The following is a 71,875-nucleotide window of genomic DNA, read 5'->3' as shown; positions in this document are numbered from 1 at the left end:
ATCCCTGCAGTGACTTGAATGCAGGCTCGTCTTGCATCTCCCAAGATGAAAGGATGTCTGAATCCCCTGTGGAGACCACAGAGAAAGACCTAGTTCCCCACCTCATCGCGACCGGAGGCCTCACATCCTTTGAAAACTCCAGAGGTACGCGGAGATCAGTGCCTCCAAAGGAGACGATGCCTGACTCCTCGTGAAACTTGATAGGAGACCCAGGATTCCTGTGGCACGTGGAAAGGGACCCTTGGTCTCCCGTCTCAGCTGGAGAGGCGTCCCAATTGCCCTGCCAAGCCTCGAGGAGAATCCCGAGTTGTCCCTCGCAACTAGGCAGGAGTCCTAACATGGCTGAACACACACGTGTGTGGAAGGGCCATCCCCGTCGGAACTCGAGAATATACCCCAGGTTCCCGCCGCAACTCGCGAAAAACCATGAGAATTCCCCCTCACCGCGAGATGAGGCCCGATTCCCGTGCACTGCGTGCAGAGCAATTCCGTGTTGCACATCACACATGAAAGGAGCCTTGATTTCCTTGATGGCACTCCAGAGAAACCCCAAGAACACTGTTTCAAGGCTAGAGGGATCCTGAGGTCACTGTAGCAACACGAAAGAGCTCCGTGGACCAAGAATCAACACGAGATGAGATGTTAGTCCCTGGCTTCGACTCCTGAGGAATACCACCTTACCACAAGCACCTCAAGAGGAGGCTTCTCTCAGCTCTAGGTATGTGAGAGGGATCCTGATTTTGCGGCCTCAAGTGGAATGGACACCGTGATGCCCTGACTCGAAATAAGGCCGGATATCCCTGCAGTGACCTGAATGCAGGCTCGTGTTGCATCTCCCAAGAAGAAAGGATGTCTGAATCCCCTGTGGAGACCACAGAGAAACACCTAGTTCCCCAACTCATCGCGACCGCAGGCCTCACATCCTTTGAAAACTCCAGAGGTACGCGGAGATCAGTGCCTCCAAAGGAGACGATGCCTGACTCCTCGTGAAACTAGATAGGAATCCCAGGATTCCTGTGGCACTTGGAAAGGGACACTTGGTCTCCCGCCTCAGCTGGAGAGGCGTCCCAATTGCCCTGCCAAGCCTCGAGGAGAATCCAGAGTTGTCCCTCGCAACTAGGCAGGAGTCCTGACGTCGCTGAAGAAACACGTGGGTGGAAGGGCCATCCCCGTCGTAACTCGAGAATATACCCCAGGTTCCCGCCGCAACTCGAGAAAAACCATGAGACTTCCCCCTCGCCGCGAGATGAGGCCCGATTCCCCTGCACTGCGTGCAGAGCAATTCCGTGTTGCACATCACACATGAAAGGAGCCTTGATTTCCTTGATGGCACTCCAGAGAAACCCCAAGAACACTGTTTCAAGGCTAGAGGGATCCTGAGGTCACTGTAGGAACACGAAAGAGCTCCGTGGGAAAAAAATCAACTCGAGATGAGAGGTTAGTCCCTGGCTTCGACTCCTGAGGAATACCACCTTACCACAAGCACCTCAAGAGGAGGCTTCTCTCAGCTCTAGGTATGTGAGAGGGACCCTGAGTTTGCTGCCTCAAGTGGAATGGACACCGCGATGCCCTGACTCGAAATAAGGCCGGATATCCCTGCAGTGACTTGAATGCAGGCTCGTCTTGCATCTCCCAAGAAGAAAGGATGTCTGAATCCCCTGTGGAGACCACAGAGAAACATCTAGTTCCCCACCTCATCGCGACCGGAGGCCTCACATCCTTTGAAAACTCCAGAGGTACGCGGAGATCAGTGCCTCCAAAGGAGACGATGCCTGACTCCTCGTGAAACTTGATAGGAGTCCCAGGATTCTTGTGGCACGTGGAAAGGGACCCTTGGTCTCCCGCCTCAGCTGGAGAGGCGTTCCAATTGCCCTGCCAAGCCTCGAGGAGAATCCCGAGTTGTCCCTCGCAACTAGGCAGGAGTCCTGACGTGGCTGAACAAACACTTGTGTGGAAGGGCCATCCCCGTCGTAACTCGAGAATATACCCCAGGTTCCCGCCGCAACTCGAGAAAAACCATGAGACTTACCCCTCGATGCGAGATGAGGCCCGATTCCCCTGTACTGCGTGCAGAGCAATTTCGTCTTGCACATCACACATGAAAGGAGCCTTGATTTCCTTGATGGCACTCCAGAGAAACCCCAAGAACACTGTTTCAAGGATAGAGGGATCCTGAGGTCACTGTAGCAACACGAAAGAACTCCGTGGACCAAAAATCAACTCGAAAAGAGAGGTTAGTCCCTGGATTCGTCTCCAGAGGAATACAACCTTACCACAAGCACCTCAAGAGGAGGCTTCTCTCAGCTCTAGGTATGTGAGAGGGACCCTGAGTTTGCGGCCTCAAGTGGAATGGACACCGCGATGCCCTGACTCGAAATAAGGCCGGATATCCCTGCAGTGACTTCAATGCAGGCTCGTCTTGCATCTCCCAGGACGAAAGGATGTCTGAATCCCCTGTGGAAAGCACAGAGAAAGACTTAGTTCCCCACCTCATCGCGACCGATAGCCTCACATCCTTTGAAAACTCCAGAGGTACGCGGAGATCAGTGCCTCCAAAGGAGACGATGCCTGACTCCTCGTGAAACTTGATAGGAGTCCCAGGATTCCTGTGGCACTTGGAAAGGGCCACTTGGTCTCCCCCCTCAGCTGGAGAGGCGTCCCAATTGCCCTGCCAAGCCTCGAGGAGAATCCAGAGTTGTCCCTCACAACTAGGCAGGAGTCCTGACGTCGCTGAAGAAACACGTGGGTGGAAGGGCCATCCCCGTCGTAACTCAAGAATATACCCCAGGTTCCCGCCGCAACTCGAGAAAAACCATGAGACTTCCCCCTCGCCGCGAGATGAGGCCCGATTCCCCTGTACTGCGTGCAGAGCAATTCCGTCTTGCACATCACACATGAAAGGAGCCTTGATTTCCTTGATGGCACTCCAGAGAAACCCCAAGAACACTGTTTCAAGGCTAGAGGGATCCTGAGGTCACTGTAGCAACACGAAAGAGCTCCGTGGGCCAAAAATCAACTCGAGATGAGAGGTTAGTCCCTGGCTTCGACTCCAGAGGAATACCACCTTACCACAAGCACCTCAAGAGGAGGCTTCTCTCAGCTCTAGGTATGTGAGAGGGACCCTGAGTTTGCGGCCTCAAGTGGAATGGACACCGCGATGCCCTGACGCGAAATAAGGCTGGATATCCCTGCAGTGACTTGAATGCAGGCTCGTCTTGCATCTCCCAAGATGAAAGGATGTCTGAATCCCCTGTGGAGACCACAGAGAAAGACCTAGTTCCCCACCTCATCGCGACCGGAGGCCTCACATCCTTTGAAAACTCCAGAGGTACGCGGAGATCAGTGCCTCCAAAGGAGACGATGCCTGACTCCTCGTGAAACTTGATAGGAGTCCCAGGATTCCTGTGGCACGTGGAAAGGGACCCTTGGTCTCCCGCCTCAGCTGGAGAGGCGTCCCAATTGCCTTGCCAAGCCTCGAGGAGAATCCCGAGTTGTGTCTCGCAACTAGGCAAGAGTCCTGACGTGGCTGAACAAACACGTGTGTGGAAGGGCCATCCCCGTCATAACTCGAGAATATACCCCATGTTCCCGCCGCTACTCGAGAAAAACCATGAGACTTCCCCCTCGCCGCGAGATGAGGCCCGATTCCCCTGCACTGCGTGCAGAGCAATTCTGTGTTGCACATCACACATGAAAGGAGCCTTGATTTCCTTCATGGCACTCCAGAGAAACCCCAAGAACACTGTTTCAAGGCTAGAGGGATCCTGAGGTCACTGTAGCAACACAAAAGAGCTCCGTGGACCAAGAATCAACACGAGATGAGAGGTTAGTCCCTGGCTTCGATTCCAGAGGAATACCACTTTACCACAAGCACCTCAAGAGGAGGCTTCTCTCAGCTCTAGGTATGTGAGAGGGATCCTGAGTTTGCGGCCTCAAGTGGAATGGACACCGCGATGCCCTGACTCGAAATAAGGTCGGATATCCCTGCAGTGACTTGAATGCAGGCTCGTCTTGCATCTCCCAAGAAGAAAGGATGTCTGAATCCCCTGTGGAGACCACAGAGAAACACCTAGTTTCCCACCTCATCGCGACCGGAGGCCTCACATCCTTTGAAAACTCCAGAGGTACGCGGAGATCAGTGCCTCCAAAGGAGACGATGCCTGACTCCTCGTGAAAATTGATAGGAGTCCCAGGATTCTTGTGGCACGTGGAAAGGGACCCTTGGTCTCCCGCCTCAGCTGGAGAGGCGTTCCAATTGCCCTGCCAAGCCTCGAGGAGAATCCCGAGTTGTCCCTCGCAACTAGGTAGGAGTCCTGACGTGGCTGAACAAACACGTGGGTGGAAGGGCCATCCCCGTCGTAACTCGAGAATATACCCCAGGTTCCCGCCGCAACTCGAGAAAAACCATGAGACTTCCCCCTCGATGCGAGATGAGGCCCGATTCCCCTGTACTGCGTGCAGAGCAATTCCGTCTTGCACATCACACATGAAAGGAGCCTTGATTTCCTTGATGGCACTCCAGAGAAACCCCAAGAACACTGTTTCAAGGATAGAGGGATCCTGAGGTCACTGTAGCAACATGAAAGAACTCTGTGGACTGAAAATCAACTCGAAAAGAGAGGTTAGTCCCTGGATTCGTCTCCAGAGGAATACCACCTTACCACAAGCACCTCAAGAGGAGGCTTCTCTCAGCTCTAGGTATGTGAGAGGGACCCTGAGTTTGCGGCCTCAAGTGGAATGGACACCGCGATGCCCTGACTCGAAATAAGGCCGGATATCCCTGCAGTGACTTCAATGCAGGCTCGTCTTGCATCTCGCAGGACGAAAGGATGTCTGAATCCCCTGTGGAAAGCACAGAGAAAGACTTAGTTCCCCACCTCATCGCGACTGGAGGCCTCACATCCTTTGAAAACTCCAGAGGTACGTGGAGATCAGTGCCTCCAAAGGAGACGATGCCTGACACCTCGTGAAACTTGATAGGAGTCCCAGGATACCTGTGGCACTTGGAAAGGGACACTTGGTCTCCCGCCTCAGCTGGAGAGGCGTCCCAATTGCCCTGCCAAGCCTCGAGGAGAATCCTGAGTTGTGTCTCGCAACTAGGCAGGAGTCCTGACGTCGCTGAAGAAACACGTGGGTGGAAGGGCCATCCCCGTCGTAACTCGAGAATATACCCCAGGTTCCCGCTGCAACTCGAGAAAAACCATGAGACTTCCCCCTCGCCGCGAGATGAGGCCCGATTCCCCTGCACTGCGTGCAGAGCAATTCCGTGTTGCACATCACACATGAAAGGAGCCTTGATTTCCTTGATGGCACTCCAGAGAAACCCCAAGAACACTGTTTCAAGGATAGAGGGATCCTGAGGTCACTGTAGCAACACGAAAGAGCTCCGTGGGCCAAAAATCAACTCGAAATGAGAGGGTAGTCCCTGGCTTCGACTCCAGAGGAATACCACCTTACCACAAGCACCTCAAGAGGAGGCTTCTCTCAGCTCTAGGTATGTGAGAGGGACCCTGAGTTTGCGGCCTCAAGTGGAATGGACACCGCGATGCCCTGACGCGAAATAAGGCTGGATATCCCTGCAGTGACTTGAATGCAGGCTCGTCTTGCATCTCCCAAGATGAAAGGATGTCTGAATCCCCTGTGGAGACCACAGAGAAAGACCTAGTTCCCCACCTCATCGCGACCGGAGGCCACACATCCTTTGAAAACTCCAGAGGTACGCGGAGATCAGTGCCTCCAAAGGAGACGATGCCTGACTCCTCGTGAAACTTGATAGGAGTCCCAGGATTCCTGTGGCACGTGGAAAGGGACCCTTGGTCTCCCGCCTCAGCTGGAGAGGCGTCCCAATTGCCTTGCCAAGCCTCGAGGAGAATCCCGAGTTGTGTCTCGCAACTAGGCAAGAGTCCTGACGTGGCTGAACAAACAAGTGTGTGGAAGGGCCATCCCCGTCATAACTCGAGAATATACCCCATGTTCCCGCCGCAACTCGAGAAAAACCATGAGACTTCCCCATCGCCGATGGATGAGGCCCGATTCCCCTGCACTGCGTGCAGAGCAATTCTGTGTTGCACATCACACATGAAAGGAGCCTTGATTTCCTTCATGGCACTCCAGAGAAACCCCAAGAACACTGTTTCAAGGCTAGAGGGATCCTGAGGTCACTGTAGCAACACGAAAGAGCTCTGTGGACCAAGAATCAACACGAGATGAGAGGTTAATCCCTGGCTTCGACTCCAGAGGAATACCACTTTACCACAAGCACCTCAAGAGGAGGCTTCTCTCAGCTCTAGGTATGTGAGAGGGATCCTGAGTTTGCGGCCTCAAGTGGAATGGACACCGCGATGCCCTGACTCGAAATAAGGCCGGATATCCCTGCAGTGACTTGAATGCAGGCTCGTCTTGCATCTCCCAAGAAGAAAGGATGTCTGAATCCCCTGTGGAGACCACAGAGAAACACCTAGTTCCCCACCTCATCGCGACCGGAGGCCTCACATCCTTTGAAAACTCCAGAGGTACGCGGAGATCAGTGCCTCCAAAGGAGACGATGCCTGACTCCTCGTGAAAATTGATAGGAGTCCCAGGATTCTTGTGGCACGTGGAAAGGGACCCTTGGTCTCCCGCCTCAGCTGGAGAGGCGTCCCAATTGCCCTGCCAAGCCTCGAGGAGAATCCCGAGTTGTCCCTCGCAACTAGGCAGGAGTCCTGACGTGGCTGAACAAACACGTGGGTGGAAGGGCCATCCCCGTCGTAACTCGAGAATATACCCCAGGTTCCCGCCGCAACTCGAGAAAAACCATGAGACTTCCCCCTCGATGCGAGATGAGGCCCGATTCCCCTGTACTGCGTGCAGAGCAATTCCGTCTTGCACATCACACATGAAAGGAGCCTTGATTTCCTTGATGGCACTCCAGAGAAACCCCAAGAACACTGTTTCAAGGCTAGAGGGATCCTGAGATCACTGTAGCAACACGAAAGAACTCTGTGGACCAAAAATCAACTCGAAAAGAGAGGTTAGTCCCTGGATTCGTCTCCAGAGGAATACCACCTTACCACAAGCACCTCAAGAGGAGGCTTCTCTCAGCTCTAGGTATGTGAGAGGGACCCTGAGTTTGGGGCCTCAAGTGGAATGGACACCGCGATGCCCTGACTCGAAATAAGGCCGGATATCCCTGCAGTGACTTCAATGCAGGCTCGTCTTGCATCTCCCAGGACGAAAGGATGTCTGAATCCCCTGTGGAAAGCACAGAGAAAGACTTAGTTCCCCACCTCATCACGACCGATAGCCTCACATCCTTTGAAAACTCCAGAGGTACGTGGAGATCAGTGCCTCCAAAGGAGACGATGCCTGACACCTCGTGAAACTTGATAGGAGTCCCAGGATACCTGTGGCACTTGGAAAGGGACACTTGGTCTCCCGCCTCAGCTGGAGAGGCGTCCCAATTGCCCTGCCAAGCCTCGAGGAGATTCCAGAATTGTCCCTCGCAACTAGGCAGGAGTCCTGACGTCGCTGAAGAAACACGTGGGTGGAAGGGCCATCCCCGTCGTAACTCGAGAATATACCGCAGGTTCCCGCCGCAACTCGAGAAAAACCATGAGACTTCCCACTCGCCGCGAGATGAGGCCCGATTCCCCTGCACTGCGTGCAGAGCAATTCCGTGTTGCACATCACACATGAAAGGAGCCTTGATTTCCTTGATGGCACTCCAGAGAAACCCCAAGAACACTGTTTCAAGGCTAGAGGGATCCTGAGGTCACTGTAGCAACACGAAAGAGCTCCATGGGCCAAAAATCAACTCGAGATGAGAGGTTAGTCCTGGCTTCGACTCCAGAGGAATACCACCTTACCACAAGCACCTCAAGAGGAGGCTTCTCTCAGCTCTAGGTATGTGAGAGGGACCCTGAGTTTGCGGCCTCAAGTGGAATGGACACCGCGATGCCCTGACGCGAAATAAGGCTGGATATCCCTGCAGTGACTTGAATGCAGGCTCGTCTTGCATCTCCCAAGATGAAAGGATGTCTGAATCCCCTGTGGAGACCACAGAGAAAGACCTAGTTCCCCACCTCATCGCGACTGGAGGCCTCACATCCTTTGAAAACTCCAGAGGTACGCGGAGATCAGTGCCTCCAAAGGAGACGATGCCTGACTCCTCGTGAAACTTGATAGGAGTCCCAGGATTCCTGTGGCACGTGGAAAGGGACCCTTGGTCTCCCGCCTCAGCTGGAGAGGCGTCCCAATTGCCTTGCCAAGCCTCGAGGAGAATCCCGAGTTGTGTCTCGCAACTAGGCAAGAGTCCTGACATGGCTGAACAAACACGTGTGTGGAAGGGACATCCCCGTCGTAACTCGCGAATATACCCCAGGTTCCCGCCGCAACACGAGAAAAACCATGAGACTTCCCCCTCGCTGCGAGATGAGGCCCGATTCCCCTGCACTGCGTGCAGAGCAATTCTGTGTTGCACATCACACATGAAAGGAGCCTTGATTTCCTTCATGGCACTCCAGAGAAACCCCAAGAACACTGTTTCAAGGCTAGAGGGATCCTGAGGTCACTGTAGCAACACGAAAGAGCTCCGTGGACCAAAAATCAACTCGAGATGAGAGGTTAGTCCCTGGCTTCGACTCCAGAGGAATACCACCTTACCACAAGCACCTCAAGAGGAGGCTTCTCTCAGCTCTAGGTATGTGAGAGGGACCCTGAGTTTGCGGCCTCAAGTGGAATGGACACCGCGATGCCCTGACTCGAAATAAGGCCGGATATCCCTGCAGTGACTGGAATGCAGGCTCGTCTTGCATCTACCAAGACGAAAGGGTGTCTGAATCCCCTTGGAGACCACAGAGAAAGACCTAGTTACCCACCTCATCGCGACAGGAGGCCTCAAATCCTTTGAAAACTCCAGAGGTATGCGGAGATCAGTGCCTCCAAAGGAGACGATGCCTGACTCCTCGTGAAACTTGATAGGAGACCCAGGATTCCTGTGGCACGTGGAAAGGGACCCTTGGTCTCCCGTCTCAGCTGGAGAGGCGTCCCAATTGCCCTGCAAAGCCTCGAGGAGAATCCCGAGTTGTCCCTCGCAACTAGGCAGGAGTCCTGACGTCGCTGAAGAAACACGTGTGTGGAAGGGCCATCCGCGTCGTAACTCGAGAATATACCCCAGGTTCCCGCCGCAACTCGAGATAAACCATGAGTCTTCCCCCTCGCCGCGTGATGAGGCCCGATTCCCCTGCACTGCGTGCAGAGCAATTCCGTGTTGCACATCACACTTGAAAGGAGCCTTGATTTCCTTGATGGCACTCCAGAGAAACCCCAAGAACACTGTTTCAAGGCTAGAGGGATCCTGAGGTCACTGTAGCAACACGAAAGAACTCTGTGGACCAAAAATCAACTCGAAAAGAGAGGTTAGTCCCTGGCTTCGACTCCAGAGGAATACCACCTTACCACAAGCACCTCAAGAGGAGGCTTCTCTCAGCTCTAGGTATGTGAGAGGGACCCTGAGTTTGCGGCCTCAAGTGGAATGGACACCGCGATGCCCTGACTCGAAATAAGGCCGGATATCCCTGCAGTGACTTCAATGCAGGCTCGTCTTGCATCTCCCAGGACGAAAGGATGTCTGAATCCCCTGTGGAAAGCACAGAGAAAGACTTAGTTCCCCACCTCATCGCGACCGATAGCCTCACATCCTTTGAAAACTCCAGAGGTACGCGGAGATCAGTGCCTCCAAAGGAGACGATGCCTGACTCCCCGTGAAACTTGATAGGAGTCCCAGGATTCCTGTGGCACTTGGAAAGGGACACTTGGTCTCCTGCCTCAGCTGGAGAGGCGTCCCAATTGCCCTGCCAAGCCTCGAGGAGAATCCAGAGTTGTCCCTCGCAACTAGGCAGGAGTCCTGACGTGGCTGAACAAACACGTGGGTGGAAGGGCCATCCCCGTCATAACTCGAGTATATACCCCAGGTTCCCGCCGCAACTCGAGAAAAACCATGAGACTTCCCCCTCGCCGCGAGATGAGGCCCGATTCCCCTGCACTGCGTGCAGAGCAATTCCGTGTTGCACATCACACATGAAAGGAGCCTTGATTTCCTTGATGGCACTCCAGAGAAACCCCAAGAACACTGTTTCAAGGCTAGAGGGATCCTGAGGTCACTGTAGCAACACGAAAGAGCTCCGTGGGCCAAAAATCAACTCGAGATGAGAGGTTAGTCCCTGGCTTCGACTCCAGAGGAATACCACCTTACCACAAGCACCTCAAGAGGAGGCTTCTCTCAGCTCTAGGTATGTGAGAGGGACCCTGAGTTTGCGGCCTCAAGTGGAATGGACACCGCGATGCCCTGACGCGAAATAAGGCTGGATATCCCTGCAGTGACTTGAATGCAGGCTCGTCTTGCATCTCCCAAGATGAAAGGATGTCTGAATCCCCTGTGGAGACCACAGAGAAAGACCTAGTTCCCCACCTCATCGCGACCGGAGGCCTCACATCCTTTGAAAACTCCAGAGGTACGCTGAGATCAGTGCCTCCAAAGGAGACGATGCCTGACTCCTCGTGAGACTTGATAGGAGTCCCAGGATTACTGTGGCACGTGGAAAGGGACCCTTGGTCTCGCGCCTCAGCTGGAGAGGCGTCCCAATTGCCTTGCCAAGCCTCGAGGAGAATGCAGAGTTGTGTCTCGCAACTAGGCAAGAGTCCTGACGTGGCTGAACAAACACGTGTGTGGAAGGGCCATCCCCGTCGTAACTCGAGAATATACCCCAGGTTCCCGCCGGAACTCGAGAAAAACCATGAGACTTCCCCCTCGCCGCGAGATGAGGCCCGATTCCCCTGCACTGCGTGCAGAGCAATTCTGTGTTGCACATCACACATGAAAGGAGCCTTGATTTCCTTCATGGCACTCCAGAGAAACCCCAAGAACACTGTTTCAAGGATAGAGGGATCCTGAGGTCACTGTAGTAACACGAAAGAGCTCCGTGGACCAAAAATCAACTCGAGATGAGAGGTTAGTCCCTGGCTTCGACTCCAGAGGAATACCACCTTACCACAAGCACCTCAAGCGGAGGCTTCTCTCAGCTCTAGGTATGTGAGAGGGACCCTGAGTTTGCGGCCTCAAGTGGAATGGACACCGCGATGCCCTGACGCGAAATAAGGCTGGATATCCCTGCAGTGACTTGAATGCAGGCTCGTCTTGCATCTCCCAAGATGAAAGGATGTCTGAATCCCCTGTGGAGACCACAGAGAAAGACCTAGTTCCCCACCTCATCGCGACCGGAGGCCTCACATCCTTTGAAAACTCCAGAGGTACGCGGAGATCAGTGCCTCCAAAGGAGACGATGTCTGACTCCTCGTGAAACTTGATAGGAGTCCCAGGATTCTTGTGGCACGTGGAAAGGGAACCTTGGTCTCCCGCCTCAGCTGGAGAGGCGTTCCAATTGCCCTGCCAAGCCTCGAGGAGAATCCCGAGTTGTCCCTCGCAACTAGGCAGGAGTCCTGACGTGGCTGAACAAACACGTGGGTGGAAGGGCCATCCCCGTCGTAACTCGAGAATATACCCCAGGTTCCCGCCGCAACTCGAGAAAAACCATGAGACTTCCCCCTCGTTGCGAGATGAGGCCCGATTCCCCTGTACTGCGTGCAGAGCAATTCCGTCTTGCACATCACACATGAAAGGAGCCTTGATTTCCTTCATGGCACTCCAGAGAAACCCCAAGAACACTGTTTCAAGGATAGAGGGATCCTGAGGTCACTGCAGCAACACGAAAGAACTCTGTGGACCAAAAATCAACTCGAAAAGAGAGGTTAGTCCCTGGATTCGTCTCCAGAGGAATACCACCTTACCACAAGCACCTCAAGAGGAGGCTTCTCTCAGCTCTAGGTATGTGAGAGGGACCCTGAGTTTCCGGCCTCAAGTGGAATGGACACCGCGATGCCCTGACTCGAAATAAGGCCGGATATCCCTGCAGTGACTTGAATGCAGGCTCGTCTTGCATCTCCCAGGACGAAAGGATGTCTGAATCCCCTGTGGAGACCACAGAGAAAGACCTAGTTCCCCACCTCATCGCGACCGGAGGCCTCACATCCTTTGAAAACTCCAGAGGTACGTGGAGATCAGTGCCTCCAAAGGAGACGATGCCTGACTCCTCGTGAAACTTGATAGAGGTCCCAGGATACCTGTGGCACTTGGAAAGGGACACTTGGTCTCCCGCCTCAGGTGCAGAGGCGTCCCAATTGCCCTGCCAAGCCTCGAGGAGAATCCAGAGTTGTCCCTCGCAACTAGGCAGGAGTCCTGACGTCGCTGAAGAAACACGTGTGTGGAAGGGCCATCCCCGTCGTAACTCGAGAATATACCCCAGGTTCCCGCCGCAACTCGAGAAAAACCATGAGACTTCCCCCTCGCCGCGAGATGAGGCCCGATTCCCCTGCACTGCGTGCAGAGCAATTCCGTTTTGCACATCACACATGAAAGGAGCCTTGATTTCCTTGATGGCACTCCAGAGAAACCCCAAGAACACTGTTTCAAGGCTAGAGGGATCCTGAGGTCACTGTAGCAACACGAAAGAGCTCCGTGGGCCAAAAATCAACTCGAGATGAGAGGTTAGTCTTGGCTTCGACTCCAGAGGAATACCACCTTACCACAAGCACCTCAAGAGGAGGCTTCTCTCAGCTCTAGGTATGTGAGAGGGACCCTGAGTTTGCGGCCTCAAGTGGAATGGACACCGCGATGCCCTGACTCGAAATAAGGCAGGATATCCCTGCAGTGACTGGAATGCAGGCTCGTCTTGCATCTACCAAGACGAAAGGGTGTCTGAATCCCCTGTGGAGACCACAGAGAAAGACCTAGTTCCCCACCTCATCGCGACAGGAGGCCTCAAATTCTTTGAAAACTCCAGAGGTATGCGGAGATCAGTGCCTCCAAAGGAGACGATGCCTGACTCCTCGTGAAACTTTATAGGAGACCCAGGATTCCTGTGGCACGTGGAAAGGGACCCTTGGTCTCCCGTCTCAGCTGGAGAGGCGTCCCAATTGCCCTGCAAAGCCTCGAGGAGAATCCCGAGTTGTCCCTCGCAACTAGGCAGGAGTCCTGACATGGCTGAACACACACGTGTGTGGAAGGGCCATCCGCGTCGTAACTCGAGAATATACCCCAGGTTCCCGCCGCAACTCGAGAAAAACAATGAGTCTTCCCCCTCGCCGCGAGATGAGGCCCGATTCCCCTGCACTGCGTGCAGAGCAATTCCGTGTTGCACATCACACATGAAAGGAGCCTTGATTTCCTTGATGGCACTCCAGAGAAACCCCAAGAACACTGTTTCAAGGCTAGAGGGATCCTGAGGTCACTGTAGCAACACGAAAGAGCTCCGTGGACCAAGAATCAACACGAGATGAGAGGTTAGTCCCTGGCTTGGACTCCAGAGGAATACCACCTTACCACAAGCACCTCAAGAGGAGGCTTCTCTCAGCTCTAGGTATGTGAGAGGGATCCTGAGTTTGCGGCCTCAAGTGGAATGGACACCGCGATGCCCTGACTCGAAATAAGGCCGGATATCCCTGCAGTGACTTCAATGCAGGCTCGTCTTGCATCTCCCAAGAAAGGATGTCTAAATCCCCTGTGGAGACCACAGAGAAAGACCTAGTTCCCCACCTCATCGCGACCGGAGGCCTCACATCCTTTGAAAACTCCAGAGGTACGCGGAGATCAGTGCCTCCAAAGGAGACGATGCCTGACTCCTCGTGAAACTTGATAGGAGTCCCAGGATTCTTGTGGCACGTGGAAAGAGACCCTTGGTCTCCCGCCTCAGCTGGAGAGGGGTTCCAATTGCCCTGCCAAGCCTCGAGGAGAATCCCGAGTTGTCCCTCGCAACTAGGCAGGAGTCCTGACGTGGCTGAACAAACACGTGGGTGGAAGGGCCATCCCCGTCGTAACTCGAGAATATACCCCAGGTTCCCGCCGCAACTCGAGAAAAACCATGAGAGTTCCCCCTCGATGCGAGATGAGGCCCGATTCCCCTGTACTGCGTGCAGAGCAATTCCGTCTTGCACATCACACATGAAAGGAGCCTTGATTTCCTTGATGGCACTCCAGAGAAACCCCAAGAACACTGTTTCAAGGTTAGAGGGATCCTGAGGTCACTGTAGCAACACGAAAGAACTCTGTGGACCAAAAATCAACTCGAAAAGAGAGGTTAGTCCCTGGATTCGTCTCCAGAGGAATAACACCTTACCACAAGCACCTCAAGAGGATGCTTCTCTCAGCTCTAGGTATGTGAGAGGGACCCTGAGTTTGCGGCCTCAAGTGGAATGGACACCGCGATGCCCTGACTCGAAATAAGGCCGGATATCCCTGCAGTGACTTCAATGCAGGCTCGTCTTGCATCTCCCAGGACGAAAGGATGTCTGAATCCCCTGTGGAAAGCACAGAGAAAGACTTAGTTCCCCACCTCATCGCGACCGATAGCCTCACATCCTTTGAAAACTCCAGAGGTACGCGGAGATCAGTGCCTCCAAAGGAGACGATGCCTGACTCCTCGTGAAACTTGATAGGAGTCCCAGGATTCCTGTGGCACTTGGAAAGGGCCACTTGGTCTCCCGCCTCAGCTGGAGAGGCGTCCCAATTGCCCTGCCAAGCCTCGAGGAGAATCCAGAGTTGTCCCTCGCAACTAGGCAGGAGTCCTGACGTCGCTGAAGAAACACGTGGGTGGAAGGGCCATCCCCGTCGTAACTCGAGAATATACCCCAGGTTCCCGCCGCAACTCGAGAAAAACCATGAGACTTCCCCCTCGCCGCGAGATGAGGCCCGATTCCCCTGCACTGCGTGCAGAGCAATTCCGTGTTGCACATCACACATGAAAGGAGCCTTGATTTCCTTGATGGCACTCCAGAGAAACCCCAAGAACACTGTTTCAAGGCTAGAGGGATCCTGAGGTCACTGTAGCAACACGAAAGAGCTCCGTGGGCCAAAAATCAACTCGAGATGAGAGGTTAGTCCCTGGCTTCGACTCCAGAGGAATACCACCTTACCACAAGCACCTCAAGAGGAGGCTTCTCTCAGCTCTAGGTATGTGAGAGGGACCCTGAGTTTGCGGCCTCAAGTGGAATGGACACCGCGATGCCCTGACGCGAAATAAGGCTGGATATCCCTGCAGTGACTTGAATGCAGGCTCGTCTTGCATCTCCCAAGATGAAAGGATGTCTGAATCCCCTGTGGAGACCACAGAGAAAGACCTAGTTCCCCACCTCATCGCGACCGGAGGCCTCACATCCTTTGAAAACTCCAGAGGTACGCTGAGATCAGTGCCTCCAAAGGAGACGATGCCTGACTCCTCGTGAAACTTGATAGGAGTCCCAGGATTCCTGTGGCACGTGGAAAGGGACCCTTGGTCTCGCGCCTCAGCTGGAGAGGCGTCCCAATTGCCTTGCCAAGCCTCGAGGAGAATGCAGAGTTGTGTCTCGCAACTAGGCAAGAGTCCTGACGTGGCTGAACAAACACGTGTGTGGAAGGGCCATCCCCGTCGTAACTCGAGAATATACCCCAGGTTCCCGCCGCAACTCGAGAAAAACCATGAGACTTCCCCCTCGCCGCGAGATGAGGCCCGATTCCCCTGCACTGCGTGCAGAGCAATTCTGTGTTGCACATCACACATGAAAGGAGCCTTGATTTCCTTCATGGCACTCCAGAGAAACCCCAAGAACACTGTTTCAAGGCTAGAGGGATCCTGAGGTCACTGTAGCAACACGAAAGAGCTCTGTGGACCAAGAATCAACACGAGATGAGAGGTTAGTCCCTGGCTTCGACTCCAGAGGAATACCACCTTACCACAAGCACCTCAAGAGGAGGCTTCTCTCAGCTCTAGGTATGTGAGAGGGATCCTGAGTTTGCGGCCTCAAGTGGAATGGACACCGCGATGCCCTGACTAGAAATAAGGCCGGATATCCCTGCAGTGACTTGAATGCAGGCTCGTCTTGCTTCTCCCAAGAAGAAAGGATGTCTGAATCCCCTGTGGAGACCACAGAGAAAGACCTAGTTCCCCACCTCATCGCGACCGGAGGCCTCACATTCTTTGAAAACTCCAGAGGTACGCGGAGATCAGTGCCTCCAAAGGAGACGATGCCTGACTCCTCGTGAAACTTGATAGGAGTCCCAGGATTCTTGTGGCACGTGGAAAGAGACTCTTGGTTTCCCGCCTCAGCTGGAGAGGCGTTCCAATTGCCCTGCCAAGCCTCGAGGAGAATCCCGAGTTGTCCCTCGCAACTAGGCAGGAGTCCTGACGTGGCTGAACAAACACGTGGGTGGAAGGGCCATCCCCGTCGTAACTCGAGAATATACCCCAGGTTCCCGCCGCAACTCGAGAAAAACCATGAGACTTCCCCCTCGATGCGAGATGAGGCCCGATTCCCCTGTACTGCGTGCAGAGCAATTCCGTCTTGCACATCACACATGAAAGGAGCCTTGATTTCCTTGATGGCACTCCAGAGAAACCCCAAGAACACTGTTTCAAGGCTAGAGGGATCCTGAGGTCACTGTAGCAACACGAAAGAACTCTGTGGACCAAAAATCAACTCGAAAAGAGAGGTTAGTCCCTGGATTCGTCTCCAGAGGAATACCACCTTACCACAAGCACCTCAAGAGGAGGCTTCTCTCAGCTCTAGGTATGTGAGAGGGACCCTGAGTTTGCGGCCTCAAGTGGAATGGACACCGCGATGCCCTGACTCGAAATAAGGCCGGATATCCCTGCAGTGACTTCAATGCAGGCTCGTCTAGCATCTCCCAGGACGAAAGGATGTCTGAATCCCCTGTGGAAAGCACAGAGAAAGACTTAGTTCCCCACCTCATCGCGACCGATAGCCTCACATCCTTTGAAAACTCCAGAGGTACGCGGAGATCAGTGCCTCCAAAGGAGACGATGCCTGACTCCTCGTGAAACTTGATAGGAGTCCCAGGATTCCTGTGGCACTTGGAAAGGGCCACTTGGTCTCCCGCCTCAGCTGGAGAGGCGTCCCAATTGCCCTGCCAAGCCTCGAGGAGAATCCCGAGTTGTGTCTCGCAACTAGGCAGGAGTCCTGACGTCGCTGAAGAAACACGTGGGTGGAAGGGCCATCCCCGTCGTAACTCGAGAATATACCCCAGGTTCCCGCCGCAACTCGAGAAAAACCATGAGACTTCCCCCTCGCCGCGAGATGAGGCCCGATTCCCCTGCACTGCGTGCACAGCAATTCCGTGTTGCACATCACATGAAAGGAGCCTTGATTTCCTTGATGGCACTCCAGAGAAACCCCAAGAACACTGTTTCAAGGATAGAGGGATCCTGAGGTCACTGTAGCAACACGAAAGAGCTCCGTGGGCCAAAAATCAACTCGAGATGAGAGGTTAGTCCCTGGCTTCGACTCCAGAGGAATACCACCTTACCACAAGCACCTCAAGAGGAGGCTTCTCTCAGCTCTAGGTATGTGAGAGGGACCCTGAGTTTGCGGCCTCAAGTGGAATGGACACCGCGATGCCCTGACGCGAAATAAGGCTGGATATCCCTGCAGTGACTTGAATGCAGGCTCGTCTTGCATCTCCCAAGATAAAAGGATGTCTGAATCCCCTGTGGAGACCACAGAGAAAGACCTAGTTCCCCACCTCAGCGCGACCGGAGGCCTCACATCCTTTGAAAACTCCAGAGGTACGCGGAGATCAGTGCCTCCAAAGGAGACGATGCCTGACTTCTCGTGAAACTTGATAGGAGTCCCAGGATTCCGGTGGCACGTGGAAAGGGACCCTTGGTCTCCCGCCTCAGCTGGAGAGGCGTCCCAATTGCCTTGCCAAGCCTCGAGGAGAATCCCGAGTTGTGTCTCGCAACTAGGCAAGAGTCCTGACGTCGCTGAACAAACACGTGTGTGGAAGGGCCATCCCCGTCGTAACTCGAGAATATACCCCAGGTTGCCGCCGCAACTCGAGAAAAACCATGAGACTTCCCCCTCGATGCGAGATGAGGCCCGATTCCCCTGAACTGCGTGCAGAGCAATTCTGTGTTGCACATCACACATGAAAGGAGCCTTGATTTCCTTCATGGCACTCCAGAGAAACCCCAAGAACACTGTTTCAAGGCTAGAGGGATCCTGAGGTCACTGTAGCAACACGAAAGAACTCTGTGGACCAAAAATCAACTCGAAAAGAGAGGTTAGTCCCTGGATTCGTCTCCAGAGGAATCCCACCTTACCACAAGCACCTCAAGAGGAGGCTTCTCTCAGCTCTAGGTATGTGAGAGGGACCCTGAGTTTGCGGCCTCAAGTGGAATGGACACCGCGATGCCCTGACTCGAAATAAGGCCGGATATCCCTGCAGTGACTTCAATGCAGGCTCGTCTTGCATCTCCCAGGACGAAAGGATGTCTGAATCCCCTGTGGAAAGCACAGAGAAAGACTTAGTTCCCCACCTCATCGCGACCGATAGCCTCACATCCTTTGAAAACTCCAGAGGTACGCGGAGATCAGTGCCTCCAAAGGAGACGATGCCTGACTCCTCGTGAAACTTGATAGGAGTCCCAGGATTCCTGTGGCACTTGGAAAGGGCCACTTGGTCTCCCGCCTCAGCTGGAGAGGCGTCCCAATTGCCCTGCCAAGCCTCGAGGAGAATCCCGAGTTGTCTCTCGCAACTAGGCAGGAGTCCTGACGTCGCTGAAGAAACACGTGGGTGGAAGGGCCATCCCCGTCGTAACTCGAGAATATACCCCAGGTTCCCGCCGCAACTCGAGAAAAACCATGAGACTTCCCCCTCGCCGCGAGATGAGGCCCGATTCCCCTGCACTGCGTGCAGAGCAATTCCGTGTTGCACATCACACATGAAAGGAGCCTTGATTTCCTTGATGGCACTCCAGAGAAACCCCAAGAACACTGTTTCAAGGCTAGAGGGATCCTGAGGTCACTGTAGCAACACGAAAGAGCTCCGTGGGCCAAAAATCAACTCGAGATGAGAGGTTAGTCCCTGGCTTCGACTCCAGAGGAATACCACTTTACCACAAGCACCTCAAGAGGAGGCTTCTCTCAGCTCTAGGTATGTGAGAGGGACCCTGAGTTTCCGGCCTCAAGTGGTATGGACACCGCGATGCCCTGACGCGAAATAAGGCTGGATATCCCTGCAGTGACTTGAATGCAGGCTCGTCTTGCATCTCCCAAGATGAAAGGATGTCTGAATCCCCTGTGGAGACCACAGAGAAAGACCTAGTTCCCCACCTCATCGCGACCGGAGGCCTCACATCCTTTGAAAACTCCAGAGGTACGCGGAGATCAGTGCCTCCAAAGGAGACGATGTCTGACTCCTCGTGAAACTTGATAGGAGTCCCAGGATTCTTGTGGCACGTGGAAAGGGAACCTTGGTCTCCCGCCTCAGCTGGAGAGGCGTTCCAGTTGCCCTGCCAAGCCTCGAGGAGAATCCCGAGTTGTCCCTCGCAACTAGGCAGGAGTCCTGACGTCGCTGAAGAAACACGTGGGTGGAAGGGCCATCCCCGTCGTAACTCGAGAATATACCCCAGGTTCCCGCCGCAACTCGAGAAAAACCATGAGACTTCCCCCTCGATGAGAGATGAGGACCGATTCCCCTGTACTGCGTGCAGAGCAATTCCGTCTTGCACATCACACATGAAAGGAGCCTTGATTTCCTTGATGGCACTCCAGAGAAACCCCAAGAACACTGTTTCAAGGATAGAGGGATCCTGAGGTCACTGTAGCAACACGAAAGAACTCTGTGGACCAAAAATCAACTCGAAAAGAGAGGTTAGTCCCTGGATTCGTCTCCAGAGGAATACCACCTTACCACAAGCACCTCAAGAGGAGGCTTCTCTCAGCTCTAGGTATGTGAGAGGGACCCTGAGTTTGCGGCCTCAAGTGGAATGGACACCGCGATGCCCTGACTCGAAATAAGGCCGGATATCCCTGCAGTGACTTCAATGCAGGCTCGTCTTGCATCTCCCAGGACGAAAGGATGTCTGAATAACCTGTGGAAAGCACAGAGAAAGACTTAGTTCCCCACCTCATCGCGACCGATAGCCTCATATCCTTTGAAAACTCCAGAGGTACGCGGAGATCAGTGCCTCCAAAGGAGACGATGCCTGACTCCTCGTGAAACTTGATAGGAGTCCCAGGATTCCTGTGGCACTTGGAAAGGGCCACTTGGTCTCCCGCCTCAGCTGGAGAGGCGTCCCAATTGCCCTGCCAAGCCTCGAGGAGAATCCAGAGTTGTCCCTCGCAACTAGGCAGGAGTCCTGACGTCGCTGAAGAAACACGTGGGTGGAAGGGCCATCCCCGTCGTAACTCGAGAATATACCCCAGGTTCCCGCCGCAACTCGAGAAAAACCATGAGACTTCCCCCTCGCCGCGAGATGAGGCCCGATTCCCGTGCACTGCGTGCAGAGCAATTCCGTGTTGCACATCACACATGAAAGGAGCCTTGATTTCCTTGATGGCACTCCAGAGAAACCCCAAGAACACTGTTTCAAGGCTAGAGGGATCCTGAGGTCACTGTAGCAACACGAAAGAGCTCCGTGGGCCAAAAATCAACTCGAGATGAGAGGTTAGTCCCTGGCTTCGACTCCAGAGGAATACAACCTTACCACAAGCACCTCAAGAGGAGGCTTCTCTCAGCTCTAGGTATGTGAGAGGTACCCTGAGTTTCCGGCCTCAAGTGGAATGGACACCGCGATGCCCTGACGCGAAATAAGGCTGGATATCCCTGCAGTGACTTGAATGCAGGCTCGTCTTGCATCTCCCAAGATGAAAGGATGTCTGAATCCCCTGTGGAGACCACAGAGAAAGACCTAGTTCCCCACCTCATCGGGACCGGAGGCCTCACATCCTTTGAAAACTCCAGAGGTACGCGGAGATCAGTGCCTCCAAAGGAGACGATGTCTGACTCCTCGTGAAACTTGATAGGAGTCCCAGGATTCTTGTGGCACGTGGAAAGGGAACCTTGGTCTCCCGCCTCAGCTGGAGAGGCGTTCCAATTGCCCTGCCAAGCCTCGAGGAGAATCCCGAGTTGTCCCTCGCAACTAGGCAGGAGTCCTGACGTGGCTGAACAAACACGTGGGTGGAAGGGCCATCCCCGTCGTAACTCGAGTATATACCCCACGTTCCCGCCGCAACTCGAGAAAAACCATGAGACTTCCCCCTCGATGCGAGATGAGGCCCGATTCCCCTGTACTGCGTGCAGAGCAATTCCGTCTTGCACATCACACATGAAAGGAGCCTTGATTTCCTTGATGGCACTCCAGAGAAACCCCAAGAACACTGTTTCAAGGATAGAGGGATCCTGAGGTCACTGTAGCAACACGAAAGAACTCTGTGGACCACAAATCAACTCGAAAAGAGAGGTTAGTCCCTGGATTCGTCTCCAGAGGAATACCACCTTACCACAAGCACCTCAAGAGGAGGCTTCTCTCAGCTCTAGGTATGTGAGAGGGACCCTGAGTTTGCGGCCTCAAGTGGAATGGACACCGCGATGCCCTGACGCGAAATAAGGCTGGATATCCCTGCAGTGACTTGAATGCAGGCTCGTCTTGCATCTCCCAAGATAAAAGGATGTCTGAATCCCCTGTGGAGACCACAGAGAAAGACCTAGTTCCCCACCTCAGCGCGACCGGAGGCCTTACATCCTTTGAAAACTCCAGAGGTACGCGGAGATCAGTGCCTCCAAAGGAGACGATGCCTGACTTCTCGTGAAACTTGATAGGAGTCCCAGGATTCCTGTGGCACGTGGAAAGGGACCCTTGGTCTCCTGTCTCAGCTGGAGAGGCGTCCCAATTGCCTTGCCAAGCCTCGAGGAGAATCCCGAGTTGTGTCTCGCAACTAGGCAAGAGTCCTGACGTCGCTGAACAAACACGTGTGTGGAAGGGCCATCACCGTCGTAACTCGAGAATATACCCCAGGCTCCCACCGCAACTCGAGAAAAACCATGAGACTTCCCCCTCGCCGCGAGATGAGGCCCGATTCCCCTGAACTGCGTGCAGAGCAATTCTGTGTTGCACATCACACATGAAAGGAGCCTTGATTTCCTTCATGGCACTCCAGAGAAACCCCAAGAACACTGTTTCAAGGCTAGAGGGATCCTGAGGTCACTGTAGCAACACGAAAGAGCTCCGTGGACCAAAAATCAACTCGAGATGAGAGGTTAGTCCCTGGCTTCGACTCCTGAGGAATACCACCTTACTACAAGCACCTCAAGAGGAGGCTTCTCTCAGCTCTAAGTATGTGAGAGGGACCCTGAGTTTGCGGCCTCAAGTGGAATGGACACCGCGATGCCCTGACTCGAAATAAGGCTGGATATCCCTGCAGTGACTGGAATGCAGGCTCGTCTTGCATCTCCTAAGAAGAAAGGATGTCTGAATCCCCTGTGGAGACCACAGAGAAAGACCTAGTTCCCCACCTCATCGCGACCGGAGGCCTCACATCCTTTGAAAACTCCAGAGGTACGCGGAGATCAGTGCCTCCAAAGGAGACGATGCCTGACTCCTCGTGAAACTTGATAGGAGTCCCAGGATTCTTGTGGCACGTTTAAACGGAACCTTGGTCTCCCGCCTCAGCTGGAGAGGCGTTCCAATTGCCCTGCCAAGCCTCGAGGAGAATCCCGAGTTTTCCCTCGCAACTAGGCAGGAGTCCTGACGTGGCTGAACAAACACGTGGGTGGAAGGGCCATCCCCGTCATAACTCGAGAATATACCCCAGGTTCCCGCCGCAACTTGAGAAAAACCATGAGACTTCCCCCTCAATGCGAGATGAGGCCCGATTCCCCTGTTCTGCGTGTAGAACAATTCCGTCTTGCACATCACACATGAAAGGAGCCTTGATTTCCTTGATGGCACTCCAGAGAAACCCCAAGAACACTGTTTCAAGGCTAGAGGGATCCTGAGGTCACTGTAGCAACACGAAAGAGCTCCGTGGACCAAAAATCAACTCGAGATGAGAGGTTAGTCCCTGGCTTCGACTCCAGAGGAATACCACCTTACCACAAGCACCTCAAGAGGAGGCTTCTCTCAGCTCTAGGTATGTGAGAGGGACCCTGAGTTTGCGGCCTCAAGTGGAATGGACACCACGATGCCCTGACTTGAAATAAGGCCGGATATCCCTGCAGTGACTGGAATGCAGGCTCATCTTGCATCTCCCAAGACGAAAGGGTGTCTGAATCCCCTGTGGAGACCACAGAGAAAGACGTAGTTCCCCACCTCATCGCGACAGGAGGTCTCAAATCCTTTGAAAACTCCAGAGGTATGCGGAGATCAGTGCCTCCAAAGGAGACGATGCCTGACTCCTCGTGAAACTTGATAGGAGACCCAGGATTCCTGTGGCAGGTTGAAAGGGACCCTTGGTCTCCCGTCTCAGCTGGAGAGGCGTCCCAATTGCCCTGCAAAGCCTCGAGGAGAATCCCGAGTTGTCCCTCACAACTAGGCAGGAGTCCTGACATGGCTGATCACACACGTGTGTGGAAGGGCCATCCCCGTCGTAACTCGAGAATATACCCCAGGTTCCCGCCGCAACTCGAGAAAAACCATGAGACTTCCCCCTCGCCGCGAGATGAGGCCCGATTCCCCTGAATTGCGTGCAGAGCAATTCCGTCTTGCACATCACACATGAAAGGAGCCTTGATTTCCTTGATGGCACTCCAGAGAAACCCCAGGAACACTGTTTCAAGGCTAGAGGGATCCTGAGGTCACTGTAGCAACACGAAAGAGCTCCGTGGACCAAGAATCAACACGAGATGAGAGGTTAGTCCCTGGCTTCGACTCCAGAGGAATACCACCTTACCACAAGCACCTCAAGAGGAGGCTTCTCTCAGCTCTAGGTATGTGAGAGGGACCCTGAGTTTGCGGCCTCAAGTGGAATGGACACCGCGATGCCCTGACGCGAAATAAGGCTGGATATCCCTGCAGTGACTTGAATGCAGGCTCGTCTTGCATCTCCCAAGATGAAAGGATGTCTGAATCCCCTGTGGAGACCACAGAGAAAGACCTAGTTCCCCACCTCATCGCGACCGGAGGCCTCACATCCTTTGAAAACTCCAGAGGTACGCGGAGATCAGTGCCTCCAAAGGAGACGATGCCTGACTCCTCGTGAAACTTGATAGGAGTCCCAGGATTCCTGTGGCACGTGGAAAGGGACCCTTGGTCTCCCGCCTCAGCTGGAGAGGCGTCCCAATTGCCTTGTCAAGCCTCGAGGAGAATCCCGAGTTGTGTCTCGCAACTAGGCAAGAGTCCTGACGTGGCTGAACAAACACGTGTGTGGAAGGGCCATCCCCGTCGTAACTCGAGAATATACCCCAGGTTCCCGCCGCAACTCGAGAAAAACCATGAGACTTCCCCCTCCCCGCGAGATGAGGCCCGATTCCCCTGCACTGCGTGCAGAGCAATTCCGTGTTCACACATGAAAGGAGCCTTGATTTCCTTGATGGCACTCCAGAGAAACCCCAAGAACACTGTTTCAAGGCTAGAGGGATCCTGAGGTCACTGTAGCAACACGAAAGAGCTCCGTGGGCCAAAAATCAACTCGAGATGAGAGGTTAGTCGCTGGCTTCGACTCCAGAGGAATACCACCTTACCACAAGCACCTCAAGAGGAGGCTTCTCTCAGCTCTAGGTATGTGAGAGGGACCCTGAGTTTGCGGCCTCAAGTGGAATGGACACCGCGATGCCCTGACGCGAAATAAGGCTGGATATCCCTGCAGTGACTTGAATGCAGGCTCGTCTTGCATCTCCCAAGATGAAAGGATGTCTGAATCCCCTGTGGAGACCACAGAGAAACACCTAGTTCCCCACCTCATCGCGACCGGAGGCCTCACATCCTTTGAAAACTCCAGAGGTACGCGGAGATCAGTGCCTCCAAAGGAGACGATGCCTGACTCCTCGTGAAACTTGATAGGAGTCCCAGGATACCTGTGGCACGTGGAAAGGGACCCTTGGTCTCCCGCCTCAGCTGGAGAGGCGTCCCAATTGCCTTGCCAAGCCTCGAGGAGAATCCCGAGTTGTGTCTCGCAACTAGGCAAGAGTCCTGACGTGGCTGAACAAACACGTGAGTGGAAGGGCCATCCCCGTCGTATCTCGAGAATATACCCCAATTCCCGCCGCAACTCGAGAAAAACCATGAGACTTCCCCCTCGATGCGAGATGAGGCCCGATTCCCCTGCACTGCGTCCAGAGCAATTCTGTGTTGCACATCACACATGAAAGGAGCCTTGATTTCCTTGATGGCACTCCAGAGAAACCCCAAGAACACTGTTTCAAGGCTAGAGGGATCCTGAGGTCACTGTAGCAACACGAAAGAGCTCCGTGGACCAAGAATCAACACGAGATGAGAGGTTAGTCCCTGGCTTCGACTCCTGAGGAATACCACCTTACCACAAGCACCTCAAGAGGAGGCTTCTCTCAGCTCTAGGTATGTGAGAGGGACCCTGAGTTTGCGGGCCTCAAGTGGAATGGACACCGCGATGCCCTGACGCGAAATAAGGCTGGATATCCCTGCAGTGACTTGAATGCAGGCTCGTCTTGCATCTCCCAAGATGAAAGGATGTCTGAATCCCCTGTGGAGACCACAGAGAAAGACCTAGTTACCCACCTCATCGCGACCGGAGGCCTTACATCCTTTGAAAACTCCAGAGGTACGCGGAGATCAGTGCCTCCAAAGGAGACGATGCCTGACTCCTCGTGAAACTTGATAGGAGTCCCAGGATTCCTGTGGCACGTGGAAAGGGACCCTTGGTCTCCCGCCTCAGCTGGAGAGGCGTCCCAATTGCCTTGCCAAGCCTCGAGGAGAATCCCGAGTTGTGTCTCGCAACTAGGCAAGAGTCCTGACGTGGCTGAACAAACACGTGTGTGGAAGGGCCATCCCCGTCGTAACTCGAGAATATACCCCAGGTTCCCGCCGCAACTCGAGAAAAACCATGAGACTTCCCCCTCGCCGCGAGATGAGGCCCGATTCCCCTGCACTGCGTGCAGAGCAATTCCGTGTTGCACATCACACATGAAAGGAGCCTTGATTTCCTTCATGGCACTCCAGAGAAACCCCAAGAACACTGTTTCAAGGCTAGAGGGATCCTGAGGTCACTGTAGCAACACGAAAGAGCTCCGTGGACCAAAAATCAACTCGAGATGAGAGGTTAGTCCCTGGCTTCGACTCCAGAGGAATACCACCTTACCACAAGCACCTCAAGAGGAGGCTTCTCTCAGCTCTAGGTATGTGAGAGGGACCCTGAGTTTGCGGCCTCAAGTGGAATGGACACCGCGATGCCCTGACTCGAAATAAGGCCGGATATCCCTGCAGTGACTGGAATGCAGGATCGTCTTGCATCTCCCAAGACGAAAGGGTGTCTGAATCCCCTGTGGAGACCACAGAGAAAGACCTAGTTCCCCACCTCATCGCGACAGGAGGCCTCAAATCCTTTGAAATCTCCAGAGGTATGCGGAGATCAGTGCCTCCAAAGGAGACGATGCCTGACTACTCGTGAAACTTGATAGGAGACCCAGGATTCCTGTGGCACGTGGAAAGGGACCCTTGGTCTCCCGTCTCAGCTGGAGAGGCGTCCCAATTGCCTGCAAAGCCTCGAGGAGAATCCCGAGTGGTCCCTCGCAACTAGGCAGGAGTCCTGACATGGCTGAACACACACGTGTGTGGAAGGGCCATCCCCGTCGTAACTCGAGAATATACCCCAGGTTCCCGCCGCAACTCGAGAAAAACCATGAGACTTCCCCCTCGCCGCGAGATGAGGCCCGATTCCCCTGCACTGCATGCAGAGCAATTCCGTGTTGCACATCACACATGAAAGGAGCCTTGATTTCCTTCATGGCACTCCAGAGAAACCCCAGGAACACTGTTTCAAGGCTAGAGGGATCCTGAGGTCACTGGAGCAACACAAAAGAGCTCCGTGGACCCAAAATCAACTCGAGATGAGAGGTTAGTCCCTGGCTTGACTCCAGAGGAATACCACCTTACCACAAGCACCTCAAGAGGAGGCTTCTCTCAGCTCTAGGTATGTGAGAGGGACCCTGAGTTTGCGGCCTCAAGGGGAATGGACACCGCGATGCCCTGACGCTAAATAAGGGTGGATATCCCTGCAGTGACTTGAATGCAGGCTCGTCTTGCATCTCCCAAGATGAAAGGATGTCTGAATCCCCTGTGGAGACCACAGAGAAAGACCTAGTTCCCCACCTCATCGCGACCGGAGGCCTCACATCCTTTGAAAACTCCAGAGGTACGCGGAGATCAGTTCCTCCAAAGGAGACGATGCCTGACTCCTCGTGAAACTTGATAGGAGTCCCAGGATTCCTGTGGCACTTGGAAAGGGACCCTTGGTCTCCCGCCTCAGCTGGAGAGGCGTCACAATTGCCCTGCCAAGCCTCGAGGAGAATCCAGAGTTGTCCCTCGCAACTAGGCAGGAGTCCTGACGTCGCTGAAGAAACACGTGGGTGGGAGGGCCATCCCCGTCGTAACTCGAGAATATACCCCAGGTTCCCGCCGCAACTCGAGAAAAACCATGAGATTTCCCCCTCGCCGTGAGATGAGGCCCGATTCCCCTGCACTGCGTGCAGAGCAATTCCGTGTTGCACATCACACATGAAAGGAGCCTTGATTTCCTTGATGGCACTCCAGAGAAACCCCAAGAACACTGTTTCAAGGCTAGAGGGATCCTGAGGTCACTGTAGCAACACGAAAGAGCTCCGTGGGCCAAAAATCAACTCGAGATGAGAGGTTAGTCCCTGGCTTCAACTCCAGAGGAATACCACCTTACCACAAGCACCTCAAGAGGAGGCTTCTCTCAGCTCTAGGTATGTGAGAGGCACCCTGAGTTTGCGGCCTCAAGTGGAATGGACACCGCGATGCCCTGACGCGAAATAAGGCTGGATATCCCTGCAGTGACTTGAATGCAGGCTCGTCTTGCATCTCCCAAGATGAAAGGATGTCTGAATCCCCTGTGGAGACCACAGAGAAAGACCTAGTTCCCCACCTCATCACGACCGGAGGCCTCACATCCTTTGAAAACTCCAGAGGTACGCGGAGATCAGTGCCTCCAAAGGAGACGATGCCTGACTCCTCGTGAAACTTGATAGGAGTCCCAGGATACCTGTGGCACGTGGAAAGGGACCCTTGGTCTCCCGCCTCAGCTGGAGAGGCGTCCCAATTGCCTTGCCAAGCCTCGAGGAGAATCCCGAGTTGTGTCTCGCAACTAGGCAAGAGTCCTGACGTGGCTGAACAAACACGTGAGTGGAAGGGCCATCCCCGTCGTAACTCGAGAATATACCCCAGGTTCCCGCCGCAACTCGAGAAAAACCATGAGACTTCCCCCTCGCCGCGAGATGAGGCCCGATTCCCCTGCACTGCGTGCAGAGCAATTCTGTGTTGCACATCACACATGAAAGGAGCCTTGATTTCCTTCATGGCACTCCAGAGAAACCCCAAGAACACTGTTTCAAGGCTAGAGGGATCCTGAGGTCACTGTAGCAACACGAAAGAGCTCCGTGGACCAAAAATCAACTCGAGATGAGAGGTTAGTCCCTGGGTTCGACTCCAGAGGAATACCACCTTACCACAAGCACCTCAAGAGGAGGCTTCTCTCAGCTCTAGGTATGTGAGAGGGACCCTGAGTTTGCGGCCTCAAGTGGAATGGACACCGCGATGCCCTGATACGAAATAAGGCTGGATATCCCTGCAGTGACTTGAATGCAGGCTCGTCTTGCATCTCCCAAGATGAAAGGATGTCTGAATCCCCTGTGGAGACCACAGAGAAAGACCTAGTTCCCCACCTCATCGCGACAGGAGGCCTCACATCCTTTGAAAACTCCAGAGGTACGCGGAGATCAGTGCCTCCAAAGGAGACGATGCCTGACTCCTCGTGAAACTTGATAGCAGTCCCAGGATTCCTGTGGCACGTGGAAACGGACCCTTGGTCTCCCGCCTCAGCTGGAGAGGCGTCCCAATTGCCCTGCCAAGCCTCGAGGAGAATCCCGAGTTGTCCCTCGCAAGTAGGCAGGAGTACTGACGTCGCTGAAGAAACACGTGGGTGGAAGGGCCATCCCCGTCGGAACTCGAAAATATACCCCAGGTTCCCGCCGCAACTCGAGAAAAACCATGAGACTTCCCCCTCGCCGCGAGATGAGGCCCGATTCCCCTGCACTGCGTGCAGAGCAATTCCGTGTTGCACATCACACATGAAAGGAGCCTTGATTTCCTTGATGGCACTCCAGAGAAACCCCAAGAACACTGTTTCAAGGCTAGAGGGATCCTGAGGTCACTGTAGCAACACGAAAGAGCTCCGTGGACCAAGAATCAACACGAGATGAGAGGTAAGTACCTGGCGTCGACTCCTGAGGAATACCACCTTACCACAAGCACCTCAAGAGGAGGCTTCTCTCAGCTCTAGGTATGTGAGAGGGATCCTGAGTTTGCGGCCTCAAGTGGAATGGACACCGCGATGCCCTGACTCGAAATAAGGCCGGATATCCCTGCAGTGACTTGAATGCAGGCTCGTCTTGCATCTCCCAAGAAAAAAGGATGTCTGAATCCCCTGTGGAGACCACACAGAAACACCTAGTTCCCCACCTCATCGCGACCGGAGGCCTCACATCCTTTGAAAACTCCAGAGGTACGCGGAGATCAGTGCCTCCAAAGGAGACGATGCCTGACTCCTCGTGAAACTTGATAGGAGTCCCAGGATTCTTGTGGCACGTGGAAAGGGACCCTTGGTCTCCCGCCTCAGCTGGAGAGGCGTTCCAATTGCCCTGCCAAGCCTCGAGGAGAATCCCGAGTTGTCCCTCGCAACTAGGCAGGAGTCCTGACGTGGCTGAGCAAACACGTGGGTGGAAGGGCCATCCCAGTCGTAACTCGAGAATATACCCCAGGTTCCCGCCGCAACTCGAGAAAAACCATGAGACTTCCCCCTCGATGCGAGATGAGGCCCGATTCCCCTGTACTGCGTGCAGAGCAATTCCGTCTTGCATATCACACATGAAAGGAGCCTTGATTTCCTTGATGGCACTCCAGAGAAACCCCAAGAACACTGTTTCAAGGATAGAGGGATCCTGAGGTCACTGTAGCAACACGAAAGAACTCTGTGGACCAAAAATCAACTCGAAAAGAGAGGTTAGTCCCTGGATTCGTCTCCAGAGGAATACCACCTTACCACAAGCACCTCAAGAGGAGGCTTCTCTCAGCTCTAGGTATGTGAGAGGGACCCTGAGTTTGCGGCCTCAAGTGGAATGGACACCGCGATGCCCTGACTCGAAATAAGGCCGGATATCCCTGCAGTGACTGGAATGCAGGCTCGTCTTGCATCTCCCAAGACGAAAGGGTGTCTGAATCCCCTGTGGAGACCACAGAGAAAGACCTAGTTCCCCACCTCATCGCGACCGGAGGCCTCACATCCTTTGAAAACTCCAGAGGTACGCGGAGATCAGTGCCTCCAAAGGAGACGATGCCTGACTCCTCGTGAAACTTGATAGGAGTCCCAGGATTCCTGTGGCACTTGGAAAGGGACCCTTGGTCTCCCGCCTCAGCTGGAGAGGCGTCCCAATTGCCTTGCCAAGCCTCGAGGAGAATCCCGAGTTGTGTCTCGCAACTAGGCAAGAGTCCTGACGTGGCTCAACAAACACGTGGGTGGAAGGGCCATCCCCGTCGTAACTCGAGAATATACCCCAGGTTCCCGCCGCAACTCGAGAAAAACCATGAGACTTCCCCCTCGCCGCGAGATGAGGCCCGATTCCCCTGCACTGCGTGCAGAGCAATTCTGTGTTGCACATCACACATGAAAGGAGCCTTGATTTCCTTCATGGCACTCCAGAGAAACCCCAAGAACACTGTTTCAAGGCTAGAGGGATCCTGAGGTCACTGTAGCAACACGAAAGAGCTCCGTGGACCAAGAATCAACACGAGATGAGAGGTTAGTCCCTGGCTTCGACTCCTGAGGAATACCACCTTACCACAAGCACCTCAAGAGGAGGCTTCTCTCAGCTCTAGGTATGTGAGAGGGACCCTGACTTTGCGGCCTCAAGTGGAATGGACACCGCGATGCCCTGACTCGAAATAAGGCCGGATATCCCTGCAGTGACTTCAATGCAGGCTCGTCTTGCATCTCCCAGGACGAAAGGATGTCTGAATCCCCTGTGGAAAGCACAGAGAAAGACTTAGTTCCCCACCTCATGGCGACCGATAGCCTCACATCCTTTGAAAACTCCAGAGGTACGCGGAGATCAGTGCCTCCAAAGGAGACGATGCCTGACTCCTCGTGAAACTTGATAGGAGTCCCAGGATTCCTGTGGCACTTGGAAAGGGACCCTTGGTCTCCCGCCTCAGCTGGAGAGGCGTCCCAATTGCCCTGCCAAGCCTCGAGGAGAATCCAGAGTCGTCCCTCGCAACTAGGCAGGAGTCCTGACGTCGCTGAAGAAACACGTGGGTGGAAGGGCCATCCCCGTCGTAACTCGAGAATATACCCCAGGTTCCCGCCGCAACTCGAGAAAAACCATGAGACTTCCCCCTCGCCACGAGATGAGGCGCGATTCCCCTGCACTGCGTGCAGAGCAATTCCGTGTTGCACATCACACATGAAAGGAGCCTTGATTTCCTTGATGGCACTCCAGAGAAACCCCAAGAACACTGTTTCAAGGCTAGAGGGATCCTGAGGTCACTGTAGCAACACGAAAGAGCTCCGTGGGCCAAAAATCAACTCGAGATGAGAGGTTAGTCCCTGGCTTCGACTCCAGAGGAATACCACCTTACCACAAGCACCTCAAGAGGAGGCTTCTCTCAGCTCTAGGGATGTGAGAGGGACCCTGAGATTGCGGCCTCAAGTGGAATGGACACCGCGATGCCCTGACGCGAAATAAGGCTGGATATCCCTGCAGTGACTTGAATGCAGGCTCGTCTTGCATCTCCCAAGATGAAAGGATGTCTGAATCCCCTGTGGAGACCACAGAGAAAGACCTAGTTCCCAACCTCATCGCGACCGGAGGCCTCACATCCTTTGAAAACTCCAGAGGTACGCGGAGATCAGTGCCTCCAAAGGAGACGATGCCTGACTCCTCGTGAAACTTGATAGGAGTCCCAGGATTCCTGTGGCACGTGGAAAGGGACCCTTGGTCTCCCGCCTCAGCTGGAGAGGCGTCCCAATTGCCTTGCCAAGCCTCGAGGAGAATCCCGAGTTGTGTCTCGCAACTAGGCAAGAGTCCTGACGTCGCTGAACAAACACGTGTGTGGAAGGGCCATTCTCGTCGTAACTCGAGAATATACCCCACGTTCCCGCCGCAACTCGAGAAAAACCATGAGACTTCCCCCTCGCCGCGAGATGAGGCCCGATTCCCCTGCACTGCGTGCAGAGCAATTTTGTGTTGCACATCACACATGAAAGGAGCCTTGATTTCCTCCATGGCACTCCAGAGCAACCCCAAGAACACTGTTTCAAGGCTAGAGGGATCTTGAGGTCACTGTAGCAACACGAAAGAGCTCCGTGGACCAAGAATCAATACGAGATGAGAGGTTAGTCCCTGGCTTCGACTCCTGAGGAAAACCACCTTACCACAAGCACCTCAAGAGGAGGCTTCTCTCAGCTCTAGGTATGTGAGAGGGACCCTGAGTTTGCGGCCTCAAGTGGAATGGACACCGCGATGCCCTGACTCGAAATAAGGCCGGATATCCCTGCAGTGACTTCAATGCAGGCTCGTCTTGCATCTCCCAGGACGAAAGGATGTCTGAATCCCCTGTGGAAAGCACAGAGAAAGACTTAGTTCCCCACCTCATCGCGACCGATAGCCTCACATCCTTTGAAAACTCCAGAGGTACGCGGAGATCAGTGCCTCCAAAGGAGACGATGCCTGACTCCTCGTGAAACTTGATAGGAGTCCCAGGATTCCTGTGGCACTTGGAAAGGGACCCTTGGTCTCCCGCCTCAGCTGGAGAGGCGTCCCAATTGCCCTGCCAAGCCTCGAGGAGAATCCAGAGTCGTCCATCGCAACTAGGCAGGAGTCCTGACGTCGCTGAAGAAACACGTGGGTGGAAGGGCCATCCCCGTCGTAACTCGAGAATATACCCCAGGTTCCCGCCGCAACTCGAGAAAAACCATGAGACTTCCCCCTCGCCACGAGATGAGGCGCGATTCCCCTGCACTGCGTGCAGAGCAATTCCGTGTTGCACATCACACATGAAAGGAGCCTTGATTTCCTTGATGGCACTCCAGAGAAACCCCAAGAACACTGTTTCAAGGCTAGAGGGATCCTGAGGTCACTGTAGCAACACGAAAGAGCTCCGTGGGCCAAAAATCAACTCGAGATGAGAGGTTAGTCCCTGGCTTCGACTCCAGAGGAATACCACCTTACCACAAGCACCTCAAGAGGAGGCTTCTCTCAGCTCTAGGGATGTGAGAGGGACCCTGAGATTGCGGCCTCAAGTGGAATGGACACCGCGATGCCCTGACGCGAAATAAGGCTGGATATCCCTGCAGTGACTTGAATGCAGGCTCGTCTTGCATCTCCCAAGATGAAAGGATGTCTGAATCCCCTGTGGAGACCACAGAGAAAGACCTAGTTCCCCACCTCATCGCGACCGGAGGCCTCACATCCTTTGAAAACTCCAGAGGTACGCGGAGATCAGTGCCTCCAAAGGAGACGATGCCTGACTCCTCGTGAAACTTGATAGGAGTCCCAGGATTCCTGTGGCACTTGGAAAGGGACACTTGGTCTCCCGCCTCAGCTGGAGAGGCGTCCCAATTGCCTTGCCAAGCCTCGAGGAGAATCCCGAGTTGTGTCTCGCAACTAGGCAAGAGTCCTGACGTGGCTGAACAAACACGTGTGTGGAAGGGCCATCCCCGTCGTAACTCGAGAATATACCCCAGGTTCCCGCCGCAACTCGAGAAAAACCATGAGACTTCCCCCTCGCCGCGAGATGAGGCCCGATTCCCCTGAACTGCGTGCAGAGCAATTCTGTGTTGCACATCACACATGAAAGGAGCCTTGATTTCCTTCATGGCACTCCAGAGCAACCCCAAGAACACTGTTTCAAGGCTAGAGGGATCCTGAGGTCACTGTAGCAACACGAAAGAGCTCCGTGGACCAAAAATCAACTCGAGATGAGAGGTTAGTCCCTGGCTTCGACTCCAGAGGAATACCACCTTACCACAAGCACCTCAAGAGGAGGCTTCTCTCAGCTCTAGGTATGTGAGAGGGACCCTGAGTTTGCGGCCTCAAGTGGAATGGACACCGCGATGCCCTGACTCGAAATAAGGCCGGATATCCCTGCAGTGACTGGAATGCAGGCTCGTCTTGCATCTCTCTAGATGAAAGGATGTGTGAATCCACTGTGGAGACCACAGAGAAAGAACTAGTTCCCCACCTCATCGCGGCAGGAGGCCTCAAATCCTTTGAAAACTCCAGAGGTACGCAGAGATCAGTGCCTCCAAAGGAGACGATGCCTGACTCCTCGTGAAACTTGATAGGAGACCCAGGATTCCTGTGGCACGTGGAAAGGGACCCTTGGTCTCCCGTCTCAGGTGGAGAGGGGTCCCAATTGCCCTGCAAAGAGTCGAGGAGAATCCCGAGTTGTCCCTCGCAACTAGGCAGGAGTCCTGACATGGCTGAACACACACGTGTGTGGAAGGGCCGTCCCCGTCGTAACTCGAGAATATACCCCAGGTTCCCACCGCAACTCGAGAAAAACCATGAGACTTCCCCCTCGCCGCGAGATGAGGCCCGATTCCCCTGCACTGCGTGCAGAGCAATTCCGTGTTGCACATCACACATGAAAGGAGCCTTGATTTCCTTCATGGCACTCCAGAGAAACCCCAAGAACACTGTTTCAAGGCTAGAGGGATCCTGAGGTCACTGTAGCAACACGAAAGAGCTCCGTGGACCAAGAATCAACACGAGATGAGAGGTTAGTCCCTTGCTTCGACTCCTGAGGAATACCACCTTACCACAAGCACCTCAAGAGGAGGCTTCTCTCAGCTCTAGGTATGTGAGAGGGATCCTGAGTTTGCGGCCTCAAGTGGAATGGACACCGCGATGCCCTGACTCGAAATAAGGCCGGATATCCCTGCAGTGACTTGAATGCAGGCTCGTCTTGCATCTCCCAAGAAGAAAGGATGTCTGAATCCCCTGTGGAGACCACAGAGAAACACCTAGTTCCCCACCTCATCGCGACCGGAGGCCTCACATCCTTTGAAAACTCCAGAGGTACGCGGAGATCAGTGCCTCCAAAGGAGACGATGCCTGACTCCTCGTGAAACTTGATAGGAGTCCCAGGATTCTTGTGGCACGTGGAAAGGGACCCTTGGTCTCCCGCCTCAGCTGGAGAGGCGTTCCAATTGCCCTGCCAAGCCTCGAGGAGAATCCCGAGTTGTCCCTCGCAACTAGGCAGGAGTCCTGACGTGGCTGAACAAACACGTAGGTGGAAGGGCCATCCCCGTCGTAACTCGAGAATATACCCCAGGTTCCCGCCGCAACTCGAGAAAAACCATGAGACTTCCCCCTCGCTGCGAGATGAGGCCCGATTCCCCTGTACTGCGTGCAGAGCAATTCCGTCTTGCACATCACACATGAAAGGAGCCTTGATTTCCTTGATGGCACTCCAGAGAAACCCCAAAAACAGTGTTTCAAGGATAGAGGGATCCTGAGGTCACTGTAGCAACACGAAAGAACTCTGTGGACCAAAAATCAACTCGAAAAGAGGGGTTAGTCCCTGAATTCGTCTCCAGAGGAATACCACCTTACCACAAGTACCTCAAGAGGAGGCTTCTCTCAGCTCTAGGTATGTGAGAGGGACCCTGAGTTTGCGGCCTCAAGTGGAATGGACACCGCGATGCCCTGACGCGAAATAAGGCTGGATATCCCTGCAGTGACTTGAATGCAGGCTCGTCTTGCATCTCCCAAGATGAAAGGATGTCTGAATCCCCTGTGGAGACCACAGAGAAAGACCTAGTTCCCCACCTCATCGCGACCGGAGGCCTCACATCCTTTGAAAACTCCAGAGGTACGCGGAGATCAGTGCCTCCAAAGGAGACGATGCCTGACTCCTCGTGAAACTTGATAGGAGTCCCAGGATTCCTGTGGCACGTGGAAAGGGACCCTTGGTCTCCCGCCTGAGCTGGAGAGGCGTCCCAATTGCCTTGCCAAGCCTCGAGGAGAATGCCGAGTTGTGTCTCGCAACTAGGCAAGAGTCCTGACGTGGCTGAACAAACACGTGTGTGGAAGGGCCATCCCCGTCGTAACTCGAGAATATACCCCAGGTTCCCGCCGCAACTCGAGAAAAACCATGAGACTTCCCCCTCGCCGCGAGATGAGGCCCGATTCCCCTGCACTGCGTGCAGAGCAATTCTGTGTTGCACATCACACATGAAAGGAGCCTTGATTTCCTTGATGGCACTCCAGAGAAACCCCAAGAACACTGTTTCAAGGCTAGAGGGATCCTGAGGTCACTGTAGCAACACGAAAGAGCTCCGTGGACCAAAAATCAACTCGAGATGAGAGGTTAGTCCCTGGCTTCGACTCCAGAGGAATACCACCTTACCACAAGCACCTCAAGAGAAGGCTTCTCTCAGCTCTAGGTATGTGAGAGGGACCCTGAGTTTGTGGCCTCAAGTTGAATGGACACCGCGATGCCCTGACTCGAAATAAGGCCGGATATCCCTGCAGTGACTTGAATGCAGGCTCGTCTTGCATCTCCCAAGACGAAAGGGTGTCTGAATCCCCTGTGGAGACCACAGAGAAAGACCTAGTTCCCCACCTCATCGCGACAGGAGGCCTCAAATCCTTTGAAAACTCCAGAGGTATGCGGAGATCAGTGCCTCCAAAGGAGACGATGCCTGACTCCTCGTGAAACTTGATAGGAGTCCCAGGATTCCTGTGGCACGTGGAAAGGGACCCTTGGTCTCCCGCCTGAGCTGGAGAGGCGTCCCAATTGCCTTGCCAGCCTCGAGGAGAATGCCGAGTTGTGTCTCGCAACTAGGCAAGAGTCCTGACGTGGCTGAACAAACACGTGTGTGGAAGGGCCATCCCCGTCGTAACTCGAGAATATACCCCAGGTTCCCGCCGCAACTCGAGAAAAACCATGAGACTTCCCCCTCGCCGCGAGATGAGGCCCGATTCCCCTGCACTGCGTGCAGAGCAATTCCGTGTTGCACATCACACATGAAAGGAGCCTTGATTTCCTTGATGGCACTCCAGAGAAACCCCAAGAACACTGTTTCAAGGCTAGAGGGATCCTGAGGTCACTGTAGCAACACGAAAGAGCTCCGTGGACCAAGAATCAACACGAGATGAGAGGTTAGTCCCTGGCTTCGACTCCAGAGGAATACCACCTTACCACAAGCACCTCAAGAGGACGCTTCTCTCAACTCTAGGTATGTGAGAGGGATCCTGATTTTGCGGCCTCAAGTGGAATGGACACCGCGATGCCCTGACTCGAAATAAGGCCGGATATCCCTGCAGTGACTTGAATGCAGGCTCGTCTTGCATCTCCCAAGAAGAAAGGATGTCTGAATCCCCTGTGGAGACCACAGAGAAACACCTAGTTCCCCACCTCATCGCGACCGGAGGCCTCACATCCTTTGAAAACTCCAGAGGTACGCGGAGATCAGTGCCTCCTATGGAGACGATGCCTGACTCCTCGTGAAACTTGATAGGAGTCCCAGGATTCTTGTGGCACGTGGAAAGGGACCCTTGGTCTCCCGCCTCAGCTGGAGAGGCGTTCCAATTGCCCTGCCAAGCCTCGAGGAAAATCCCGCGTTGTCCCTCGCAACTAGGCAGGAGTCCTGACGTGGCTGAACAAACACGTGGGTGGAAGGGCCATCCCCGTCGTAACTCGAGAATATACCCCAGGTTCCCGCCGCAACTCGAGAAAAACCATGAGACTTCCCCCTCGCCGCGAGATGAGGCCCGATTCCCCTGCACTGCGTGCAGAGCAATTCTGTGTTGCACATCACACATGAAAGGAGCCTTGATTTCCTTGATGGCACTCCAGAGAAACCCCAAGAACACTGTTTCAAGGCTAGAGGGATCCTGAGGTCACTGTAGCAACACGAAAGAGCTCCGTGGACCAAAAATCAACTCGAGATGAGAGGTTAGTCCCTGGCTTCGACTCCAGAGGAATACCACCTTACCACAAGCACCTCAAGAGGAGGCTTCTCTCAGCTCTAGGTATGTGAGAGGGACCCTGAGTTTGTGGCCTCAAGTGGAATGGACACCGCGATGCCCTGACTCGAAATAAGGCCGGATATCCCTGCAGTGACTGGAATGCAGGCTCGTCTTGCATCTCCCAAGACGAAAGGGTGTCTGAATCCCCTGTGGAGACCACAGAGAAAGACCTAGTTCCCCACCTCATCGCGACAGGAGGCCTCAAATCCTTTGAAAACTCCAGAGGTATGCGGAGATCAGTGCCTCCAAAGGAGACGATGCCTGACTCCTCGTGAAACTTGATAGGAGACCCAGGATTCCCGTGGCACGTGGAAAGGGACCCTTGGTCTCCCGTCTCAGCTGGAGAGGCGTCCCAATTGCCCTGCCAAGCCTCGAGGAGAATCCCGAGTTGTCCCTCGCAACTAGGCAGGAGTCCTGACGTCGCTGAAGAAACACGTGGGTGGAAGGGCCATCCCCGTCGTAACTCGAGAATATACCCCAGGTTCCCGCCGCAACTCGAGAAAAACCATGAGACTTCCCCCTCGCCGCGAGATGAGGCCCGATTCCCCTGCACTGCGTGCAGAGCAATTCCGTGTTGCACATCACACATGAAAGGAGCCTTGATTTCCTTGATGACACTCCAGAGAAACCCCAAGAACACTGTTTCAAGGCTAGAGGGATCCTGAGGTCACTGTAGCAACACCAAAGAGCTCCGGGGACCAAGAATCAACACGAGATGAGAGGTTAGTCCCTGGATTCGACTCCTGAGGAATACCACCTTACCACAAGCACCTCAAGAGGAGGCTTCTCTCAGCTCTAGGTATGTGAGAGGGATCCTGAGTTTGCGGCCTCAAGTGGAATGGACACCGCGATGCCCTGACTCGAAATAAGGCCGGATATCCCTGCAGTGACTTCAATGCAGGCTCGTCTTGCATCTCCCAGGACGAAAGGATGTCTGAATCCCCTGTGGAAAGCACAGAGAAAGACTTAGTTCCCCACCTCATCGCGACCGATAGCCTCACGTCCTTTGAAAACTCCAGAGGTACGCGGAGATCAGTGCCTCCAAAGGAGACGATGCCTGACTTCTCGTGAAACTTGATAGGAGTCCCAGGATTCCTGTGGCACTTGGAAAGGGAAACTTGGTCCCCCGCCTCAGCTGGAGAGGCGTCCCAATTGCCCTGCCAAGCCTCGAGGAGAATCCCGAGTTGTCCCTCGCAACTAGGCAGGAGTCCTGACGTCGCTGAAGAAACACGTGGGTGGAAGGGCCATCCCCGTCGTAACTCGAGAATATACCCCAGGTTCCCGCCGCAACTCGAGAAAAACCATGAGACTTCCCCCTCGCTGCGAGATGAGGCCCGATTCCCCTGCACTGCGTGCAGAGCAATTCCGTGTTGCACATCACACATGAAAGGAGCCTTGATTTCCTTGATGGCACTCCAGAGAAACCCCAAGAACACTGTTTCAAGGATAGAGGGATCCTGAGGTCACTGTAGCAACACGAAAGAGCTCCGTGGGCCAAAAATCAACTCGAGATGAGAGGTTAGTCCCTGGATTCGACTCCTGAGGAATACCACCTTACTACAAGCACCTCAAGAGGAGGCTTCTCTCAGCTCTAGGTATGTGAGAGGGACCCTGAGTTTGCGGCCTCAAGTGGAATGGACACCGCGATGCCCTGACGCGAAATAAGGCTGGATATCCCTGCAGTGACTTGAATGCAGGCTCATCTTGCATCTCCCAAGAAGAAAGGATGTCTGAATCCCCTGTGGAGACCACAGAGAAAGACCTAGTTCCCCACTTCATCGCGACCGGAGGCCTCACATCCTTTGAAAACTCCAGATGTACGGGGAGATCAGTGCCTCCAAAGGAGACGATGCCTGACTCCTCGTGAAACTTGATAGGAGTCCCAGGATTCCTGTGGCACGTGGAAAGGGACACTTGGTCTCCCGCCTCAGCTGGACAGGCGTCCCAATTGCCTTGCCAAGCCTCGAGGAGAATCCCGAGTTGTGTCTCGCAACTAGGCAAGAGTCCTGACGTGGCTGAACAAACACGTGTGTGGAAGGGCCATCACCGTCGTAACTCGAGAATATACCCCAGGTTCCCGCCGCAACTCGAGAAAAACCATGAGACTTCCCCCTCGATGCGAGATGAGGCCCGATTCCCCTGTACTGCGTGCAGAGCAATTCCGTCTTGCACATCACACATGAAAGGAGCCTTGATTTCCTAAATGGCACTCCAGAGAAACCCCAAGAACACTGTTTCAAGGATAGAGGGATCCTGAGGTCACTGTAGCAACACGAAAGAACTCTGTGGACCAAAAATCAACTCGAAAAGAGAGGTTAGTCCCTGGATTCGTCTCCAGAGGAATACCACCTTACCACAAGCACCTCAAGAGGAGGCTTCTCTCAGCTCTAGGTATGTGAGAGGGACCCTGAGTTTGCGGCCTCAAGTGGAATGGACACCGTGATGCCCTGACTAGAAATAAGGCCGGATATCCCTGCAGTGACTTCAATGCAGGCTCGTCTTGCATCTCCCAGGACGAAAGGATGTCTGAATCCCCTGTGGAAAGCACAGAGAAAGACTTAGTTCCCCACCTCATCCCGACCGATAGCCTCACATCCTTTGAAAACTCCAGAGGTACGCGGAGATCAGTGCCTCCAAAGGAGACGATGCCTGACTTCTCGTGAAACTTGATAGGAGTCCCAGGATTCCTGTGGCACTTGGAAAGGGACACTTGGTCTCCCGCCTCAGCTGGAGAGGCGTCCCAATTGCCCTGCCAAGCCTCGAGGAGAATCCAGAGTTGTCCCTCGCAACTAGGCAGGAGTCCTGACGTTGCTGAAGAAACACGTGGGTGGAAGGGCCATCCCCGTCGTAACTCGAGAATATACCCCAGGTTCCCGCCGCAACTCGAGAAAAACCATGAGACTTCCCCCTCGCTGCGAGTTGAGGCCCGATTCCCCTGCACTGCGTGCAGAGCAATTCCGTGTTGCACATCACACATGAAAGGAGCCTTGATTTCCTTGATGGCACTCCAGAGAAACCCCAAGAACACTGTTTCAAGGCTAGAGGGATCCTGAGGTCACTGTAGCAACACGAAAGAGCTCCGTGGGCCAAAAATCAACTCGAGATGAGAGGTTAGTCCCTGGCTTCGACTCCAGAGGAATACCACCTTACCACAAGCACCTCAAGAGGAGGCTTCTCTCAGCTCTAGGTATGTGAGAGGGACCCTGAGTTTGCGGCCTCAAGTGGAATGGACACCGCGATGCCCTGACGCGAAATAAGGCCGGATATCCCTGCAGTGACTTGAATGCAGGCTCGTCTTGCATCTCCCAAGATGAAAGGATGTCTGAATCCCCTGTGGAGACCACAGAGAAAGACCTAGTTCCCCACCTCATCGCGACAGGAGGCCTCACATCCTTTGAAAACTCCAGAGGTACGCGGAGATCAGTGCCTCCAAAGGAGACGATGCCTGACTCCTCGTGAAACTTGATAGCAGTCCCAGGATTCCTGTGGCACGTGGAAAGGGACCCTTGGTCTCCCGCCTCAGCTGGAGAGGCGTCCCAATTGCCTTGCCAAGCCTCGAGGAGAATCCCGAGTTGTGTCTCGCAACTAGGCAAGAGTCCTGACGTGGCTGAACAAACACGTGTGTGGAAGGGCCATCCCCGTCGTAACTCGAGAATATACCCCAGGTTCCCGCCGCAATTCGAGAAAAACCATGAGACTTCCCCCTCGCCGCGAGATGAGGCCCGATTCCCCTGCACTGCGTGCAGAGCAATTCTGTGTTGCACATCACACATGAAAGGAGCCTTGATTTCCTTGATGGCACTCCAGAGAAACCCCAAGAACACTGTTTCAAGGCTAGAGGGATCCTGAGGTCACTGTAGCAACACGAAAGAGCTCCGTGGACCAAAAATCAACTCGAGATGAGAGGTTAGTCCCTGGCTTCGACTCCAGAGGAATACGACCTTACCACAAGCACCTCAAGAGGAGGCTTCTCTCAGCTCTAGGTATGTGAGAGGGACCCTGAGTTTGCGGCCTCAAGTGGAATGGACACCGCGATGCCCTGACTAGAAATAAGGCCGGATATCCCTGCAGTGACTTCAATGCAGGCTCGTCTTGCATCTCCCAGGACGAAAGGATGTCTGAATCCCCTGTGGAAAGCACTGAGAAAGACTTAGTTCCCCACCTCATCACGACCGATAGCCTCACATCCTTTGAAAACTCCAGAGGTACGCGGAGATCAGTGCCTCCAAAGGAGATGATGCCTGACTTCTCGTGAAACTTGATAGGAGTCCCAGGATTCCTGTGGCACTTGGAAAGGGACACTTGGTCTCCCGCCTCAGCTGGAGAGGCGTCCCAATTGCCCTGCCAAGCCTCGAGGAGAATCCCGAGTTGTCCCTCGCAACTAGGCAGGAGTCCTGACGTTGCTGAAGAAACACGTGGGTGGAAGGGCCATCCCCGTCGGAACTCGAGAATATACCCCAGGTTCCCGCCGCAACTCGAGAAAAACCATGAGACTTCCCCCTCGCTGCGAGTTGAGGCCCGATTCCCCTGCACTGCGTGCAGAGCAATTCCGTGTTGCACATCACACATGAAAGGAGCCTTGATTTCCTTGATGGCACTCCAGAGAAACCCCAAGAACACTGTTTCAAGGCTAGAGGGATCCTGAGGTCACTGTAGCAACACGAAAGAGCTCCGTGGCCAAAAATCAACTCGAGATGAGAGGTTAGTCCCTGGCTTCGACTCCAGAGGAATACCACCTTACCACAAGCACTTCAAGAGGAGGCTTCTCTCAGCTCTAGGTATGTGAGAGGGACCCTGAGTTTGTGGCCTCAAGTGGAATGGACACCGTGATGCCCTGACGCGAAATAAGGCCGGATATCCCTGCAGTGACTTGAATGCAGGCTCGTCTTGCATCTCCCAAGACGAAGGGGTGTCTGAATCCCCTGTGGAGACCACAGAGAAAGACCTAGTTCCCCACCTCATCGCGACAGGAGGCCTCAAATCCTTTGAAAACTCCAGAGGTATGCGGAGATCAGTGCCTCCAAAGGAGACGATGCCTGACTCCTCGTGAAACTTGATAGGAGACCCAGGATTCCTGTGGCACGTGGAAAGGGACCCTTGGTCTCCCGTCTCAGCGGGAGAGGCTTCCCAATTGCCCTGCAAAGCCTCGAGGAGAATCCCGAGTTGTCCCTCGCAACTAGGCAGGAGTCCTGACATGGCTGAACACACACGTGTGTGGAAGGGCCATCCCCGTCGTAACTCGAGAATATACCCCAGGTTCCCGCCGCAACTCGAGAAAAACCATGAGACTTCCCCTTCTCCGCAAAATGAGGCCCGATTCCCCTGCACTGCGTGCAGAGCAATTCCGTCTTGCACATGACACATGAAAGGAGCCTTGATTTCCTTGATGGCACTCCAGAGAAACCCCAAGAACACTGTTTCAAGGATAGAGGGATCCTGAGGTCACTGTAGCAACATGAAAGAACTCTGTGGACCGAAAGTCAACTCGAAAAGAGAGGTTAGTCCCTGGATTCGTCTCCAGAGGAATACCACCTTACCAAAAGCACCTCAAGAGGAGGCTTCTCTCAGCTCTAGGTATGTGAGAGGGACCCTGAGTTTGCGGCCTCAAGTGGAATGGACACCGCGATGCCCTGACTCGAAATAAGGCCGGATATCCCTGCAGTGACTGGAATGCAGGCTCGTCTTGCATCTCCCAGGACGAAAGGATGTCTGAATCCCCTGTGGAAAGCACAGAGAAAGACTTAGTTCCCCACCTCATCGCGACCGATAGCCTCACATCCTTTGAAAACTCCAGAGGTACGCGGAGATCAGTGCCTCCAAAGGAGACGATGCCTGACTCCTCGTGAAACTTGATAGGAGTCCCAGGATTCCTGTGGCACTTGGAAAGGGCCACTTGGTCTCCCGCCTCAGCTGGAGAGGCGTCCCAATTGCCCTGCCAAGCCTCGAGGAGAATCCAGAGTTGTCCCTCACAACTAGGCAGGAGTCCTGACGTCGCTGAAGAAACACGTGGGTGGAAGGGCCATCCCCGTCGGAACTCGAGAATATACCCCAGGTTCCCGCCGCAACTCGAGAAAAACCATGAGACTTCCCCCTCGCCGCGAGATGAGGCCCGATTCCCCTGCACTGCGTGCAGAGCAATTCCGTGTTGCACATCACACATGAAAGGAGCCTTGATTTCCTTGATGGCACTCCAGAGAAACCCCAAGAACACTGTTTCAAGGCTAGAGGGATCCTGAGGTCACTGTAGCAACACGAAAGAGCTCCGCGGGCCAAAAATCAACTCGAGATGAGAGGTTAGTCCCTGGCTTCGACTCCAGAGGAATACCACCTTACCACAAGCACCTCAAGAGGAGGCTTCTCTCAGCTCTAGGTATGTGAGATGGACCCTGAGTTTGCGGCCTCAAGTGGAATGGACACCGCGATGCCCTGACGCGAAATAAGGCTGGATATCCCTGCAGTGACTTGAATGCAGGCTCGTCTTGCATCTCCCAAGATGAAAGGATGTCTGAATCCCCTGTGGAGACCACAGAGAAAGACCTAGTTCCCCACCTCATCGCGACCGGAGGCCTCACATCCTTTGAAAACTCCAGAGGTACGCGGAGATCAGTGCCTCCAAAGGAAACGATGCCTGAGTCCTCGTGAAACTTGATAGGAGTCCCAGGATTCCTGTGGCACGTGGAAAGGGACCCTTGGTCTCCCGCCTCAGCTGGAGAGGCGTCCCAATTGCCTTGCCAAGCCTCGAGGAGAATCCCGAGTTGTGTCTCGCAACTAGGCAAGAGTCCTGACGTGGCTGAACAATCACGTGTGTGGAAGGGCCATCCCCGTCGTAACTCGAGAATATACCCCAGGTTCCCGCCGCAATTCGAGAAAAACCATGAGACTTCCCCCTCGCCGCGAGATGAGGCCCGATTCTCCTGCACTGCGTGCAGAGCAATTCTGTGTTGCACATCACACATGAAAGGAGCCTTGATTTCCTTCATGGCACTCCAGAGAAACCCCAAGAACACTGTTTCAAGGCTAGAGGGATCCTGAGGTCACTGTAGCAACACGAAAGAGCTCCGTGGACCAAAAATCAACTCGAGATGAGAGGTTAGTCCCTGGCTTCGACTCCAGAGGAATACCACCTTACCACAAGCACCTCAAGAGGAGGCTTCTCTCAGCTCTAGGTATGTGAGAGGGACCCTGAGTTTGCGGCCTCAAGTGGAATGGACACCGCGATGCCCTGATGCGAAATAAGGCTGGATATCCCTGCAGTGACTTGAATGCAGGCTCGTCTTGCATCTCCCAAGATGAAAGGATGTCTGAATCCCCTGTGGAGACCACAGAGAAAGACCTAGTTCCCCACCTCATCGCGACCGATAGCCTCACATCCTTTGAAAACTCCAGAGGTACGCGGAGATCAGTGCCTCCAAAGGAGACGATGCCTGACTCCTCGTGAAACTTGATAGGAGTCCCAGGATTCCTGTGGCACGTGGAAAGGGACCCTTGGTCTCCCGCCTCAGCTGGAGAGGCGTCCCAATTGTCTTGCCAAGCCTCGAGGAGAATCCCGAGTTGTGTCTCGCAACTAGGCAGGAGTCCTGACGTCGCTGAAGAAACACGTGGGTGGAAGGGCCATCCCCGTCGTAACTCGAGAATATACCCCAGGTTCCCGCCGCAACTCGAGAAAAACCATGAGACTTCCCCCTCGCTGCGAGATGAGGCCCGATTCCCCTGCACTGCATGCAGAGCAATTCCGTGTTGCACATCACACATGAAAGGAGCCTTGATTTCCTTGATGGCACTCCAGAGAAACCCCAAGAACACTGTTTCAAGGCTAGAGGGATCCTGAGGTCACTGTAGCAACACGAAAGAGCTCCGTGGACCAAGAATCAACACGAGATGAGAGGTTAGTCCCTGGCTTCGACTCCTGAGGAATACCACCTTACCACAAGCACCTCAAGAGGAGGCTTCTCTCAGCTCTAGGTATGTGAGAGGGATCCTGAGTTTGCGGCCTCAAGTGGAATGGACACCGCGATGCCTTGACTCGAAATAAGGCCAGATATCCCTGCAGTGACTTGAATGCAGGCTCGTCTTGCATCTCCCAAGAAGAAAGGATGTCTGAATCCCCTGTGGAGACCACAGAGAAACACCTAGTTCCCCACCTCATCACGACCGGAGGCCTCACATCCTTTGAAAACTCCAGAGGTACGCCGAGATCAGTGCCTCCAAAGGAGACGATGCCTGACTCCTCGTGAAACTTGATAGGAGTCCCAGGATTCTTGTGGCACGTGGAAAGGGACCCTTGGTCTCCCGCCTCAGCTGGAGAGGCGTCCCAATTGCCCTGCCAAGCCTCGAGGAGAATCCCGAGTTGTCCCTCGCAACTAGGCAGGAGTCCTAACGTGGCTGAAGAAACACGTGGGTGGAAGGGCCATCCCCGTCGTAACTCGAGAATATACCGCAGGTTCCCGCCGCAACTCGAGAAAAACCATGAGACTTCCCCCTCGATGCGAGATGAGGCCCGATTCCCCTGTACTGCGTGCAGAGCAATTCCGTCTTGCACACAACACATGAAAGGAGCCTTGATTTCCTAGATGGCACTCCAGAGAAACCCCAAGAACACTGTTTCAAGGCTAGAGGGATCCTGAGGTCACTGTAGCAACACGAAAGAACTCTGTGGACCAAAAATCAACTCGAAAAGAGAGGTTAGTCCCTGGATTCGTCCCCAGAGGAATACCACCTTACCACAAGCACCTCAAGAGGAGGCTTCTCTCAGCTCTAGGTATGTGAGAGGGACCCTGAGTTTGCGGCCTCAAGTGGAATGGACACCGCGATGCCCTGACTTGAAATAAGGCCGGATATCCCTGCAGTGACTTGAATGCAGGCTCGTCTTGCATCTCCCAGGACGAAAGGATGTCTGAATCCCCTGTGGAAAGCACAGAGAAAGACTTAGTTCCCCACCTCATCGCGACCGATAGCCTCACATCCTTTGAAAACTCCAGAGGTACGCGGAGATCAGTGCCTCCAAAGGAGACGATTCCTGACTCCTCGTGAAACTTGATAGGAGTCCCAGGATTCCTGTGGCACGTGGAAAGGGACACTTGGTCTCCCGCCTCAGCTGGAGAGGCGTCCCAATTGCCCTGCCAAGCCTCGAGGAGAATCCAGAGTTGTCCCTCGCAACTAGGCAGGAGTCCTGACGTCGCTGAAGAAACACGTGGGTGGAAGGGCCATCCCCGTCGTAACTCGAGAATATACCCCAGGTTCCCGCCGCAACTCGAGAAAAACCATGAGACTTCCCCCTCGCCGCGAGATGAGGCCCGATTCCCCTGCACTGCGTGCAGAGCAATTCCGTGTTGCACATCACACATGAAAGGAGCCTTGATTTCCTTGATGGCACTCCAGAGAAACCCCAAGAACACTGTTTCAAGGCTAGAGGGATCCTGAGGTCACTGTAGCAACACGAAAGAGCTCCGTGGGCCAAAAATCAACTCGAGATGAGAGGTTAGTCCCTGGCTTCGACTCCAGAGGAATACCACCTTACCACAAGCACCTCAAGAGGAGGCTATTCTCAGCTCTAGGTATGTGAGAGGGACCCTGAGTTTGCGGCCTCAAGTGGAATGGACACCGCGATGCCCTGACGCGAAATAAGGCTGGATATCCCTGCAGTGACTTGAATGCAGGCTCGTCTTGCATCTCCCAAGATGAAAGGATGTCTGAATCCCCTGTGGAGACCACAGAGAAAGACCTAGTTCCCCACCTCATCGCGACCGGAGGCCTCACATCCTTTGAAAACTCCAGAGGTACGCGGAGATCAGTGCCTCCAAAGGAGACGATGCCTGACTCCTCGTGAAACTTGATAGGAGTCCCAGGATTCCTGTGGCACGTGGAAAGGGACCCTTGGTCTCCTGCCTCAGCTGGAGAGGCGTCCCAATTGCCTTGCCAAGCCTCGAGGAGAATCCCGAGTTGTGTCTCGCAACTAGGCAAGAGTCCTGACGTGGCTGAACAAACACGTGTGTGGAAGGGCCATCCCCGTCGTAACTCGAGAATATACCCCAGATTCCCGCCGCAACTCGAGAAAAACCATGAGACTTCCCCCTCGCCGCGAGATGAGGCCCGATTCCCCTGCACTGCATGCAGAGCAATTCTGTGTTGCACATCACACATGAAAGGAGCCTTGATTTCCTTCATGGCACTCCAGAGAAACCCCAAGAACACTGTTTCAAGGCTAGAGGGATCCTGAGGTCACTGTAGCAACACGAAAGAGCTCCGTGGACCAAAAATCAACTCGAGATGAGAGGTTAGTCCCTGGCTTCGACTCCAGAGGAATACCACCTTACCACAAGCACCTCAAGAGGAGGCTTCTCTCAGCTCTAGGTATGTGAGAGGGACCCGGAGTTTGCGGCCTCAAGTGGAATGGACACCGCGATGCCCTGACTCGAAATAAGGCCGTATATCCCTGCAGTGTCTGGAATGCAGGCTCGTCTTGCATCTCCCAAGACGAAAGGGTGTCTGAATCCCCTGTGGAGACCACAGAGAAATACCTAGTTCCCCACCTCATCGCGACAGGCGGCCTCAAATCCTTTGAAAACTCCAGAGGTATGCGGAGATCAGTGCCTCCAAAGGAGACGATGCCTGACTCCTCGTGAAACTTGTTAGGAGACCCAGGATTCCTGTGGCACGTGGAAAGGGACCCTTGGTCTCCCGTCTCAGCTGGAGAGGCGTCCCAATTGCCCTGCAAAACCTCGAGGAGAATCCCGAGTTGTCCCTCGCAACTAGGCAGGAGTCCTGACGTCGCTGAACACACACGTGTGTGGAAGGGCGATCCCCGTCGTAACTCGAGAATATACCCCAGGTTCCCGCCGCAACTCGAGAAAAACCATGAGACTTCCCCCTCGCCGCGAGATGAGGCCCGATTCCCCTGCACTGCGTGCAGAGCAATTCCGTGTTGCACATCACACATGAAAGGAGCCTTGATTTCCTTGATGGCACTCCAGAGAAACCCCAAGAACACTGTTTCAAGGCTAGAGGGATCCTGAGGTCACTGTAGCAACACGAAAGAGCTCCGTGGACCAAGAATCAACACGAGATGAGAGGTTAGTCCCTGGCTTCGACTCCTGAGGAATACCACCTTACCACAAGCACCTCAAGAGGAGGCTTCTCTCAGCTCTAGGTATGTGAGAGGGATCCTGAGTTTGCGGCCTCAAGTGGAATGGACACCGCGATGCCCTGACTCGAAATAAGGCCGGATATCCCTGCAGTGACTTCAATGCAGGCTCGTCTTGCATCTCCCAGGACGAAAGGATGTCTGAATCCCCTGTGGAAAGCACAGAGAAAGACTTAGTTCACCACCTCATCGCGACCGAGAGCCTCACATCCTTTGAAAACTCCAGAGGTACGCGGAGATCAGTGCCTCCAAAGGAGACGATGCCTGACTCCTCGTGAAACTTGATAGGAGTCCCAGGATTCCTGTGGCACTTGGAAAGGGACACTTGGTCTCCCGCCTCAGCTGGAGAGGCGTCCCAATTGCCCTGCCAAGCCTCGAGGAGAATCCAGAGTTGTCCCTCGCAAGTAGGCAGGAGTCCTGACGTCGCTGAAGAAACACGTGGGTGGAAGGGCCATCCCCGTCGTAACTCGAGAATACACCCCAGGTTCCCACCGCAACTCGAGAAAAACCATGAGACTTCCCCCTCGCCGCAAGATGAGGCCCGATTCCCCTGCACTGCGTGCAGAGCAATTCCGTGTTGCACATCACACATGAAAGGAGCCTTGATTTCCTTGATGGCACTCCAGAGAAACCCCAAGAACACTGTTTCAAGGCTAGAGGGATCCTGAGGTCACTGTAGCAACACGAAAGAGCTCCGTGGGCCAAAAATCAACTCGAGATGAGAGGTTAGTCCCTGGCTTCGACTCCAGAGGAATACCACCTTGCCACAAGCACCTCAAGAGGAGGCTTCTCTCAGCTCTAGGTATGTGAGAGGGACCCTGAGTTTGCGGCCTCAAGTGGAATGGACACCGCGATGCCCTGATGCGAAATAAGGCTGGATATCCCTGCAGTGACTTGAATGCAGGCTCGTCTTGCATCTCCCAAGATGAAAGGATGTCTGAATCCCCTGTGGAGACCACAGAGAAAGACCTAGTTCCCCACCTCATCGCGACCAGAGGCCTCACATGCTTTGAAAACTCCAGAGGTACGCGGAGATCAGTGCCTCCAAAGGAGACGATGCCTGACTCCTCGTGAAACTTGATAGGAGTCCCAGGATTCCTGTGGCACGTGGAAAGGGACCCTTGGTCTCCCGCCTCAGCTGGAGAGGCGTCCCAATTGCCTTGCCAAGTCTCGAGGAGAATCCCGAGTTGTGTCTCGCAACTAGGCAGGAGTCCTGAAGTGGCTGAACAAACACGTGTGTGGAAGGGCCATCCCCGTCGTAACTCGAGAATATACCCCAGGTTCCCGCCGCAACTCGAGAAAAACCATGAGACTTCCCCCTCGCCGCGAGATGAGGCCCGATTCCCCTGCACTGCGTGCAGAGCAATTCCGTGTTGCACATCACACATGAAAGGAGCCTTGATTTCCTTGATGGCACTCCAGAGAAACCCCAAGAACACTGTTTCAAGGCTAGAGGGATCCTGAGGTCACTGTAGCAACACGAAAGAGCTCCGTGGACCACGAATCAACACGAGATGAGAGGTTAGTCCCTGGCTTCGACTCCTGAGGAATACCACCTTACCACAAGCACCTCAAGAGGAGGCTTCTCTCAGCTCTAGGTATGTGAGAGGGATCCTGAGTTTGCGGCCTCAAGTGGAATGGACACCGTGATGCCCTGACTCGAAATAAGGCCAGATATCCCTGCAGTGACTTGAATGCAGGCTCGTCTTGCATCTCCCAAGAAGAAAGGATGTCTGAATCCCCTGTGGAGACCACAGAGAAACACCTAGTTCCCCACCTCATCGCGACCGCAGGCCTCACATCCTTTGAAAACTCCAGAGGTACGCGGAGATCAGTGCCTCCAAAGGAGACGATGCCTGACTCCTCGTGAAACTTGATAGGAGTCCCAGGATTCTTGTGGCACGTGGAAAGGGACCCTTGGTCTCCCGCCTCAGCTGGAGAGGCGTTCCAATTGCCCTGCCAAGCCTCGAGGAGAATCCCGAGTTGTCCCTCGCAACTAGGCAGGAGTCCTGACGTGGCTGAACAAACACGAGGGTAGAAGGGCCATCCCCGTCGTAACTCGAGAATATACCCCAGGTTCCCGCCGCAACTCGAGAAAAACCATGAGACTTCCCCCTCGATGCGAGATGAGGCCCGATTCGCCTGTACTGCGTGCAGAGCAATTCCGTCTTGCACATCACACATGAAAGGAGCCTTGATTTCCTTGATGGCACTCCAGAGAAACCCCAAGAACACTGTTTCAAGGCTAGAGGGATCCTGAGGTCACTGTAGCAACACGAAAGAGCTCCGTGGGCCAAAAATCAACTCGAGATGAGAGGTTAGTCCCTGGCTTTGACTCCAGAGGAATACCACCTTACCACAAGCACCTCAAGAGGAGGCTTCTGTCAGCTCTAGGTATGTGAGAGGGACCCTGAGTTTGCGGCCTCAAGTGGAATGGACACCGCGATGCCCTGACTCGAAATAAGGCCGGATATCCCTGCAGTGACTGGAATGCAGGCTCGTCTTGCATCTCCCAAGACGAAAGGGTGTCTGAATCGCCTGTGGAGACCACAGAGAAAGACCTAGTTCCCCACCTCATCGCGACAGGAGGCCTCAAATCCTTTGAAAACTCCAGAGGTACGCGGAGATCAGTGCCTCCAAAGGAGACGATGCCTGACTCCTCGTGAAACTTGATAGGAGACCCAGGATTCCTGTGGCACGTGGAAAGGGACCCTTGGTCTCCCTTCTCAGCTGGAGAGGCGTCCCAATTGCCCTGCAAAGCCTCGAGGAGAATCCCGAGATGTCCCTCGCAACTAGGCAGGAGTCCTGACATGGCTGAACACACACGTGTGTGGAAGGGCCATCCCCATCGTAACTCGAGAATATACCCCAGGTTCCCGCTGCAACTCGAGAAAAACCATGAGACTTCCCCCTCGCCGCGAGATGAGGCCCGATTCCCCTGCACTGCGTGCAGAGCAATTCCGTGTTGCACATCACACATGAAAGGAGCCTTGATTTCCTTGATGGCACTCCAGAGAAACCCCAAGAACACTGTTTCAAGGCTAGAGGGATCCTGAGGTCACTGTAGCAACACGAAAGAGCTCCGTGGACCAAAAATCAACACGAGATGAGAGGTTAGTCCCTGGCTTCGACTCCTGAGGAATACCACCTTACCACAAGCACCTCAAGAGGAGGCTTCTCTCAGCTCTAGGTATGTGAGAGGGATCCTGAGTTTGCGGCCTCAAGTGGAATGGACACCGCGATGCCCTGACTCAAAATAAGGCCGGATATCCCTGCAGTGACTTGAATGCAGGCTCGTCTTGCATCTCCCAAGATGAAAGGATGTCTGAATCCACTGTGGAGACCACAGAGAAAGACCTAGTTCCCCACCTCATTGCGACAGCAGGCCTCACATCCTTTGAAAACTCCAGAGGTACGCGGAGATCAGTGCCTCCAAAGGAGACGATGCCTGACTCCTCGTGAAACTTGATAGGAGTCCCAGGATTCTTGTGGCACGTGGAAAGGGACCCTTGGTCTCCCGCCTCAGCTGGAGAGGCGTTCCAATTGCCCTGCCAAGCCTCGAGGAGAATCCCGAGTTGTCCCTCGCAACTAGGCAGGAGTCCTGACATGGCTGAACAAACACGTGGGTGGAAGGGCCATCCCCGTCGTAACTCGAGAATATACCCCAGGTTCCCGCCGCAACTCGAGAAAAACCATGAGCCTTCCCCCTCGATGTGAGATGAGGCCCGATTCCCCTGTACTGCGTGCAGAGCAATTCCGTCTTGCACATCACACATGAAAGGAGCCTTGATTTCCTTGATGGCACTCCAGAGAAACCCCAAGAACACTGTTTCAAGGATAGAGGGATCCTGAGGTCACTGTAGCAACACGAAAGAACTCTGTGGACCAAAAATCAACTCGAAAAGAGAGGTTAGTCCCTGGATTCGTCTCCAGAGGAATACCACCTTACCACAAGCACCTCAAGAGGAGGCTTCTCTCAGCTCTAGGTATGTGAGAGGGACCCTGAGTTTGCGGCCTCAAGTGGAATGGACACCGCGATGCCCTGACTCGAAATAAGGCCGGATATCCCTGCAGTGACTTCAATGCAGGCTCGTCTTGCATCTCCCAGGACGAAAGGATGTCTGAATCCCCTGTGGAAAGCACAGAGAAAGACTTAGTTCCCCACCTCATCGCGACCGATAGCCTCACATCCTTTGAAAACTCCAGAGGTACGCGGAGATCAGTGCCTCCAAAGGAGACGATGCCTGACTCCTCGTGACACTTGATAGGAGTCCCAGGATTCCTGTGGCACTTGGAAAGGGACACTTGGTCTCCCGCCTCAGCTGGAGAGGCGTCCCAATTGCCCTGCCAAGCCTCGAGGAGAATCCAGAGTTGTCCCTCGCAACTAGGCAGGAGTCCTGACGTCGCTGAAGAAACACGTGGGTGGAAGGGCCATCCCCGTCGTAACTCGAGAATATACCCCAGGTTCCCGCCGCAACTCGAGAAAAACCATGAGACTTCCCCCTCGCCGCAAGATGAGGCCCGATTCCCCTGCACTGCGTGCAGAGCAATTCCGTGTTGCACATCACACATGAAAGGAGCCTTGATTTCCTTGATGGCACTCCAGAGAAACCCCAAGAACACTGTTTCAAGGCTAGAGGGATCCTGAGGTCACTGTAGCAACACGAAAGAGCTCCGTGGGCCAAAAATCAACTCGAGATGAGAGGTTAGTCCCTGGCTTCGACTCCAGAGGAATACCACCTTACCACAAGCACCTCAAGAGGAGGCTTCTCTCAGCTCTAGGTATGTGAGAGGGACCCTGAGTTTGCGGCCTCAAGTGGAATGGACACCGCGATGCCCTGATGCGAAATAAGGCTGGATATCCCTGCAGTGACTTGAATGCAGGCTCGTCTTGCATCTCCCAAGATGAAAGGATGTCTGAATCCCCTGTGGAGACCACAGAGAAAGACCTAGTTCCCCACCTCATCGCGACCAGAGGCCTCACATGCTTTGAAAACTCCAGAGGTACGCGGAGATCAGTGCCTCCAAAGGAGACGATGCCTGACTCCTCGTGAAACTTGATAGGAGTCCCAGGATTCCTGTGGCACGTGGAAAGGGACCCTTGGTCTCCCGCCTCAGCTGGAGAGGCGTCCCAATTGCCTTGCCAAGTCTCGAGGAGAATCCCGAGTTGTGTCTCGCAACTAGGCAGGAGTCCTGAAGTGGCTGAACAAACACGTGTGTGGAAGGGCCATCCCCGTCGTAACTCGAGAATATACCCCAGGTTCCCGCCGCAACTCGAGAAAAACCATGAGACTTCCCCCTCGCCGCGAGATGAGGCCCGATTCCCCTGCACTGCGTGCAGAGCAATTCCGTGTTGCACATCACACATGAAAGGAGCCTTGATTTCCTTGATGGCACTCCAGAGAAACCCCAAGAACACTGTTTCAAGGCTAGAGGGATCCTGAGGTCACTGTAGCAACACGAAAGAGCTCCGTGGACCACGAATCAACACGAGATGAGAGGTTAGTCCCTGGCTTCGACTCCTGAGGAATACCACCTTACCACAAGCACCTCAAGAGGAGGCTTCTCTCAGCTCTAGGTATGTGAGAGGGATCCTGAGTTTGCGGCCTCAAGTGGAATGGACACCGTGATGCCCTGACTCGAAATAAGGCCAGATATCCCTGCAGTGACTTGAATGCAGGCTCGTCTTGCATCTCCCAAGAAGAAAGGATGTCTGAATCCCCTGTGGAGACCACAGAGAAACACCTAGTTCCCCACCTCATCGCGACCGCAGGCCTCACATCCTTTGAAAACTCCAGAGGTACGCGGAGATCAGTGCCTCCAAAGGAGACGATGCCTGACTCCTCGTGAAACTTGATAGGAGTCCCAGGATTCTTGTGGCACGTGGAAAGGGACCCTTGGTCTCCCGCCTCAGCTGGAGAGGCGTTCCAATTGCCCTGCCAAGCCTCGAGGAGAATCCCGAGTTGTCCCTCGCAACTAGGCAGGAGTCCTGACGTGGCTGAACAAACACGAGGGTAGAAGGGCCATCCCCGTCGTAACTCGAGAATATACCCCAGGTTCCCGCCGCAACTCGAGAAAAACCATGAGACTTCCCCCTCGATGCGAGATGAGGCCCGATTCGCCTGTACTGCGTGCAGAGCAATTCCGTCTTGCACATCACACATGAAAGGAGCCTTGATTTCCTTCATGGCACTCCAGAGAAACCCCAAGAACACTGTTTCAAGGCTAGAGGGATCCTGAGGTCACTGTAGCAACACGAAAGAGCTCCGTGGGCCAAAAATCAACTCGAGATGAGAGGTTAGTCCCTGGCTTTGACTCCAGAGGAATACCACCTTACCACAAGCACCTCAAGAGGAGGCTTCTGTCAGCTCTAGGTATGTGAGAGGGACCCTGAGTTTGCGGCCTCAAGTGGAATGGACACCGCGATGCCCTGACTCGAAATAAGGCCGGATATCCCTGCAGTGACTGGAATGCAGGCTCGTCTTGCATCTCCCAAGACGAAAGGGTGTCTGAATCGCCTGTGGAGACCACAGAGAAAGACCTAGTTCCCCACCTCATCGCGACAGGAGGCCTCAAATCCTTTGAAAACTCCAGAGGTACGCGGAGATCAGTGCCTCCAAAGGAGACGATGCCTGACTCCTCGTGAAACTTGATAGGAGACCCAGGATTCCTGTGGCACGTGGAAAGGGACCCTTGGTCTCCCTTCTCAGCTGGAGAGGCGTCCCAATTGCCCTGCAAAGCCTCGAGGAGAATCCCGAGATGTCCCTCGCAACTAGGCAGGAGTCCTGACATGGCTGAACACACACGTGTGTGGAAGGGCCATCCCCATCGTAACTCGAGAATATACCCCAGGTTCCCGCTGCAACTCGAGAAAAACCATGAGACTTCCCCCTCGCCGCGAGATGAGGCCCGATTCCCCTGCACTGCGTGCAGAGCAATTCCGTGTTGCACATCACACATGAAAGGAGCCTTGATTTCCTTGATGGCACTCCAGAGAAACCCCAAGAACACTGTTTCAAGGCTAGAGGGATCCTGAGGTCACTGTAGCAACACGAAAGAGCTCCGTGGACCAAAAATCAACACGAGATGAGAGGTTAGTCCCTGGCTTCGACTCCTGAGGAATACCACCTTACCACAAGCACCTCAAGAGGAGGCTTCTCTCAGCTCTAGGTATGTGAGAGGGATCCTGAGTTTGCGGCCTCAAGTGGAATGGACACCGCGATGCCCTGACTCAAAATAAGGCCGGATATCCCTGCAGTGACTTGAATGCAGGCTCGTCTTGCATCTCCCAAGATGAAAGGATGTCTGAATCCACTGTGGAGACCACAGAGAAAGACCTAGTTCCCCACCTCATTGCGACAGCAGGCCTCACATCCTTTGAAAACTCCAGAGGTACGCGGAGATCAGTGCCTCCAAAGGAGACGATGCCTGACTCCTCGTGAAACTTGATAGGAGTCCCAGGATTCTTGTGGCACGTGGAAAGGGACCCTTGGTCTCCCGCCTCAGCTGGAGAGGCGTTCCAATTGCCCTGCCAAGCCTCGAGGAGAATCCCGAGTTGTCCCTCGCAACTAGGCAGGAGTCCTGACATGGCTGAACAAACACGTGGGTGGAAGGGCCATCCCCGTCGTAACTCGAGAATATACCCCAGGTTCCCGCCGCAACTCGAGAAAAACCATGAGCCTTCCCCCTCGATGTGAGATGAGGCCCGATTCCCCTGTACTGCGTGCAGAGCAATTCCGTCTTGCACATCACACATGAAAGGAGCCTTGATTTCCTTGATGGCACTCCAGAGAAACCCCAAGAACACTGTTTCAAGGATAGAGGGATCCTGAGGTCACTGTAGCAACACGAAAGAACTCTGTGGACCAAAAATCAACTCGAAAAGAGAGGTTAGTCCCTGGATTCGTCCCCAGAGGAATACCACCTTACCACAAGCACCTCAAGAGGAGGCTTCTCTCAGCTCTAGGTATGTGAGAGGGACCCTGAGTTTGCGGCCTCAAGTGGAATGGACACCGCGATGCCCTGACTCGAAATAAGGCCGGATATCCCTGCAGTGACTTCAATGCAGGCTCGTCTTGCATCTCCCAGGACGAAAGGATGTCTGAATCCCCTGTGGAAAGCACAGAGAAAGACTTAGTTCCCCACCTCATCGCGACCGATAGCCTCACATCCTTTGAAAACTCCAGAGGTACGCGGAGATCAGTGCCTCCAAAGGAGACGATGCCTGACTCCTCGTGACACTTGATAGGAGTCCCAGGATTCCTGTGGCACTTGGAAAGGGACACTTGGTCTCCCGCCTCAGCTGGAGAGGCGTCCCAATTGCCCTGCCAAGCCTCGAGGAGAATCCAGAGTTGTCCCTCGCAACTAGGCAGGAGTCCTGACGTCGCTGAAGAAACACGTGGGTGGAAGGGCCATCCCCGTCGTAACTCGAGAATATACCCCAGGTTCCCGCCGCAACTCGAGAAAAACCATGAGACTTCCCCCTCGCCGCGAGATGAGGCCCGATTCCCCTGCACTGCGTGCAGAGCAATTCCGTGTTGCACATCACACATGAAAGGAGCCTTGATTTCCTTGATGGCACTCCAGAGAAACCCCAAGAACACTGTTTCAAGGCTAGAGGGATCCTGAGGTCACTGTAGCAACACGAAAGAGCTCCGTGGGCCAAAAATCAACTCGAGATGAGAGGTTAGTCCCTGGCTTCGACTCCAGAGGAATACCACCTTACCACAAGCACCTCAAGAGGAGGCTTCTCTCAGCTTTAGGTATGTGAGAGGGACCCTGAGTTTGCAGCCTCAAGTGGAATGAACACCGCGATGCCCTGACGCGAAATAAGGCTGGATATCCCTGCAGTGACTTGAATGCAGGCTCGTCTTGCATCTCCCAAGATGAAAGGATGTCTGAATCCCCTGTGGAGACCACAGAGAAAGACCTAGTTCCCCACCTCATCGCGACCGGAGGCCTCACATCCTTTGAAAACTCCAGAGGTACGCGGAGATCAGTGCCTCCAAAGGAGACGATGCCTGACTCCTCGTGAAACTTGATAGGAGTCCCAGGATTCCTGTGGCACGTGGAAAGGGACCCTTGGTGTCCCGCCTCCGCTGGAGAGGCGTCCCAATTGCCTTGCCAAGCCTCGAGGAGAATCCCGAGTTGTGTCTCGCAACTAGGCAAGAGTCCTGACGTGGCTGAACAAACACGTGTGTGGAAGGGCCATCCCCGACGTAACTCGAGAATATACCCCAGGTTCCCGCCGCAACTCGAGAAAAACCATGAGACTTCCCCCTCGCCGCAAGATGAGGCCCGATTCCCCTGCACTGCGTGCAGAGCAATTCTGTGTTGCACATCACACATGAAAGGAGCCTTGATTTCCTTCATGGCACTCCAGAGAAACCCCAAGAACACTGTTTCAAGGCTAGAGGGATCCTGAGGTCCCTGTAGCAACACGAAAGAGCTCCGAGGACCAAAAATCAACACGAGATGAGAGGTTAGTCCCTGGCTTCGACTCCTGAGGAAAACCACCTTACAAAAGCACCTCAAGAGGAGGCTTCTCTCAGCTCTAGGTATGTGAGAGGGACCCTGAGTTTGCGGCCTCAAGTGGAATGGACACCGCAATGCCCTGACTCGAAATAAGGCCGGATATCCCTGCAGTGACTGGAATGCAGGCTCGTCTTGCATCTCCCAAGACGAAAGGGTGTCTGAATCCCCTGTGGAGACCACAGAGAAAGACCTAGTTCCCCACCTCATCGCGACAGGAGGCCTCAAATCCTTTGAAAACTCCAGAGGTATGCGGAGATCAGTGCCTCCAAAGGAGACGATGCCTGACTCCTCGTGAAACTTGATAGGAGACCCAGGATTCCTGTGGCACGTGGAAAGGGACCCTTGGTCTCCCGTCTCAGCTGGAGAGGCGTCCCAATTGCCCTGCCAAGCCTCGAGGAGAATCCCGAATTGTCCCTCGCAACTAGGCAGGAGTCCTGACGTGGCTGAACAAACACGTGGGTGGAAGGGCCATCCCCGTCGTAACTCGAGAATATACCCCAGGTTCCCGCCGCAACTCGAGAAAAACCATGAGACTTCCCCCTCGCCGCGAGATGAGGCCCGATTCCCCTGCACTGCGTGCAGAGCAATTCCGTGTTGCACATCACACATGAAAGGAGCCTTGATTTCCTTGATGGCACTCCAGAGAAACCCCAAGAACACTGTTTCAAGGCTAGAGGGATCCTGAGGTCACTGTAGCAACACGAAAGAGCTCCGTGGACCAAGAATCAACACGAGATGAGAGGTTAGTCCCTGGCTTCGACTCCTGAGGAATACCACCTTACCACAAGCACCTCAAGAGGAGGCTTCTCTCAGCTCTAGGTATGTGAGAGGGATCCTGAGTTTGCGGCCTCAAGTGGAATGGACACCGCGATGCCCTGACTCGAAATAAGGCCGGATATCCCTGCAGTGACTTCAATGCAGGCTCGTCTTGCATCTCCCAGGACGAAAGGATGTCTGAATCCCCTGTGGAAAGCACAGAGAAAGACTTAGTTCCCCACCTCATCGCGACCGAGAGCCTCACATCCTTTGAAAACTCCAGAGGTACGCGGAGATCAGTGCCTCCAAAGGAGACGATGCCTGACTCCTCGTGAAACTTGATAGGAGTCCCAGGATTCCTGTGGCACTTGGAAAGGGACACTTGGTCTCCCGCCTCAGCTGGAGAGGCGTCCCAATTGCCCTGCCAAGCCTCGAGGAGAATCCAGAGTTGTCCCTCGCAAGTAGGCAGGAGTCCTGACGTCGCTGAAGAAACACGTGGGTGGAAGGGCCATCCCCGTCGTAACTCGAGAATACACCCCAGGTTCCCACCGCAACTCGAGAAAAACCATGAGACTTCCCCCTCGCCGCAAGATGAGGCCCGATTCCCCTGCACTGCGTGCAGAGCAATTCCGTGTTGCACATCACACATGAAAGGAGCCTTGATTTCCTTGATGGCACTCCAGAGAAACCCCAAGAACACTGTTTCAAGGCTAGAGGGATCCTGAGGTCACTGTAGCAACACGAAAGAGCTCCGTGGGCCAAAAATCAACTCGAGATGAGAGGTTAGTCCCTGGCTTCGAATCCTGAGGAGTACCACCTTGCCACAAGCACCTCAAGAGGAGGCTTCTCTCAGCTCTAGGTATGTGAGAGGGACCCTGAGTTTGCGGCCTCAAGTGGAATGGACACCGCAATGCCCTGACTCGAAATAAGGCCGGATATCCCTGCAGTGACTGGAATGCAGGCTCGTCTTGCATCTCCCAAGACGAAAGGGTGTCTGAATCCCCTGTGGAGACCACAGAGAAAGACCTAGTTCCCCACCTCATCGCGACAGGAGGCCTCAAATCCTTTGAAAACTCCAGAGGTATGCGGAGATCAGTGCCTCCAAAGGAGACGATGCCTGACTCCTCGTGAAACTTGATAGGAGACCCAGGATTCCTATGGCACGTGGAAAGGGACCCTTGGTCTCCCGTCTCAGCTGGAGAGGCGTCCCAATTGCCCTGCCAAGCCTCGAGGAGAATCCCGAATTGTCCCTCGCAACTAGGCAGGAGTCCTGACGTGGCTGAACAAACACGTGGGTGGAAGGGCCATCCCCGTCGTAACTCGAGAATATACCCCAGGTTCCCGCCGCAACTCGAGAAAAACCATGAGACTTCCCCCTCGCCGCGAGATGAGGCCCGATTCCCCTGTACTGCGTGCAGAGCAATTCCGTCTTGCACATCACACATGAAAGGAGCCTTGATTTCCTCGATGTCACTCCAGAGAAACCCCAAGAACACTGTTTCAAGGCTAGAGGGATCCTGAGGTCACTGTAGCAACACGAAAGAGCTCCGTGGGCCAAAAATCAACTCGAGATGAGAGGTTAGTCCCTGGCTTCGACTCCAGAGGAATACCACCTTACCAAAGCACCTCAAGAGGAGGCTTCTCTCAGCTCTAGGTATGTGAGAGGGACCCTGAGTTTGCGGCCTCAAGTGGAATGGACACCGCGATGCCCTGACGCGAAATACGGCTGGATATCCCTGCAGTGACTTGAATGCAGGCTCGTCTTGCATCTCCCAAGATGAAAGGATGTCTGAATCCCCTGTGGAGACCACAGAGAAAGACCTAGTTCCCCACCTCATCGCGACAGGAGGCCTCAAATCCTTTGAAAACTCCAGAGGTACGCGGAGATCAGTGCCTCCAAAGGAGACGATGCCTGACTCCTCGTGAAACTTGATAGGAGTCCCAGGATTCCTGTGGCACGTGGAAAGGGACCCTTGGTCTCCCGCCTCAGCTGGAGAGGCGTCCCAATTGCCTTGCCAAGCCTCGAGGAGAATCCCGAGTTGTGTCTCGCAACTAGGCAAGAGTCCTGACATGGCTGAACAAACACGTGTGTGGAAGGGCCATCCCTGTCTTAACTCGAGAATATACCCCAGGTTCCCGCCGCAACTCGAGAAAAACCATGAGACTTCCCCCTCGCCGCGAGATGAGGCCCGATTCCCCTGCACTGCGTGCAGAGCAATTCTGTGTTGCACATCACACATGAACGGAGCCTTGATTTCCTTCATGGCACTCCAGAGAAACCCCAAGAACACTGTTTCAAGGCTAGAGGGATCCTGAGGTCACTGTAGCAACACGAAAGAGCTCCGTGGGCCAAAAATCAACTTGAGATGAGAGGTTAGTCCCTGGCTTCGACTCCAGAGGAATACCACCTTACCACAAGCACCTCAAGAGGAGGCTTCTCTCAGCTCTAGGTATGTGAGAGGGACCCTGATTTTGAGGCCTCAAGTGGAATGGACACCGCGATGCCCTGACTCGAAATAAGGCCGGATATCCCTGCAGTGACTGGAATGCAGGCTCGTCTTGCATCTCCCAAGACGAAAGGGTGTCTGAATCCCCTGTGGAGACCACAGAGAAAGACCTAGTTCCCCACCTCATCGCGACAGGAGGCCTCAAATCCTTTGAAAACTCCAGAGGTATGCGGAGATCAGTGCCTCCAAAGGAGACGATGCCTGACTCCTCATGAAACTTGATAGGAGACCCAGGATTCCTGTGGCACGTGGAAAGGGACCCTTGGTCTCGCGTCTCAGCTGGAGAGGCGTCCCAATTTCCCTGCCAAGCCTCGAGGAGAATCCCGAGTTGTCCCTCGCAACTAGGCAGGAGTCCTGTCGTCGCTGAAGAAACACGTGTGTGGAAGGGCCATCCCCGTCGTAACTCGAGAATATACCCCGGGTTCCAGCCGCAACTCGAGAAAAATCATGAGACTTCCCCCTCGCCGCGAGATGAGGCCCGATTCCCCTTCACTGCGTGCAGAGCAATTCCGTCTTGCACATCACACATGAAAGGAGCCTTGATTTCCTTGATGGCACTCCAGAGAAACCCCAAGAACACTGTTTCAAGGCTAGAGGGATCCTGAGGTCACTGTAGCAACACGAAAGAGCTCCGTGGGCCAAAAATCAACTCGAGATGAGAGGTTAGTCCATGGCTTCGACTCCAGAGGAATACCACCTTACCACAAGCACCTCAAGAGGAGGCTTCTCTCAGCTCTAGGTATGTGAGAGGGACCCTGAGTTTGCGGCCTCAAGTGGAATGGACACCGCGATGCCCTGTCTCGAAATAAGGCCGGATATCCCTGCAGTGACTTCAATGCAGGCTCGTCTTGCATCTCCCAGGACGAAAGGATGTCTGAATCCCCTGTGGAAAGCACAGAGAAAGATTTAGTTCCCCACCTCATCGCGACCGATAGCCTCACATCCTTTGAAAACTCCAGAGGTACGCGGAGATCAGTGCCTCCAAAGGAGACGATGCCTGACTCCTCGTGAAACTTGATAGGAGTCCCAGGATTCTTGTGGCACGTGGAAAGGGACCCTTGGTCTCCCGCCTCAGCTGGAGAGGCGTCCCAATTGCCCTGCCAAGCCTCGAGGAGAATCCCGAGTTGTCCCTCGCAACTAGGCAGGAGTCCTGACGTGGCTGAACAAACACGTGGGTGGAAGGGCCATCCCCGTCGTAACTCGAGAATATACCCCAGGTTCCCACCGCAACTCGAGAAAAACCATGAGACTTCCCCCTCGATGCGAGATGAGGCCCGATTCCCCTGTACTCCGTGCAGAGCAATTCCGTCTTGCACATCACACATGAAAGGAGCCTTGATTTCCTTGATGGCACTCCAGAGAAACCCCAAGAACACTGTTTCAAGGATAGAGGGATCCTGAGGTCACTGTAGCAACACGAAAGAACTCTGTAGACCAAAAATCAACTCGAAAAGAGAGGTTAGTCCCTGGATTCTTCTCCAGAGGAATACCACCTTACCACAAGCACCTCAAGAGGAGGCTTCTCTCAGCTCTAGGTATGTGAGAGGGACCCTGAGTTTGGGGCCTCAAGTGGAATGGACACCGCGATGCCCTGACTCGAAATAAGGCCGGATATCCCTGCAGTGACTTCAATGCAGGCTCGTCTTGCATCTCCCAGGACGAAAGGATGTCTGAATCCCCTGTGGAAAGCACAGAGAAAGACTTAGTTCCCCACCTCATCGCGACCGATAGCCTCACATCCTTTGAAAACTCCAGAGGTACGCGGAGATCAGTGCCTCCAAAGGAGACGATGCCTGACTCCTCGTGAAACTTGATAGGAGTCCCAGGATTCCTGTGGCACTTGGAAAGGGACACTTGGTCTCCCGCCTCAGCTGGAGAGGCGTCCCAATTGCCCTGCCAAGCCTCGAGGAGAATCCAGAGTTGTCCCTCGCAACTAGGCAGGAGTCCTGACGTCACTGAAGAAACACGTGGGTGGAAGGGCCATCCCCGTCGTAACTCGAGAATATACCCCAGGTTCCCGCTGCAACTCGAGAAAAACCATGAGACTTCCCCCTCGCCACGAGATGAGGCCCGATTCCCCTGCACTGCGTGCAGAGCAATTCCGTGTTGCACATCACACATGAAAGGAGCCTTGATTTCCTTGATGGCACTCCAGAGAAACCCCAAGAACACTGTTTCAAAGCTAGAGGGATCCTGAGGTCACTGTAGCAACACGAAAGAGCTCCGTGGGCCAAAAATCAACTCGAGATGAGAGGTTAGTCCCTGGCTTCGACTCCAGAGGAATACCACCTTACCACAAGCACCTCAAGAGGAGGCTTCTCTCAGCTCTAGGTATGTGAGAGGGATCCTGAGTTTGCGGCCTCAAGTGGAATGGACACCGAGATGCCCTGACTCGAAATAAGGACGGATATCCCTGCAGTGACTTGAATGCAGGCTCGTCTTGCATCTCCCAAGATGAAAGGATGTCTGAATCCCCTGTGGAGACCACAGAGAAAGACCTAGTTCCCCACCTCATCGCGACAGGAGGCCTCAAATCCTTTGAAAACTCCAGAGGTACGCGGAGATCAGTGCCTCCAAAGGAGACGATGCCTGACTCCTCGTGAAACTTGATAGGAGTCCCAGGATTCTTGTGGCACGTGGAAAGGGACCCTTGGTCTCCCGCCTCAGCTGGAGAGGCGTCCCAATTGCCCTGCCAAGCCTCGAGGAGAATCCCGAATTGTCCCTCGCAACTAGGCAGGAGTCCTGACGTGGCTGAACAAACACGTGGGTGGAATGGCCATCCCCGTCGTAACTCGAGAATATACTCCAGGTTCCCGCCGCAACTCGAGAAAAACCATTAGACTTCCCCCTCGCCGCGAGATGAGGCCCGATTCCCCTGCACTGCGTGCAGAGCAATTCCGTCTTGCACATCACACATGAAAGGAGCCTTGATTTCCTCGATGTCACTCCAGAGAAACCCCAAGAACACTGTTTCAAGGCTAGAGGGATCCTGAGGTCACTGTAGCAACACGAAAGAGCTCCGTGGGCCAAAAATCAACTCGAGATGAGAGGTTAGTCCCTGGCTTCGACTCCAGAGGAATACCACCTTACCACAAGCACCTCAAGAGGAGGCTTCTCTCAGCTCTAGGTATGTGAGAGGGACCCTGAGTTTGCGGCCTCAAGTGGAATGGACACCGCGATGCCCTGACGCGAAATACGGCTGGATATCCCTGCAGTGACTTGAATGCAGGCTCGTCTTGCATCTCCCAAGAAGAAAGGATGTCTGAATCCCCTGTGGAGACCACAGAGAAAGACCTAGTTCCCCACCTCATCGCGACAGGAGGCCTCAAATCCTTTGAAAACTCCAGAGGTACGCGGAGATCAGTGCCTCCAAAGGAGACGATGCCTGACTCCTCGTGAAACTTGATAGGAGTCCCAGGATTCCTGTGGCACGTGGAAAGGGACCCTTGGTCTCCCGCCTCAGCTGGAGAGGCGTCCCAATTGCCTTGCCAAGCCTCGAGGAGAATCCCGAGTTGTGTCTCGCAACTAGGCAAGAGTCCTGACATGGCTGAACAAACACGTGTGTGGAAGGGCCATCCCTGTCGTAACTCGAGAATATACCCCAGGTTCCCGCCGCAACTCGAGAAAAACCATGAGACTTCCCCCTCGCCGCGAGATGAGGCCCGATTCCCCTGCACTGCGTGCAGAGCAATTCTGTGTTGCACATCACACATGAAAGGAGCCTTGATTTCCTTCATGGCACTCCAGAGAAACCCCAAGAACACTGTTTCAAGGCTAGAGGGATCCTGAGGTCACTGTAGCAACACGAAAGAGCTCCGTGGACCAAGAATCAACACGAGATGAGAGGTTAGTCCCTGGCTTCGACTCCAGAGGAATACCACCTTACCACAAGCACCTCAAGAGGAGGCTTCTCTCAGCTCTAGGTATGTGAGAGGGACCCTGATTTTGCGGCCTCAAGTGGAATGGACACCGCGATGCCCTGACTCGAAATAAGGCTGGATATCCCTGCAGTGACTGGAATGCAGGCTCGTCTTGCATCTCCCAAGACGAAAGGGTGTCTGAATCCCCTGTGGAGACCACAGAGAAAGACCTAGTTCCCCACCTCATCGCGACAGGAGGCCTCAAATCCTTTGAAATCTCCAGAGGTATGCGGAGATCAGTGCCTCCAAAGGAGACGATGCCTGACTCCTCATGAAACTTGATAGGAGACCCAGGATTCCTGTGGCACGTGGAAAGGGACCCTTGGTCTCCCGTCTCAGCTGGAGAGGCGTCCCAATTTCCCTGCCAAGCCTCGAGGAGAATCCCGAGTTGTCCCTCGCAACTAGGCAGGAGTCCTGACATGGCTGAACACACACGTGTGTGGAAGGGCCATCCCCGTCGTAACTCGAGAATATACCCCAGGTTCCCGCTGCAACTCGAGAAAAACCATGAGACTTCCCCCTCGCCACGAGATGAGGCCCGATTCCCCTGCACTGCGTGCAGAGCAATTCCGTGTTGCACATCACACATGAAAGGAGCCTTGATTTCCTTGATGGCACTCCAGAGAAACCCCAAGAACACTGTTTCAAGGCTAGAGGGATCCTGAGGTCACTGTAGCAACACGAAAGAGCTCCGTGGGCCAAAAATCAACTCGAGATGAGAGGTTAGTCCCTGGCTTCGACTCCAGAGGAATACCACCTTACCACAAGCACCTCAAGAGGAGGCTTCTCTCAGCTCTAGGTATGTGAGAGGGACCCTGAGTTTGCGGCCTCAAGTGGAATGGACACCGCGATGCCCTGACGCGAAATAAGGCTGGATATCCCTGCAGTGACTTGAATGCAGGCTCGTCTTCCATCTCCCAAAATGAAAGTTTGTCTGAATCCCCTGAGGAGACCACAGAGAAAGACCTAGTTCCCCACCTCATCGCGACCGGAGGCCTCACATCCTTTGAAAACTCCAGAGGTACGCGGAGATCAGTGCCTCCAAAGGAGACGATGCCTGACTCCTCGTGAAACTTGATAGGAGTCCCAGGATTCCTGTGGCACGTGGAAAGGGACCCTTGGTCTCCCGCCTCAGCTGGAGAGGCGTCCCAATTGCCTTGCCAAGCCTCGAGGAGAATCCCGAGTTGTGTCTCGCAACTAGGCAAGAGTCCTGACGTGGCTGAACAAACACGTGTGTGGAAGGGCCATCCCCGTCGTAACTGGAGAATATACCCCAGGTTCCCGCCGCAACTCGAGAAAAACCATGAGACTTCCCCCTCGATGCGAGATGAGGCCCGATTCCCCTGCACTGCGTGTAGAGCAATTCCGTGTTGCACATCACACATGAAAGGAGCCTTGATTTCCTTCATGGCACTCCAGAGAAACCCCAAGAACACTGTTTCAAGGCTAGAGGGATCCTGAGGTCACAGTAGCAACACGAAAGAACTCTGTGGACCAAAAATCAACTCGAAAAGAGAGGTTAGTCCCTGGATTCGTCTCCAGAGGAATACCACCTTACCACAAGCACCTCAAGAGGAGGCTTCTCTCAGCTCTAGGTATGTGAGAGGGACCCTGATTTTGCGGCCTCAAGTGGAATGGACACCGCGATGCCCTGACGCGAAATACGGCTGGATATCCCTGCAGTGACTTGAATGCAGGCTCGTTTTGCATCTCCCAAGAAGAAAGGATGTCTGAATCCCCTGTGGAGACCACAGAGAAAGACCTAGTTCCCCACCTCATCGCGCCCGGAGGCCTCAAATCCTTTGAAATCTCCAGAGGTATGCGGAGATCAGTGCCTCCAAAGGAGACGATGCCTGACTCCTCATGAAACTTGATAGGAGACCCAGGATTCCTGTGGCACGTGGAAAGGGACCCTTGGTCTCCCGTCTCAGCTGGAGAGGCGTCCCAATTGCCCTGCAAAGCCTCGAGGAGAATCCCGAGTTGTCCCTCGCAACTAGGCAGGAGTCCTGACATGGCTGAACACACACGTGTGTGGAAGGGCCATCCCCATCGTAACTCGAGAATATACCCCAGATTCCCGCCGCAACTCGAGAAAAAGCATGAGACTTCCCCCTCGCCGCGAGATGAGGCCCGATTCCCCTGCACTGCGTGCAGAGCAATTCCGTGTTGCACATCACACATGAAAGGAGCCTTGATTTCCTTGATGGCACTCCAGAGAAACCCCAAGAACACTGTTTCAAGGCTAGAGGGATCCTGAGGTCACTGTAGCAACACGAAAGAGCTCCGTGGACCAAGAATCAACACGAAATGAGAGGTTAGTCCCTGGCTTCGACTCCTGAGGAATACCACCTTACCACAAGCACCTCAAGAGGAGGCTTCTCTCAGCTCTAGGTATGTGAGAGGGATCCTGAGTTTGCGGCCTCAAGTGGAATGGACACCGCGATGCCCTGACTCGAAATAAGGCCGGATATCCCTGCAGTGACTGGAATGCAGGCTCGTCTTGCATCTCCCAAGAAGAAAGGATGTCTGAATCCCCTGTGGAGGCCACAGAGAAACACCTAGTTCCCCACCTCATCGCGACCGGAGGCCTCACATCCTTTGAAAACTCCAGAGGTACGCGGAGATCAGTGCCTCCAAAGGAGACGATGCCTGACTCCTCGTGAAACTTGATAGGAGTCCCAGGATTCTTGTGGCACGTGGAAAGGGACCCTTGGTCTCCCGCCTCAGCTGGAGAGGCGTCCCAATTGCCCTGCCAAGCCTCGAGGAGAATCCCGAGTTGTCCCTCGCAACTAGGCAGGAGTCCTGACGTGGCTGAACAAACACGTGGGTGGAAGGGCCATCCCCGTCGTAACTCGAGAATATACCCCAGGTTCCCACCGCAACTCGAGAAAAACCATGAGACTTCCCCCTCGATGCGAGATGAGGCCCGATTCCCCTGTACTCCGTGCAGAGCAATTCCGTCTTGCACATCACACATGAAAGGAGCCTTGATTTCCTTGATGGCACTCCAGAGAAACCCCAAGAACACTGTTTCAAGGCTAGAGGGATCCTGAGGTCACTGTAGCAACACGAAAGAACTCTGTAGACCAAAAATCAACTCGAAAAGAGAGGTTAGTCCCTGGATTCTTCTCCAGAGGAATACCACCTTACCACAAGCACCTCAAGAGGAGGCTTCTCTCAGCTCTAGGTATGTGAGAGGGACCCTGAGTTTGGGGCCTCAAGTGGAATGGACACCGCGATGCCCTGACTCGAAATAAGGCCGGATATCCCTGCAGTGACTTCAATGCAGGCTCGTCTTGCATCTCCCAGGACGAAAGGATGTCTGAATCCCCTGTGGAAAGCACAGAGAAAGACTTAGTTCCCCACCTCATCGCGACCGATAGCCTCACATTCTTTGAAAACTCCAGAGGTACGCGGAGATCAGTGCCTCCAAAGGAGACGATGCCTGACTCCTCGTGAAACTTGATAGGAGTCCCAGGATTCCTGTGGCACTTGGAAAGGGACACTTGGTCTCCCGCCTCAGCTGGAGAGGCGTCCCAATTGCCCTGCCAAGCCTCGAGGAGAATCCAGAGTTGTCCCTCGCAACTAGGCAGGAGTCCTGACGTCGCTGAAGAAACACGTGGGTGGAAGGGCCATCCCCGTCGTAACTCGAGAATATACCCCAGGTTCCCGCTGCAACTCGAGAAAAACCATGAGACTTCCCCCTCGCCACGAGATGAGGCCCGATTCCCCTGCATTGCGTGCAGAGCAATTCCGTGTTGCACATCACACATGAAAGGAGCCTTGATTTCCTTGATGGCACTCCAGAGAAACCCCAAGAACACTGTTTCAAGGCTAGAGGGATCCTGAGGTCACTGTAGCAACAAGAAAGAGCTCCGTGGACCAAAAATCAACTCGAGATGAGAGGTTAGTCCCTGGCTTCGACTCCAGAGGAATACCACCTTACCACAAGCACCTCAAGAGGAGGCTTCTCTCAGCTCTAGGTATGTGAGAGGGACCCTGAGTTTGCGGCCTCAAGTGGAATGGACACCGCGATGCCCTGACGCGAAATAAGGCTGGATATCCCTGCAGTGACTTGAATGCAGGCTCGTCTTGCATCTCCCAAGACGAAAGGGTGTCTGAATCCCCTGTGGAGACCACAGAGAAAGACCTAGTTCCCCACCTCATCGCGACCGGAGGCCTCACATCCTTTGAAAACTCCAGAGGTACGCGGAGATCAGTGCCTCCAAAGGAGACGATGCCTGACTCCTCGTGAAACTTGATAGGAGTCCCAGGATTCCTGTGGCACGTGGAAAGCGACTCTTGGTCTCCCGCCTCAGCTGGAGAGGCGTCCCAATTGCCTTGCCAAGCCTCGAGGAGAATCCCGAGTTGTGTCTCGCAACTAGGCAAGAGTCCTGACGTGGCTGAACAAACACGTGTGTGGAAGGGCCATCCCCGTCGTAACTGGAGAATATACCCCAGGTTCCCGCCGCAACTCGAGAAAAACCATGAGACTTCCCCCTCGCCGCGAGATGAGGCCTGCTTCCCCTGCACTGAGTGTAGAGCAATTCCGTGTTGCACATCACACATGAAAGGAGCCTTGATTTCCTTCATGGCACTCCAGAGAAACCCCAAGAACACTGTTTCAAGGCTAGAGGGATCCTGAGGTCACTGTAGCAACACGAAAGAGCTCCGTGGACCAAAAATCAACTCGAGATGAGAGGTTAGTCCCTGGCTTCGACTCCAGAGGAATACCACCTTACCACAAGCACCTCAAGAGGAGGCTTCTCTCAGCTCTAGGTATGTGAGAGGGACCCTGAGTTTGCGGCCTCAAGTGGAATGGACACCGCGATGCCCTGACGCGAAATAAGGCTGGATATCCCTGCAGTGACTTGAATGCAGGCTCGTCTTGCATCTCCCAAGATGAAAGGATGTCTGAATCCCCTGTGGAGTCCACAGAGAAAGACCTAGTTCCCCACCTCATCGCGACCGGAGGCCTCACATCCTTTGAAAACTCCAGAGGTACGCGGAGATCAGTGCCTCCAAAGGAGACGATGCCTGACTCCTCGTGAAACTTGATAGGAGTCCCAGGATTCCTGTGGCACGTGGAAAGGGACCCTTGGTCTCCCGCCTCAGCTGGAGAGGCGTCCCAATTGCCTTGCCAAGCCTCGAGGAGAATCCCGAGTTGTGTCTCGCAACTAGCCAAGAGTCCTGACGTGGCTGAACAAACACGTGTGTGGAAGGGCCATCCCCGTCGTAACTCGAGAATATACCCCAGGTTCCCGCCGCAACTCGAGAACAACCATGAGACTTCCCCCTCGCCGCGAGATGAGGCCCGATTCCCCTGCACTGCGTGCAGAGCAATTCCGTGTTGCACATCACACATGAAAGGAGCCTTGATTTCCTTGATGGCACTCCAGAGAAACCCCAAGAACACTGTTTCAAGGCTAGAGGGATCCTGAGGTCACTGTAGCAACACGAAAGAGCTCCGTGGACCAAGAATCAACACGAGATGAGAGGTTAGTCCCTGGCTTCGACTCCTGAGGAATACCACCTTACCACAAGCACCTCAAGAGGAGGCTTCTCTCAGCTCTAGGTATGTGAGAGGGACCCTGAGTTTGCGGCCTCAAGTGGAATGGACACCGCGATGCCCTGACTCGAAATAAGGCCGGATATCCCTGCAGTGACTTGAATGCAGGCTCGTCTTGCATCTCCCAAGAAGAAAGGATGTCTGAATCCCCTGTGGAGACCACAGAGAAACACCTAGTTCCCCACCTCATTGCGACCGGAGGCCTCACATCCTTTGAAAACTCCAGAGGTACGCGGAGATCAGTGCCTCCAAAGGAGACGATGCCTGACTCCTCGTGAAACTTGATAGGAGTCCCAGGATTCTTGTGGCACGTGGAAAGGGACCCTTGGTCTCCCGCCT

This window comes from Cervus elaphus, chromosome 20, assembly GCF_910594005.1.
Source record: "Cervus elaphus chromosome 20, mCerEla1.1, whole genome shotgun sequence".
Taxonomy (NCBI): domain Eukaryota; kingdom Metazoa; phylum Chordata; class Mammalia; order Artiodactyla; family Cervidae; genus Cervus; species Cervus elaphus.
Note: the sequence above shows the minus strand (reverse complement) of the source record.